At 40.5% G+C, this 72089-nt stretch overlaps 1 long non-coding RNA gene across 2 annotated transcripts; it reads left to right on the top strand.

Annotated features, from left to right (window-relative positions):
• The first annotated feature begins 25487 nt into the window (after positions 1 to 25487).
• Positions 25488 to 58153, top strand: Gm33281. 2 transcript variants are annotated; one of them, XR_378858.3, is made up of 6 exons: positions 25488 to 29392; positions 29666 to 29829; positions 51308 to 51405; positions 51582 to 51760; positions 53766 to 53954; positions 57316 to 58153. It is a non-coding gene; the product is annotated as a predicted gene, 33281 (long non-coding RNA). The 2 variants fall into 2 exon arrangements; XR_870307.2 differs by lacking the exons at positions 51308 to 51405; positions 51582 to 51760; positions 53766 to 53954; positions 57316 to 58153 and adding an exon at positions 32894 to 32933.
• The last annotated feature ends 13936 nt before the right edge of the window (positions 58154 to 72089 follow it).

The following is a 72089-nucleotide window of genomic DNA, read 5'->3' as shown; positions in this document are numbered from 1 at the left end:
CCCTGTGTGGGGAAGTCTCTGGATGGTCATCCCTTCAGTCTCTGCTCCACACTTTGTCTCTGTAACTCCTCCCATGGGTATTTTGTTCCCCTTCTAAGAAGGACCGAAGTATCCACATTTTGATCTTCCTTATTCTTGAGTTTCATGTGGTTTGTGAACTGTATCTTGGGTATTCTGAGCTTCTGGGCTAATATCCACTTATCAGTGAGTGCATACCATGTGTGTTCTTTTGTGATTGGGTTACTTCACTCAGGATGATACTTTCTAGTTCCATCCATTTGCCTAAGAATTTCATAAATTCATCCTTTTTAATTGCTGACTAGTACTCCATTGTGTAAATGTATCACATTTTCTGTATCCATTCCTCTGTTGAGGGACATCTGGGTTCTTTCCCGCTTCTGGCTATTATAAATAAGACTGCTATGAACATAGTGGAACATGTGTCCTTATTACATGTTGGAGCATCTTCTGGGTATATGCCCAGGAGTGGTATAGCTGGGTCCTCAGATAGTAGTATGTCCAATTTTCTGAGGAACCACCAAACTGATTTCCAGAGTGGTTGTACCAGCTTGCAATCCTGCCAGCAATGGAGGAGTGTTTCTCTTTCTCCACATCTTCACTAACATCTGATGTCACCTGAGTTTTTGATTTTAGCCATTCTGACTGGTGTGAGGTGAATCTCGGGGTTGTTTTGATTTGCATTTCCCTGATAACTAAGGATGTTGAACATTTCTTTAGGTGCTTCTCAGTCATTTGGTATTCCATATTTTATTTATTTATTTTTTTCCATTTTTTATTAGGTATTTAGCTCATTTACATTTCCAATGCTATACCAAAAGTCCCCCATACCCTCCCCCCCACTTCCCTACCCACCCACTTCCCCTTTTTGGCCCTGGCGTTCCCCTGTACTGGGGCATATAAAGTTTGCGTGTCCAATGGGCCTCTCTTTCCAGTGATGGCCGACTAGGCCATCTTTTGATACATATGCAGCTAGAGTCAAGAGCTCCGGGGTACTGGTTAGTTCATAATGTTGTTCCACCTTTAGGGTTGCAGATCCCTTTAGCTCCTTGGGTACTTTCTCTAACTCCTCCATTGGGAGCCCTGTGATCCATCCATTAGCTGACTGTGAGCATCCACTTCTGTGTTTGCTAGGCCCCGGCATAGTCTCACAAGAGACAGCTACATCTGGGTCCTTTCGATAAAATCTTGCTAGTGTATGCAATGGTGTCAGCGTTTGGATGCTGATTATGGGGTGGATCCCTGGATATGGCAGTCTCTACATGGTCCATCCTTTCATCTCAGCTCCAAACTTTGTCTCTGTAACTCCTTCCATGGGTGTTTTGTTCCCACTTCTAAGGAGGGGCATAGTGTCCACACTTCAGTCTTCATTTTTCTTGAGTTTCATGTGTTTAGGAAATTGTATCTTATATCTTGGGTATCCTAGGTTTTGGGCTAATATCCACTTATCAGTGAGTACATATTGTGTGAGTTCCTTTGTGAATGTGTTACCTCACTCAGGATGATGCCCTCCAGGTCCATCCATTTGGCTAGGAATTTCATAAATTCATTGTTTTTAATAGCTGAGTAGTACTCCATTGTGTAGATGTACCACATTTTCTGTATCCATTCCTCTGTTGAGGGGCATCTAGGTTCTTTCCAGCTTCTGGCTATTATAAATAAGGCTGCTATGAACATAGTGGAGCATGTGTCCTTCTTACCAGTTGGGGCATCTTCTGGATATATGCCCAGGAGAGGTATTGCTGGATCCTCCGGTAGTACTATGTCCAATTTTCTGAGGAACCGCCAGACGGATTTCCAGAGTGGTTGTACAAGCCTGCATTCCCACCAACAATGGAGGAGTGTTCCTCTTTCTCCACATCCACGCCAGCATCTGCTGTCACCTGAATTTTTGATCTTAGCCATTCTGACTGGTGTGAGGTGGAATCTCAGGGTTGTTTTGATTTGCATTTCCCTGATGATTAAGGTGGTTGAACATTTTTTCAGGTGCTTCTCTGCCATTCGGTATTCCTCAGGTGAGAATTCTTTGTTCAGTTCTGAGCCCCATTTTTTAATGGGGTTATTTGATTTTCTGAAGTCCACCTTCTTGAGTTCTTTATATATGTTGGATATTAGTCCCCTATCTGATTTAGGAAAGGTAAAGATCCTTTCCCAAACTGTTGGTGGTCTTTTTGTCTTATTGACGGTGTCTTTTGCCTTGCAGAAACTTTGGAGTTTCATTAGGTCCCATTTGTCAATTCTCGATCTTACAGCACAAGCCATTGCTGTTCTGTTCAGAAATTTTTCCCCTGTGCCCATATCTTCAAGGCTTTTCCCCACTTTCTCCTCTATAAGTTTCAGTGTCTCTGGTTTTATGTGAAGTTCCTTGATCCACTTAGATTTGACCTTAGTACAAGGAGATAAGTATGGATCGATTTGCATTCTTCTACATGATAACAACCAGTTGTGCCAGCACCAATTGTTGAAAATGATGTCCTTCTTCCAATGGATGGTTTTAGCTCCCTTGTCGAAGATCAAGTGACCATAGGTGTGTGGGTTCATTTCTGGGTCTTCAATTCTGTTCCATTGGTCTACTTGTCTGTCTCTATACGAGTACCATGCAGTTTTTATCACAATTGCTCTGTAGTAAAGCTTTAGGTCAGGCATGGTGATTCCACCAGAGGTTCTTTTATCCTTGAGAAGAGCTTTTGCTATCCTAGGTTTTTTGTTATTCTAGATGAATTTGCAAATTTCTCCTTCTAATTCGTTGAAGAATTGAGTTGGAATTTTGATGGGGATTGCATTGAATCTGTAGATTGCTTTTGGCAAGATAGCCATTTTTACAATGTTGATCCTGCCAATCCATGAGCATGGGAGATCTTCTGAGATCTTCTTTAATTTCTTTCTTCAGAGACTTGAAGTTTTTATCATACAGATCTTTCACTTCCTTAGTTAGAGTCACGCCGAGATATTTTATATTATTTGTGACTATTGAGAAGGGTGTTGTTTCCCTAATTTCTTTCTCAGCCTGTTTATTCTTTGTGTAGAGAAAGGCCATTGACTTGTTTGAGTTAATTTTATATCCAGCTACTTTACCGAAGCTGTTTATCAGGCTTAGGAGTTCTCTGGTGGAATTTTTAGGGTCACTTATATATACTAGCATATCATCTGCAAAAAGTGATATTTTGACTTCCTCTTTTCCAATTTGTATCCCCTTGATCTCCTTTTGTTGTCGAATTGCTGTGGCTAATACTTCAAGTACTATGTTGAAAAGGTAGGGAGAAAGTGGGCAGCCTTGTCTAGTCCCTGATTTTAGTGGGATTGCTTCCAGATTCTCTCCATTTACTTTGATGTTGGCTACTGGTTTGCTGTAGATTGCTTTTATCATGTTTAGGTATGGGCCTTGAATTCCTGATCTTTCCAAGACTTTGATCATGAATGGGTGTTGAATCTTGTCAAATGCTTTTTCTGCATCTAATGAGATGATCATATGGTTTTTGTCTTTGAGTTTGTTTATATAATGGATTACATTGATGGATTTTCGTATATTAAACCATCCCTGCATCTCTGGAATAAAACCTACTTGGTCAATATGGATGATTGCTTTAATGTGTTCTTGGATTCGGTTAGCGAGAATTTTATTGAGGATTTTTGCATCGATATTCATAAGAGAAACTGGTCTGAAGTTCTCTATCTTTGTTGGATCTTTCTGTGGTTTAGGTATCAGAGTAATAGTGGCTTCATAAAATGAGTTGGGTAGAGTACCTTCTACTTCTATTTTGTGAAATAGTTTGTGCAGAACCGGAATTAAATCTTCTTTGAAGGTCTGATAGAACCCTGCACTAAACCCGTCTGGTCCTGGGCTTTTTTTGGCTGGGAGACTATTAATAACTGCTTCTATTTCTTTAGGGGATATGGGACTGTTTAGATGATCAACTTGATCCTGATTCAACTTTGGTACCTGGTATCTGTCCAGAAATTTGTCCATTTCGTCCAGGTTTTCCAGTTTTGTTGAGTATAGCCTTTTGTAGAAGGATCTGATGGTGTTTTGGATTTCTTCAGGCTCTGTTGTTATGTCTCCCTTTTCAGTTCTGATTTTGTTAATTAGGATTTTGTCCCTGTGCCCTTTAGTGAGTCTAGCTAAGGGTTTATCTATTTTGTTGATTTTCTCAAAGAACCAACTCCTCGTTTGGTTAATTCTTTGAATAGTTCTTCTTGTTTCCACTTGGTTGATTTCACCCCTGAGTTTGATTATTTCCTGCCATCTACTCCTCTTGGGTGAATTTGCTTCCTTTTTTTCTAGAGCTTTTAGATGTTTTGTCAAGCTGCTAGTATGTGCTCTCTCCCGTTTCTTCTTGGAGGCACTCAGAGCTATGAGTTTCCCTCTTAGAAATGCTTTCATTGTGTCCCATAGGTTTGGGTACGTTGTGGCTTCATTTTCATTAAACTCTAAAAAGTCTTTAATTTCTTTCTTTATTCCTTCCTTGACCAAGGTATCATTGAGAAGAGTGTTGTTCAGTTTCCACGTGAATGTTGGCTTTCCATTATTTATGTTGTTATTGAAGATCAGTCTTAGGCCATGGTGGTCTGATAGGATACATGGGACAATTTCAATATTTTTGTATCTGTTGAGGCCTGTTTTGTGACCAATTATATGGTCAATTTTGGAGAAGGTCCCGTGAGGTGCTGAGAAGAAGGTATATCCTTTTGTTTTAGGATAAAATGTTCTGTAGATATCTGTCAGGTCCATTTGTTTCATAACTTCTGTTAGTTTCACTGTGTCCCTGTTTAGTTCCTGTTTCCACGATCTGTCCATTGATGAAAGTGGTGTGTTGAAGTTTCCTACTATTATTGTGTGAGGTGCAATGTGTGCTTTGAGCTTTACTAAAGTGTCTTTAATGAATGTGGCTGCCCTTGCATTTGGAGCGTAGATATTCAGAATTGAGAGTTCCTCTTGGAGGATTTTACCTTTGATGAGTATGAAGTGTCCCTCCTTGTCTTTTTTGATAACTTTGGGTTGGAAGTTGATTTTATCCGATATTAGAATGGCTACTCCAGCTTGTTTCTTCAGTCCATTTGCTTGGAAAATTGTTTTCCAGCCTTTCACTCTGAGGTAGTGTCTGTCTTTTTCCCTGAGATGGGTTTCCTGTAAGCAGCAGAATGTTGGGTCCTGTTTGTGTAGCCAGTCTGTTAGTCTATGTCTTTTTATTGGGGAATTGAGTCCATTGATATTAAGAGATATTACGGAAAAGTAATTGTTGCTTCTTTTTATTTTTGTTGTTAGGGTTGGCAGTCTGTTCTTGTGGCTGTCTTCTTTTTGGTTTGTTGAGGGATTACTTTCTTGCTTGTTCTAGGGCGTGATTTCCGTCCTTGTATTGCTTCTTTTCTGTTATTATCCTTTGAAGGGCTGGATTTGTGGAAAGATATTGTGTGAATTTGGTTTTGTCGTGGAATACTTTGGTTTCTCCATCTATGGTAATTGAGAGTTTGGCCGGGTATAGTAGCCTGGGCTGGCATTTGTGTTCTCTTAGTGTCTGTATAACATCTGTCCAGGCTCTTCTGGCTTTCATAGTCTCTGGTGAAAAATCTGGTGTAATTCTGATAGGCCTTCCTTTATATGTTACTTGACCTTTCTCCCTTACTGCTTTTAATATTCTATCTTTATTTAGTGCATTTGTTGTTCTGATTATTATGTGTCGGGAGGAATTTGTTTTCTGGTTCAGTCTATTTGGAGTTCTGTAGGCTTCTTGTATGATCATGGGCATTTCTTTCTTTATGTTTGGGAAGTTTTCTTCTATTATTTTGTTGAAGATATTAGCTGGCCCTTTAAGTTGAAAATCTTCATTCTCATCAATTCCTATTATCCGTAGGTTTGGTCTTCTCATTGTGTCCTGTATTTCCTGGATGTTTTGAGTTAGGATCCTTTTGCATTTTGTATTTTCTTTGACTCTTGTGTCGATGTTCTCTATGGAATCTTCTGCACCTGAGATTCTCTCTTCCATTTCTTGTATTCTGTTGCTGATGCTCGCATCTATGGTTCCAGATCTCTTTCCTAGGGTTTCTATCTCCAGTGTTGCCTCGCTTTGGGTTTTCTTTATTGTGTCTACTTCCCCTTTTAGTTCTAATATGGTTTTGTTCATTTCCATCACCTGTTTGGATGTGTTTTCCTGTTTTTCTTTAAGGACTTCTACCTGTTTGGTTGTGTTTTCCTGCTTTTCTTTAAGGGCCTGTAACTCTTTAGCAGTGCTCTCCTGTAATTCTTTAAGTGACTTATGAAAGTCCTTCTTGATGTCCTCTATCATCATCATGAGAAATGTTTTTAAATCTGGGTCTAGATTTTCGGTTGTGTTGGGGTGCCCAGGACTAAGTGGGGTGGGAGTGCTGTGTTCTGACGATGGTGAGTGGTCTTGATTTCTGTTAGTAGGATTCTTACGTTTGCCTTTCGCCATCTGGTAATCTCTGAAGCTAGCTGTTATAGTTGTCACTGTTAAGAGCTTGCTCTTCAGGTGACTCTGTTAGCCTCTATAAGCAGACCTGGGAGGGTAGCTCTCTACTTAGTTTCAGTGGGCAGAGTATTCTCTGCAGGCAAGCTCTCTTCTTGCAGGGAGGGTACCCAGATATCTGGTGTTCGAACCAGACTCCTGGCAGAAGTTGTGTTCCACTCACTAGTGGTCTTAGGATCCCGTGTGGAATCCTGTGTGGGCCCTTGCGGGTGTCAGGCAACTCCGCTGGCAAGGTACCCTGGGGCTCGAGTGGAGCAGAAGGGGCTTGTGCCCCAGGTCAGGCCCGAGTAGTCTGCTTCCCTATTTCCTGTAGTCTCAGGTTCCACGCGATTGGATTGGGGCAGGCGCTGTGTTCCACTCACCAGAGGTTTTAGGATCCCGTGGGGAATCCTGTGTGGGCCCGTGCAGGTGTCGGGCGAGTCCGCTGGCAAGGTACCCTCGGGCTCGAGTGGAGCAGAAGGGGCTTGTGCCCGAGGTCAGGCCCGGGTAGCCTGCTTCCCTATTTCCCGCGGGTCTTAGGATCCCGTGGGGAATCCTGTGTGGGCCCTTGCAGGTGTCGGGCAAGTCCGCTGGCAGGTACCCTGGGGCTTGACTGGAGTGGAAGGGGCTTGTCGGTATTCCATATTTTAATAGGGTTATTTGTTTCTCTGGAGTCTAACTTCTTGAATTCCTTGTATATGTTGGATTTTAGCCCTCTATTAGTTGTAAGGTTGGTAAAGATCTTTTCCCAATCTGTTGGTTGCCTGTTTGTCCTATTGACAGTGTCCTTTGCCTTCCAGAAGATTTGCAATTTTATGAGGCCCTACTTGTCAATTCTTGACCTTAGAGCATAAACTATTACCAATAGTGTTCTGTTCAGGAAATTTTCCTCTGTGCCCATGTGCTCAAGGCTCTTCCCACTTTCTCCTCTATAAGTTTCAGTGTATCTGGTTTTATGTGGAGTTCCTTGATCCACTTAGACTTGACCTTTGTACAAGGAGATAAGAATAGATCAATTTGCATTCTTCTACATGCTAACTGCCAGTTGAACCAGCACCATTTGTTGAAAATGTTGTCTTTTTTCCACTGGATGGTTTTAGGTCCTTTGTCAAAGATCAAGTGACCATAGGTGTGTGGGCCCCTTTCTGGGTCTTTAATTCTATTCCATTGATCTACCTATCTGTCACTGTACCAATACCATGCAGTTATTATCACCATTGTTCTGTAGTACAGCTTAAGATCAGGGATCGTAATTCCATCAGAAGTTCTTTTATTGCTGAGTAGAGTTTTCACTATCCTAGGTTTTTTGTTATTCCAGATGAATTTGCAAATTGCTCTTTCTAATTCTCTGAAGAATTGAGTTGGAATTTTGATGAGGATTGCACTGAATCTGTAGATTGCTTTTGGCAAGATAGCCGTGGTCTGCAACCCTATAGGTGGAACAACAATATGAACTAACCAGTACCCCCAGGAGCTCATGTCTCTAGCTGCATATGTATCAGAAGATGGCCTAGTTGGCCATCAGTGGAAAGAGAGGCCCATTGGACACGCAAACTTTATATGCCCCAGTACAGGGGAATGCCAGGGCCAAGAAGTGGGAGTGGGTGGGTAGGGGAGTGGGGTGGGAGGGTATTGGGGACTTTTGGGATAGCATTTGAAATGTAAATGAAGAAAATACCTAATTAAAATAAAAATTAAAAAAAGATAGCCATATTTACTATATTAATAGCCGATCCATGAGCATGGGGGATCTTTCCATCTTCTGAGATCTTCTTCAATTTCTTTCTTCAGAGACTTGAAGTTCTTATCATACAGATCTTTCATTTCCTTAATTAGAGTCACACCAAGGTATTTTATATTATTTGTGACTATTGAGAAGGCTGTTGTTTCCCTAATTTCTTTCTCAGCCTCTTTATCCTTTGAGTATAAGAAGGCCACTGGTTTGTTTGAGTTAATTTTATATCCAGCTACTTTGCTGAACTTGTTTATCAGGTTTAGGAGTTCTCTGGTGGAATTTTTGGGGTCACTTAAGTATACTATCATACCATCTGCAAATAGTGATATTTTGACTCTTCCTTTCCAATTTGTATCCCTTTGACCTCCCTTTGTCTAATTGCTCTGGCTAGGACTTCAAGTACTATATTGAATAAGTAAGGAGAGAGCGGGCAGCCTTGTCTAGTCCCTGATTCTAGTGGGATTGCTTCAAAATTTTCCCCATTTACTTTGATGTTGGCTACTGTTTTGCTGTATGTTGCTTTTACTATGTTTAGGTATGGGCCTTGAATTCCTGATCTTTCCAAGACTTTTATCATGAAGGGGTGATGGATTTTGTCAAATGCTTTTTCAGCATCTAATGAAATGATCATGTGGTTTTTTTTCTTTGAGTTTGTTTATATAGTGGATTGCATTGATGGATTTCTGTATATTGAACCATCCTTGCATCCCTACTTGATCATGATGGATGATCATTTTGATGTGTTCTTGGGTTCAGTTTGCAAGAATTTTATTGAGTATTTTTGCATCGATATTCATAAGGGAAATTGGTCTGAAGTTCTCTTTCTTTCTTGGGTCTTTGTGTGGTTTAGGTATCAGCATAACTGTGGCTTCATAGAGCAAATTGGGTAGTGCTCCTTCTGTTTCTATTTTGTGGAATAGTTTGAGGAGTATTGGTATTAGGTCTTTGAAGGTCTGATAGAACTCTGCACTAAACCCATCTGGTCCTGTTTTTTTTTTTTTTTTCGGAGACTATTAATGACTGTTTCTGTTTCTTAGGATGTTTAAATCATTAATCTAATCCTGATTTAACTTTGGTACCTGGTATCTGTCTAGAAAATTGTCCATTTCATCCAGGTTTTCCAGTTTTGTTGAGCATAGGCTTTTGTAGTAGGATCTGATGAGTTTTTGGATTTTCTCCGTTACTGTTGTTAAATCTCCCTTTTCATTTCTGATTTTGTTAATTTGCATACTGTCTCTGTACCCTCTGGTTAGTCTGGCTAAGGGTTTATCTATCTTGTTGATTTTCTCAAAGTACCAGCTCCTGGTCTGGTTGATTCTTTGTACAGTTCTTTTTGTTTGTATTTGGTTGATTTCAGCTCTGAGTTTGATTATTTCCTGGATGTTTTGGGTTAGGAGCTTTTTGCATTTTGCATCTTCTTTGATTGTTGTGTCAATGTTTTGTGTCAATGTATGATATCTTCTGCACCTGAGATTCTCTCCTCTATCTCTTGTATTCTGTTGGTGATGCTTGCATCTATGACCCCTGGTCTCTTTCCTAGGTTTTCTATGTCAGGGTTTTCTCCCTTTGTGATTTCTTTATTGTTTCTAGTTCCTGAGAGGCTCGTTCCCTTCTGGCACTATTTGGGTATGGAGCCCTGTGGCAGAGGATCTGCTATAGGCAGAGCCTTCCTTTGTCTTTTAAGTGAGTGAACAGTTGGTAATAGTTGCCTTTAAAGTTTTCTAGGTTGAAGTTGTTGTGTCCAGTCTCTGTACAAGTGTCTAGTTAACAGTTGCAATGGAAAAAAAAAGGGTTCTGTTTATAACAGCAACAAACAAGTGAGAGTGTCTATGATTATGCTTAAATGAAACATGTGAGCCTCTATGGAAAAATCATAAATTTCAACTGATATATATATATATATATATGTGTGTGTGTGTGTGTGTGTGTGTGTGTGTGAATGTGTGTATGTGTATGTATATATACAAATTTGTACATATAAATATATGAATTTGAATAGTATAGCTACTGAAGATATTTCTGAAGAGAAGCATGATAAAAGAAAAATTAAGATAAACATTAAAATATGTCCATTTATGTCAGGCCTCTGGGAGATGGCAATGACTGCCCATGTACCACTTGAGGGATCTGTGCTCTTCTCCTACTCCATCTGTTCAGTCTGGCTGTCCTCTCATGACCACATTCCCCCACAGTTCTTCAAAGCCACTCCACTTAGGCCTGTGGCCAAGAAAACTGCTTGTATTGTTGGTAGCTTGTATCCTTGTTATTTCAACAAAAATCACTCAATTATAGCAGGGGGTTATAAAATGCCAGATGTCCAAAACAGAATGCTGTAACTCTCTTTGAAAGGTCTATGAGTCTATAGCCTGGTGTTTTAGGCTTTGTAGTCCTGCACAAAACATCATGACCAAGAAGCAATTTGGGAAGGAAAGGGTTTATTCAGCTTACACTTCCACACTGCTGTTCATCTCCAAAGGAAGTCAGGACAGGAACTCACACAGGGTAGGAACTTGGAGGCAAGAACTGATGCAGAGGCCATGCAGGGGTGCTGTTTACTGGCTTGCTTCCCTTGGCTTTCTCAGCTTACTTTCTTATAGAATCAAGGACTACCAGCCTAGGAATTGCACTACCCACAATGGGCCCTTAAACCTTGACCACTAATTGAGAAAATGCCTTACAGTTTGTACTGGCTGGTTTTGGGTATCAACTTGACACAGGCTGGAGTTATCACAGAGAAAGGAGCTTCAGTTGGGGAGATGCCTCCACGAGATCCAGCTATAAGGCATTTTCTCAATTAGTGCTCTGGGCTGGCAGTCTTGGGTTCTATAAGAGAGCAGGCTGAGCAAGCCAGGGGAAGCAAGCCAGTAAAGAACATCCTTCCATGGTCTCTGCATCAGCTCCTGCTCCCTGACCTGCTTGAGTTCCAGTCCTGACTTCTTTCAGTGATGAACAGCAATGTGGAAATGTAAGCTGAATAAACCCTTTCCTCCCCAACTGCTTCTTGACCATGATGTTTGTGCAGGAATAGGAACCCTGAGTAAGACACAGCTGGATCTCATAGAGGCATTTCCTCAAGGGAAGCTCCTTTCTTTGTGATAACTCCAGCTTGTGTCAAGTTGACACACAAAACCAGCCAGTACACTGGGAAAATAAAATATAGTTGGCTGTTCAATCAGATGCTCATGAGAAAAAAAATCTTTGTTTGCTCTCTCTCTCTCTCTCTCTCTCTCTCTCTCTCTCTCTCTCTGTGTGTGTGTGTGTGTATGTGTATGAGGAGAGGAGAGGAGAGGAGAAGAGAGAGAGAGAGAGAGAGAGAGAGAGAGAGAGAGAGAGAGAGAGAGAGAGAGAGAGAGCAGTCCAGCTCAAGCCGATGCATGGGAGGCTGGGAGAAGATGTTGGTACAAGAATAGTTCCTTGGAAGAATATTTACAAAGAAGAGGGGTGATATTAAATAGTGTCCTTCAGCTCTTTCCAGTTTCCACCAACTTGATGGTAAAATAAAAGGATGAAGAGTGAGATTTCAGAGGCTAGTAGTACAAACAATAGACAACATCAAACAGATAGCAAAGCAACTTTGGAAGATGGGAACATAGCAGACATAGACTGTGACCAGATACTGTTAATGACCATGTAAACCTGCTCAGGATTCGACAGCAACACGTTCCATGAAGGAGTACATTAAGTCATGAGATCAAAAATATGGAGCCAGACTCCATCCATGTCCCTCTCAGGGGACGGAAGGCTCTTCTTCAAATTCCAGAGAATTTCAAGTGGACTGAGACTGTCTTAAGGGCATAGATTATCTGATGTGTTTGATATATACATAGTTTTGAAGAGGACTTGCAAATCTATTGGAGCTTCTGAGAATTTCTGGTTAGAAAAGAAATAAGAGGCATTAATAATTCCAGGAAGAGTCAGTATGCTGGCTAGTTTTATGTCAACTTGACACAAGCTTAAGTTATTTGAGAAGAATTCTCAATTAAGGAGATGCCTCTATAGGATTGGTTAGCAGGCAACTCTATAGGGCATTTTCTTAATTTGAAATTGATGTAGGAGTCCAGTTCCTTGTGGATGGTACTATCCCTGGGCTGGTAGTTACAGGTGCTATAAGAAAGCAGGGTGAGCAAGCCATGAAGAACAAACAAATAAGCAGCACTCCTCCATGCCCCCTGCTTCAGTTCCTGCACTGAGTTCTTGCCCTGGCTTCCCTGGATGGTGTATACAAATTATAAGATGAAGTAAACCTTTTCCTCCCTAAGTTGTTTTATAACAGTAATAGAAACTCTAACACAGAAATTGGTACCATGTTGTGAGATATTTCTATGAAAGACTTAGCCACATTTTGGGGAGGAGTTTTGAAGGGCTTTGGAATTTTAAGCTGATTTAGCTTTTGAGTGTTGAGAGCTTATTGGGATGTTTTGTGGGAACTTAGGAGATAATGCTGAGAGTAGAGCTGATTGAGACCTGGATGTGAATTTTCAGAGGGAAACGAAGTCTCTATCAGGTTCATTTATGTGATATTTTAAATTAAGAGTCTGTGGTTCTGGTCAACTGGATATGAAGAATTGGCTGTGGTTAACAAGAGACCAGTGCTATTAAAATGGAACTTTGTTTTGCTGGGACAATTAATGCTGATTAGCTGGAGCTGAGAAAGTAGTGATGACTAAGGTGAGACCAGCATCATTGAGGTGATATCTTCTGGTTAATTTCCTCAGGTCAACATGTGGAAGCTGTGATCCAGAGGGGGTGTAAGGCTGTACCTAGTATTGGCAGCTCAACTTGGTAATATGAGTCTCCCATGTGGTACTGGTTGAAGACACGAGAGTGTCATGGAGAGTAGCTGAGGCTTGGCATTGTGAAAGGTTAAGAGAGGGCATAGATGAAGGTGCAGATTCAGTTGAAGTAGAAGGCCCAAGATTGAAGGAGTCATGGAGAGAAGTGGAGAGTTGGCACTGTGTGGTAGGGTCAGCATTCCTGAAGAGAATCCAAGAGAGGCAATTGGTGAAAGAGCAATTTGTAGCAAGAGACCCCAGCATTTTGGAGATTCTGGTATGATGGGGCAAGCACCAAGGACAGCAACAGCTATGAGTGGAGCTGTCCTGAGCCTAGGAGACAAGCTGTGTGCAGTATGGATGACAGACATAGAGAAATGCCTGTGCCAAGGTCCTTGGAGCCCAGGGGCTCATGAGTAAGTCCCAGATGTCAAGCACTTATCTTTCTACACTATTGCTTAGATTTCACCTTGAAATGACTGTGACCATGTTCTGCTTATTACCTCTGGGGCAAAAGATTATCTTACTTATATTTGATTTTACAGGAGCCTACAGTTGACAGACATTTTGGACTTTAAAAAGACTTTGGAGTTTTAGAGATACTTGGGACATTTTAGAGTCTTTAGAAGAGACGGTATTTTTAAGAGATTGAAGACTCTTCCGGGGAGGGCATAGGTGAAGGGGCAGCTTCAGTAGCAGTTGAGGCCCAGGATTGAAGGAGTCATGTGGAGGAGTTGAGGGTTGGTACCAGGTGGTAGGGTCAGCATTTCTGAAGAGAGCCCAAGACAGGCTATTGGTCAAAGGGCTGCAGGATTCAAAGACTGTGGCATTTAAAAGTTTTTTGTTATTGCTGTTGTTTTTTTTTTTAAATACTGTGATATTGATATTAACATACTATCTTGGGGACAAGTGAGTAAAGAAAGGTCCTTGTTAATTGACGTATTCTTGTGTCAAGTTGACTAGGAGCCAGCTGTACTGGCTAGTTTTATGTAACTTGACACAAGCTATAATTATTTGGGAAGAGAGACTCCCAATTAAAAAAAAAACACCTCCTTAGATTGACCTGTAGCCAAGGCTGTAGTACCTTTCCCTTCATTGGTAATTGATATGGGAGGGCCCAGCCCATTGTGGGTGGTGCCATTCATGGGCTGGCATTTCTGGGTTCTATAAGAGAGCAGGCTGAGCAAGCCATTAGAAGCAAGCCAGTAAGCTGTATTCTTCTATGGCTTCTGTTATCAGTTGCTGGCCATAGGTTCCTGTATTTAATTCCTGCCCTGGATGTCCAGGATGATAGGATATAAGCTATAAGAAGAAATAAATACTTTCCTTCTTCAAGTCGTTTTTGATCACGGTGTTTTGTCACAGCAATAGAAACCCTAAGTAAGACCATCAACAAATACTTAAGAAAGAAATGGAAACACAATAAACGCTTGTGTACTGTTCGTGATGGAAATGCTCAAGCTTCTAATTTACAGTCAAATGTTATACATTTATCATATTAACTTATGCCAATTCCTGGCTTAATTTGTTGTTCAGCTTATAATAAGATGGTGTAGGAGAAGGGAGCATGGAAGTGGAGCAGAAATGGCTGTTTTTATGATAAACGTTGTGTTATTGTTAGATTGCTTTAACTATATTCATTTATTGTTTTTTTATTTTTTAAATTTCATGTGCATCGGTGTTTCATGTATCCATGTTGAGAGTGTCAGATGTCCTGGAACTGGAGTTACAGACAGTTGTGAGCTGCCATTGTGGGTGCTAGGAGTTAAACCAGATCCTCTGGAAGAGCAACTGGTGCCCTTAACTACTGAGCCATCTCTCCAGCCCCTTAATTATATTCATGTATTGTTGTGATAGCAATAATTATGAACAATTTAAAAAGTAAAAGAATTTAACAGAAAGAAAAGAAAAACCCACATAGTAGCCATCTCGCCACACAGCATCTACCTCAGTTTCTATAGCACTTGCCGTACTTAACGTTTTAGCAATGGTTCTAGAATTTACCCTATCGAGCCTGTGGAACCTAAGGATTTAAAGGTACTGCCCTATCACGTCTTAAAGGTGCATGGAAAGTGTGAGCCAGTTAAGAGGAGGGATAGAGATAAGGATGGATGGTGGTCGAGGACACCAGAAATGTGAAAGGAGGTCAAGAGAGCATGTGCAGTTAAGGTGGGGACTGTAAGTGAATGTCGCACATGGTCACTTAAGAAGCTTTGTTGAAGTCCTAGCTCTTTCTCACATTCCCCAAAGCCTCCCTGTTCAGCTCACCTTCCCATTTCTAACTTAGGAAGATGTCATGCCATTTGCTTTCATAGTACCTCACACCTACCTTCTCTATAGCACTTAGCAGGCCGCCTTGATCTTTTTTTTTCTTTATTAGATATTTTCTTTATTTACATTTCAAATGCTATCCCAAAAGTTCCCTGTACCCCCCCCCCCCGCCCTCCTCCCCTACCCACCTACTCCCACTTCTTGGCCCTGGTGTTTCCCCTGCACTGGGGCATATAAAGTTTGCAAGCCAAAGTAGCCTCTCTTCCCAATGATGGTTGACTAGGCCATCTTCTGCTACATATGCAGCTAGAGACACGAGCTCTGGGGGTACTGGTTAGTTCATATTGTTGTCCTACCTATTGGGTTGCAGATTCCTTCAGCTCCTTGGGTACTTCTCTAGCTTCTCCATTAGAGGACCTGTGTTCCATCCAATAGATGACTGTGAGCATCCACTTCTGTATTTGCCAGGCACTGGCATAACCTCACACAAGACAGCTATATCAGGGTCCTTTCAGCAAAATCTTGCTGGCATATGCAATAGTGTCTGGGTTTGGTGGCTGATTATGGGATGGATCCCCTGGTGGGGCAGTTTCTAGATGGTCCATCCTTTCGTCTTAGCTCCAAACTTTGTCTCTGTAAGTCCGTCCCTAGGTATTTTGTTCCCTGTTCTAAGGAGAAATGAAGTATCTACAAGTTGGCCTTCCTTCTTCTTGATTTTCTTGTGTTTTGGAAGTTGTATCTTGGGTATTCTAGGTTTCTGGGCTAATATCCACTTATCAGTGAGTGCATATCAAGTGACTTCTTTTGTGATTGGGTTATCTCACTTAGGATGATATCCTCCAGAAACATCCATTTGCCCAAGAATTTCATAAATTCATTGTTTTTAATAGCTGAGTAGTACTCCATTGTGTAAATGTACCACATTTTCTGTATCCATTCTTCTGTTGAGGGACATCTGGGTTCTTTCCAGCTGCTGGCTATTATAAATAAGGCTGTTATGAACATAGTGGAGCATGTGTTCTTATTACAAGTTGGAACATCTTCTGGGTATATGCCCAGGAGAGGTATTGCTAGATCTTCTGGTAGTACTATGTCCAATTTTGCTGAGGAACTACCAGACTGACTTCTAGAGTGGTTGTACCAGCTTGCAATCCCACCAGCAATGGAGGAGTGTGTCTCTTTCTCCAAATCCTTGCCAGCATCTGCTGTCACCTGAATTTTTGATCTTAGCCATTCTGACTGGTGTGAGGTGGAATCTCAGGGTTGTTTTGATTTGCATTTCCTTGATAATTAAGGGTGTTGAACATTTTTTCATGTGCTTCTCAGCCCTTTGGTATTCCTCAGCTGAGAATTCTTTGTTTAGCTCTGTACTCCATTTTTTTTTTTTTTTTTTTTTTTTTTTTTGGTTTTTTGAGGCAGGGTTTTTCTGCATAGCCCTGGCTGTCCTGGATCTCACTCTGGAGACCAGGCTGGCCTCGAACTCAGAAATCTGCCTGCCTCTGCCTCCCAAATGTTAGGATTAAAGGCGTGCACCACCACCGCCCGGCCTCTGTACCCCATTTTTAAATTGGGTTATTTGAATTTCTGGAGTCCAGCTTCTTGAGCTCTTTGTATATTTTGGATATTAGTCCCCTATCAGATTTAGGATTGGTAAAAATCCTTTCCCAATCTGTTGGTGGTCTTTTTGTCTTATTGACAGTGTCTTTTGCCTTACAGAAGCTTTGCAATTTTATGAGGTCCCATTTGCCAATTCTTTTTTTTTTTTTTTTCTTTTTTTTTTCTTTTTTTTTTATTTTTTTCCATTTTTTATTAGGTATTTAACTCATTTACATTTCCAATGCTATACCAAAAGTCCCCCATATCCACCCACCCCCACTCCCCTGCCCACCCACTCCCCCTTTTTGGCCCTGGTGTTCCCCTGTACTGGGGCATATAAAGTTTGCAAGTCCAATGGGCCTCTCTTTCCAGTGATGGCCGACTAGGCCATCTTTTGATACATATGCAGCTAGAGTCAAGAGCTCCGGGGTACTGGTTAGCTCATAATGTTGTTCCACCTATAGGGTTGCAGATCCCTTTAGCTCCTTGGCTACTTTCTCTAGCTCCTCCATTGGGAGCCCTATGATCCATCCATTAGCTGACTGTGAGCATCCACTTCTGTGTTTGCTGGGCCCCGGCATAGTCTCACAAGAGACAGCTACATCTGCGTCCTTTCAATAAAATCTTGCTAGTGTATGCAATGGTGTCAGCGTTTGGATGCTGATTATGGGGTGGATCCCTGGATATGGCAGTCTCTACATGGTCCATCCTTTCATCTCAGCTCCAAACTTTGTCTCTGTAACTCCTTCCATGGGTGTTTTGTTCCCAAATCTAAGGAGGGGCATAGTGTCCACACTTCAGTCTTCATTCTTCTTGAGTTTCATGTGTTTAGCAAATTATATCTTATATCTTGGGTATCCTAGGTTTGGGGCTAATATCCACTTATCAGTGAATACATATTGTGTGAGTTTCTTTGTGAATGTGTTACCTCACTCAGGATGATGCCCTCCAGGTCCATCCATTTGGCTAGGAATTTCATAAATTCATTGTTTTTAATAGCTGAGTAGTACTCCATTGTGTAGATGTACCACATTTTCTGTATCCATTCCTCTGTTGAGGGGCATCTAGGTTCTTTCCAGCTTCTGGCTATTATAAATAAGGCTGCTATGAACATAGTGGAGCATGTGTCCTTCTTACCAGTTGGGGCATCTTCTGGATATATGCCCAGGAGAGGTATTGCTGGATCCTCCGGTAGTACTATGTCCAATTTTCTGAGGAACCGCCAGACGGATTTCCAGAGTGGTTGTACAAGCCTGCACTCCCACCAACAATGGAGGAGTGTTCCTCTTTCTCCACATCCTCGCCAGCATCTGCTGTCACCTGAATTTTTGATCTTAGCCATTCTGACTGGTGTGAGGTGGAATCTCAGGGTTGTTTTGATTTGCATTTCCCTGATGATTAAGGATGTTGAACATTTTTTCAAGTGCTTCTCTGCCATTCGGTATTCCTCAGGTGAGAATTCTTTGTTCAGTTCTGAGCCCCATTTTTTAATGGGGTTATTTGATTTTCTGAAGTCCACCTTCTTGAGTTCTTTATATATGTTGGATATTAGTCCCCTATCTGATTTAGGATAGGTAAAGATCCTTTCCCAATCTGTTGGTGGTCTTTTTGTCTTATTGACGGTGTCTTTTGCCTTGCAGAAACTTTGGAGTTTCATTAGGTCCCATTTGTCAATTCTCGATCTTACAGCACAAGCCATTGCTGTTCTGTTCAGAAATTTTTCCCCTGTGCCCATATCTTCAAGGCTTTTCCCCACTTTCTCCTCTATAAGTTTCAGTGTCTCTGGTTTTATGTGAAGTTCCTTGATCCACTTAGATTTGACCTTAGTACAAGGAGATAAGTATGGATTGATTCGCATTCTTCTACACGATAACAACCAGTTGTGCCAGCACCAATTGTTGAAAATGCTGTCTTTCTTCCACTGGATGGTTTTAGCTCCCTTGTCGAAGATCAAGTGACCATAGGTGTGTGGGTTCATTTCTGTGTCTTCAATTCTATTCCATTGGTCTACTTGTCTGTCTCTATACCAGTACCATGCAGTTTTTATCACAATTGCTCTGTAGTAAAGCTTTAGGTCTGGCATGGTGATTCCGGCAGAAGTTCTTTTATCCTTGAGAAGACTTTTTGCTATCCTAGGTTTTTTGTTATTCCAGACAAATTTGCAAATTGCTCCTTCCAATTCGTTGAAGAATTGAGTTGGAATTTTGATGGGGATTGCATTGAATCTGTAGATTGCTTTTGGCAAGATAGCCATTTTTACAATGTTGATCCTGCCAATCCATGAGCATGGGAGATCTTTTCATCTTCTGAGATCTTCCTTAATTTCTTTCTTCAGAGATTTGAAGTTTTTATCATACAGATCTTTCACTTCCTTAGTTAGAGTCACTCCGAGATATTTTATATTATTTGTGACTATTGAGAAGGGTGTTGTTTCCCTAATTTCTTTCTCAGCCTGTTTATTCTTTGTATAGAGAAAGGCCATTGACTTGTTTGAGTTTATTTTATATCCAGCTACTTCACCGAAGCTGTTTATCAGGTTTAGGAGTTCTCTGGTAGAATTTTTAGGGTCACTTACATATACTATCATATCATCTGCAAAAAGTGATATTTTGACTTCCTCTTTTCCAATTTGTATCCCCTTGATCTCCTTTTGTTGTCGAATTGCTCTGGCTAATACTTCAAGTACTATGTTGAAAAGGTAGGGAGAAAGTGGGCAGCCTTGTCTAGTCCCTGATTTTAGTGGGATTGCTTCCAGCTTCTCTCCATTTACTTTGATGTTGGCTACTGGTTTGCTGTAGATTGCTTTTATCATGTTTAGGTATGGGCCTTGAATTCCTGATCTTTCCAAAACTTTTATCATGAATGGGTGTTGGATCTTGTCAAATGCTTTTTCTGCATCTAACGAGATGATCATGTGGTTTTTGTCTTTGAGTTTGTTTATATAATGGATTACATTGATGGATTTTCGTATATTAAACCATCCCTGCATCCCTGGAATAAAACCTACTTGGTCAGGATGGATGATTGCTTTAATGTGTTCTTGGATTCGGTTAGCGAGAATTTTATTGAGGATTTTTGCATCGATATTCATAAGAGAAATTGGTCTGAAGTTCTCTATCTTTGTTGGGTCTTTCTGTGGTTTAGGTATCAGAGTAATAGTGGCTTCATAAAATGAGTTGGGTAGAGTACCTTCTACTTCTATTTTGTGAAATAGTTTGTGCAGAATTGGAATTAGATCTTCTTTGAAGGTCTGGTAGAACTCTGCACTAAACCCATCTGGTCCTGGGCTTTTTTTGGTTGGGAGACTATTAATAACTGCTTCTATTTCTTTAGGTGATATGGGACTGTTTAGATGGTCAACTTGATCCTGATTCAACTTTGGTACCTGGTATCTGTCCAGAAATTTGTCCATTTCGTCCAGGTTTTCCAGTTTTGTTGAGTATAGCCTTTTGTAGAAGGATCTGATGGTGTTTTGGATTTCTTCAGGATCTGTTGTTATGTCTCCCTTTTCATTTCTGATTTTGTTAATTAGGATTTTGTCCCTGTGCCCTTTAGTGAGTCTAGCTAAGGGTTTATCTATCTTGTTGATTTTCTCAAAGAACCAACTCCTCGTTTGGTTAATTCTTTGAATAGTTCTTCTTGTTTCCACTTGGTTGATTTCACCCCTGAGTTTGATTATTTCCTGCCGTCTACTCCTCTTGGGTGAATTTGCTTCCTATTTTTCTAGGGCTTTTAGCTGTGTTGTCAAGCTGCTAGTATGTGCTGTCTCCCGTTTCTTCTTGGAGGCACTCAGCGCTATGAGTTTCCCTCTTAGAAATGCTTTCATTGTGTCCCATAGGTTTGGGTACGTTGTGGCTTCATTTTCATTAAACTCTAAAAAGTCTTTAATTTCTTTCTTTATTCCTTCCTTGACCAAGGTATCATTGAGAAGAGTGTTATTCAGTTTCCACGTGAATGTTGGCTTTCCATTATTTATGTTGTTATTGAAGATCAGTCTTAGGCCATGGTGGTCTGATAGGATACATGGGACAATTTCAATATTTTTGTATCTGTTGAGGCCTGTTTTGTGACCAATTATATGGTCAATTTTGGAGAAGGTCCCGTGAGGTGCTGAGAAGAAGGTATATCCTTTTGTTTTAGGATAAAATGTTCTGTAGATATCTGTCAGGTCCATTTGTTTCATAACTTCTGTTAGTTTCACTGTGTCCCTGTTTAGTTTCTGTTTCCACGATCTGTCCTTTGAAGAAAGTGGTGTGTTGAAGTCTCCCACTATTATTGTGTGAGGTGCAATGTATGCTTTGAGCTTTACTAAAGTGTCTCTAATGAATGTGGCTGCCCTTGCATTTGGTGCGTAAATATTCAGAATTGAGAGTTCCTCTTGGAGGATTTTACCTTTGATGAGTATGAAGTGTCCCTCCTTGTCTTTTTTGATAACTTTGGGTTGGAAGTCGATTTTATCCGATATTAAAATGGCTACTCCAGCTTGTTTCTTCAGTCCATTTGCTTGGAAAATTGTTTTCCAGCCTTTCACTCTGAGGTAGTGTCTGTCTTTTTCCCTGAGATGGGTTTCCTGTAAGCAGCAGAATGTTGGGTCCTGTTTGTGTAGCCAGTCTGTTAGTCTATGTCTTTTTATTGGGGAATTGAGTCCATTGATATTAAGAGATATTAAGGAAAAGTAATTGTTGCTCCCTTTTATTTTTGTTGTTAGAGTTGGCATTCTGTTCTTGTGTCTGTCTTCTTTTTGGTTTGTTGAATGATTACTTTCTTGGTTGTTCTAGGGCGTGATTTCCGTCCTTGTATTGCTTCTTTTCTGTTATTATCCTTTGAAGGGCTGGATTCGTGGAAAGATATTGTGTGAACTTGGTTTTGTCGTGGAATACTTTGGTTCTCCATCTATGGTAATTGAGAGTTTGGCCGGGTATAGTAGCCTGGGCTGGCATTTGTGTTCTCTTAGTGTCTGTATAACATCTGTCCAGGCTCTTCTGGCTTTCATAGTCTCTGGTGAAAAGTCTGGTGTAATTCTGATAGGCCTTCCTTTATATGTTACTTGACCTTTCCCCCTTACTGCTTTTAATATTCTATCTTTATTTAGTGCATTTGTTGTTCTGATTATTATGTGTCGGGAGGAATTTCTTTTCTGGTCCAGTCTATTTGGAGTTCTGTATGCTTCTTGTATGATCATGGGCATCTCTTTTTTTATGTTTGGGAAGTTTTCTTCTATTATTTTGTTGAAGATATTAGCTGGCCCTTTAAGTTGAAAATCTTCATTCTCATCAATTCCTATTATCCGTAGGTTTGGTCTTCTCATTGTGTCCTGGATTACCTGGATGTTTTGAGTTAGGATCCTTTTGCATTTTGTATTTTCTTTGACTCTTGTGTCGATGTTCTCTATGGAATCTTCTGCACCTGAGATTCTCTCTTCCATTTCTTGTATTCTGTTGCTGATGCTCGCATCTATGGTTCCAGATCTCTTTCCTAGGGTTTCTATCTCCAGCGTTGCCTCGCTTTGGGTTTTCTTTATTGTGTCTACTTCCCCTTTTAGTTCTAGTATGGTTTTGTTCATTTCCATCACCTGTTTGGCTGTGTTTTCCTGCTTTTCTTTAAGAGCCTGTAACTCTTTAGCAGTGCTCTCCTGTAAATCTTTAAGTGACTTATGAAAGTCCTTCTTGATGTCCTCTATCATCATCAAGAGAAATGTTTTTAAATCTGGGTCTAGATTTTCGGTTGTGTTGGGGTGCCCAGGACTAGGTGGGGTGGGAGTGCTGCGTTCTGATGATGGTGAGTGGTCTTGATTTCTGTTAGTAGGATTCTTACGTTTGCCTTTCGCCATCTGGTAATCTCTGAAGCTAGCTGTTTTAGTTGTCACTGTTAAGAGCTTGTTCTTCAGGTGACTCTGTTAGCCTCTATGAGCAGACCTGGAGGGTAGCACTCTCCTTAGTTTCAGTGGGCAGAGTATTCTCTGCAGGCAAGCTCTCTTCTTGCAAGGCAGGTACCCAGATATCTGGTGTTCGAACCAGACTCCTGGCAGAAGTTGTGTTCCACTCACTAGAGGTCTTAGGATCACGTGTGGAATCCTGTGTGGGCCCTTGCCGGTGTCAGGCGACTCAGCTGGCAAGGTAGCCCGGGGCTCGAGTGGAGTGGAAGGGGTTTGTGCCCCAGATCAAGCCCGGGTAGCCTGCTTCCCTATGTACTGCAGTCTCAAGTTCCGCGCGATTGGATTGGGGCAGGCACTGTGATCCACTCACCAGAGGTCTTAGGGTCCCGTGGGGAGTCCCGTGTGGACCCTTGCGGGTGTTGGGCAAGACTCTGCTGGCAAGGTAGCCCGGGGCTCGAGTCTCGAGTCGAGCGGAAGGGACTTGTGCCCCAGATCAGGCCCGGGTAGCCTGCTTCCCTATGTACCGCAGTCTCTAGTTCCGCGCGATTGGATTGGGGCAGGCACTGTGGTCCACTCACTAGAGGTCTTAGGGTCCCGTGGGGAGTTCCGTGTGGGCCCTTGCGGGTGTTGGGCAAGACTCTGCTGGCAAGGTAGCCCGGGGCTCGAGTCTCGAGTCGAGCGGAAGGGACTTGTGCCCCAGATCAGGCCCGGGTAGCCTGCTTCCCTATGTACCGCAGTCTCGAGTTCCGCGCGATTGGATTGGGGCAGGCACTGTGGTCCACTCACTAGAGGTCTTAGGGTCCCGTGGGGAGTCCCGTGTGGGCCCTTGCGGGTGTTGGGCAAGACTCTGCTGGCAAGGTAGCCCGGGGCTCGAGTCTCGAGTCGAGCGGAAGGGACTTGTGCCTCAGATCAGGCCCGGGTAGCCTGCTTTCCTATGTACCGCAGTCTCAAGTTCCGCGTGATTGGATTGGGGCAGGCACTGTGGTCCACTCACCAGAGGTCTTAGGGTCCCGTGGGGAGTCCCGTGTGGGCCCTTGCGGGTGTTGGGCAAGACCCCATTTGCCAATTCTTGATCTTATAGCACAAGCCATTGCTGTTCTATTTAGGAATTTTCTCCCTGTGCCCATATCTTCGAGGCTTTTCCCCACTATAAATTTCAGTGTCTCTGTTTTTTTGTGGAGTTCATTGATCCACTTAGACTTGAGCTTTGTACAAGGAGATAAGAATGGATCAATTCTCATTCTTCTACAGGATAACTGCCAGTTGTGCCAGCACCATTTGTTGAAAATGCTGTCTTTTTCCCACTGGATTGTTTTAGCTCCCTTGTCAAAGATCAAGTGACCATAGGTGTGTGGATTCATTTCTGGGTCTTCAATTCTATTCCATTGATCTACCTGTCTGTTGCTATACCAGTAACATGCAGTTTTTATCACAATTGCTCTGTAGTAAAGCTTTAGGTCAGGCATGGTGATTCCACCAGAGGTTCTTATATCCTTGAGAATAGTTTTTGCTACCCTAGGTTTTTTGTTATTCCAGATGAATTTGCAAATTGCCCTTTCTAACTCAGTGAAGAATTGAGTTGGAATTTTGATGGGGATTGCATTGAATCTGTAGATTGCTTTTGGCAAGATAGCCATTTTGACTATATTAATCCTGCCAATCCATGAGCATGGGAGATATTTTGCCTTGGTCTTTTTTTGTTTGTTTGGTGCCAAAGTTTGGATTGACATTGTGTTACTATAGTAACAGGATTCTGATTGCAACATTATTCACAATAGCAAGGAGAGGGAATCAACCTGGATGCCCATCAACCTGGATGCCCATCAACAATCTAAATTTTTTTTTTTTGCAGTTTGATTTAGGCATAATAATTGTGTTAACAAGTCTCCTACATATATTCAGTAGTTGCATGATAATCATCTGTAGTACACAAGGGTCATTATCATTTGAAATTAGTCTATGTCCATTTCTAACTGTTTAAGTGAAGACAAATGGATACATTATAGTTGTAGGTGAACTCATCTTTCTTTCTTTTGTTGTTTCTTTCTTTCCTTGTTTTTTTTTTTCCTCTATGAGAAACACATCATTTGGTAAAAATCTCTACTTTGAAAACATAATTTATAATACTGTGCTGTTTGGAAAATTCTAATAATTTCTTTTGTGCCCATGAACAATAAAAAACCCTTGCACTATAAAAATTTAGTGTTTTCAATAATGTATCCCACTAATTGTGCTCTTGTTCCTGCTTGCCTTCCTGCTCCTTCCCTCTCCCTCTTCCCCTTCCCACTCTCTCTCCACAAGCTCATGATTGGCTTCTACTCCTCTACTTCTCTTCCCCTCTCCCTTTCTCTGCTTCTACTACCCTCTTAACTCCCCTCCCCATGCCCTGAATAAATTCTATTCTATACTATACCAGCATGTGGCTGGTCCCTTAGGGGGAAGGGATGCCTCAGCATGGGCCCACGGAGGCACCTCCCCCACCCCACTTCACTACACATCCATAAAACATATCTCCCCCTTTACCTTTTTATAGACATATCAATGTATGCATGTGACATATGCCCAGGTGTGTGTGAATGTGTGTCACATACATTAATGGAGGTCTTCTATTGTTTTCTACCTTATTTTTTTGAAAAAAAATATTTATTTTTATTTATTTATATGCAAGTGTGTCTGTTTGAATGCATGCTACATGTATGTAGGTATGTCTGGTGGTTAGTAGAGGGTATTGGATTCCCTGGAGATGGGAATATAGACAGGTTTGATCCACGTAGGTTCTGAGAACTGAACCCAGGTTTTCTGGAAGAACAGCAAGTACTCTTAATGGCAGAATCATCCTCCATCCTATACTGCCAATTATAGAGATAGAGTCTCCCTTTCAGACTAAAGTTGGAATTCACTATTTTCTATGTTGCTGAGCCTGGCCATCAGAGTCCTGGGATATGCCTGCCTCTACCTTCCTTTGATCTCTCCAGTGCTGGGACTGCAGAGCGTGTGCAGCCACACTAGATGCTAAGGATCAAACACACGTTCTTAAGCTTGCACAGTAAGTGCACTACTCACTGAGCCATCTCTCCCCTCACCAGTTACTGGCTTTATTTTGCAGATCTATTGAATTTTTATATCATGTATTCTTGTGTCTCCTTTCATTTGTGGTGGTATCCTTTAGTTCCTTAGTGGATGTTGCACCTATTAACAGTTTATTCTTTTGTGTTTCCATTATGTCGGCACATCAGCATTTGTTTATCGGCTCACCTGCTCATGGATGTTTGGACTGCTTCCAGTTATTGGTTATTATATATCAAGCTATTAGGAAAATTTCTGGGTAAGCATTTTTGTACTTCCATATTTTTATTTTTTTTTCCTTTGGCTTGTTGTTTTGTATGCATGACACCAAAGTCACAGCTAGAGAGACTTTCAGGGTTTTGAATTTATGGAACTTCTTTTATGCCTCCATTTGTTTAGGTGCTCCATCGTGGTAAATGTTCTATGTGCCCCTCAAAAGAATATGTTGTGCAGTTGCTGGGTGGGATGTTTTATGGCTGTCATTTAATTCAAAGTGGTTGATACCTCCTGATGAATTGTTGGCTAGGAAGTCCCCAGAGACTGCTCCCAATATACAAGCTATTGCCATTGCTCTTGGCTGCCATAGATGCTAAGACTTTATTGCTCAAGACACTACAGGCTTTAGATACAAGACTTGCAGGAATCAAGCTGGTTCTAGCAGCCTCCTCCCCGAGGGCGAGTTCATCAGTATTGGAAGATGCCATGCAAGCCACCAAGGGAGAAAAATAATCAGTTGTCCAAGCCAGCTGTAAAGGCTGAAAACCACCATGATGACCACCTTGGCAAAATATCTCCAGTTACCCAACAGTGGCCCTAATATCTTAGGAGTAACCAACAGTTGTCTAATTGGATTTATGGCCCACTCAATAGGAGACAACTCATGTCTGGTACTCTACACTGAGCCAAGAACCTGTGGCCGGAGGGGGTCACAGATCCTAAAAAGGAACCTGCTTCTGCCATTCTCCTAAATTAATATACAATCCAACTATATTCTAAATATTTACCTTTCCACACAATAATAAATATGGTTTTAACTAACCATTCATTAATTAACTAAACCATATTAATAATTAATTTGGTTTTCCCCACCCCCCTATGGAGTCTGCTACAGACACCTGTAACTTGTCAGGAGGCAGAGAATAGCTGACCAAGAGATGCCTAGCCCCAACTGGTACATCTATAACATTATCCCAATACCTAAGACTTAGAGAACATTGTGGAAGAGGGTAGTGGAAAGGTAGTAACAACCAGAGGACCAGGACACCAACTTCTAGATAGTGTCTTCTAAACACAACAGAGAAGCTGCTCCCTTTGAACTCTCAATCTGGCTGCCTTACCAAGACCAACAGAATGACAATCACAGTCAACTTGCCAATGTGAATGGAGATGGGATCTTCACAAGGCCTCACCCCTCAATGAAGTTAATCACTGTCTCCTGAGAGAGAGTCAGTTTCCTCAAGGGGCAAGTCTCCTGATAGTTTATATAATTATAAGTTGTTAGCCTTCTATATGTGTACATATAGACAACATTAGTTGGACTCAGTGGATTGAAAACATACAAGCGTAACAATAATAAAGAAGAGGTCATGAATTCAAGATGGGGTGGGGGAAGATTGGGCACAGTTGGAGAGGGAGAAGAAATGGTGGAAATGATCTAAGCTTTGTATGAAATAAAAAGACTAAAAAAAAAAACAAAACCCAAATTGGTCCCGAAGCTCAGTCATCGGAGTGCCTTGCTTGCCAGGGGAGAGCTAGAGATCCTGTGTTTACTCTGAGCTTGCTTGTGTTTGAGAGCCATTTGCGTCCATTTGTGTCCATTTGGACTGGGCCAACTGTTTAGTCAGAGTTTTCTAGAGTTAACCGAATCAAGGAGATGAATGTACAGCACACAGTGCCCATGCTCTCTCTCTCTCTCTCTCTCTCTCCCTCTCTTTCCCTCTGTCTCCCTCTCTCCCTCTCTCTCTCCCCCCCCTCTCTCTCACACACACACACATACACACATTTATTAACTTAGCGTTACAATAATAACAGCTGAATCACACCTGAGAAGATGAGAACCTGGGAGTTTACTTGGTTCTTGTGGCTGGTGCCCCAAGTCACAGTAGTCCCACAATAGCTGCCTCTTGCTGGGATATGACAACCTGTAGTGACTCAGTCTACAAGTTGGAGTGCCTCAGTAGTCTCAGTTTGGTGTTGGAAGCCTGGAGGTTTCTTGGAGAGAGCCACTGGTTCCCCAGTTCACAATGAAAGCCTGGAGATTCTGGTTCTGCTGTCAGTGAAGAGATCATATCATCATCATCATCATCATCATCATCATCATCATCATCATCATCATCATCAACAACAACAACAACAACAACAACAACAACAACAACAGGAAAGCTCAACTCAGCAGCAAGATGGAAAGCCAAGTAAGCAAAAGGCGAGTGATCTTCCTTCTGCCAAGCCCTTTTGTATTTGTGCCACGACCAGAAAGTGCCACCTGTAGTCAGAGTGGGTCTTCCCACATCAGTCAAGGCAGCTGGGACACTTCTTCAGGTGAGACTCCCTGCTCAGGTGAGTATAATTTGTGGCAAGTTGACGTTAAAACCGACCATAAAACCAGCATAGCTCACCCAAACACAGCACCATAAAAGGAGACCACCAAAATTCACCAAAGCTGCATTGGTGACATGATTTGCATTAGCTTGTCACACTGAAGGGATAGTAGACATGGCAAATGGACCCCCAAGACCTTACTGAGTGAGCCTCTGTATTTATGTTTTCCTGGCTTACGTCTGGGGACCTGCTGTGGAATTCTTGCCTGGGAGGCCAGGTTAGCATGATGTCACTGTTGCTACCCACCAAGGTATCAAGTGGTGGGCGGAAACAATTGAGTTTAGAGACGTGAGATGTCATGTCAAAAATCTGAAAAGTTGTTTGTACTTCTGATCTTGCCAAATGCAAAGTGTCTTTGGTCTTGGGGATAGATTTAAAAAAAAAAACAAAAACAAAAAACTAATTCCCAGGACAGTGTCTACCGCTAGTGATAAGAACTTTGTTGCTTTTTAAACTGTGATTTGATTTAAACAGAGAGCCACATCTGAAATAGCCTGTCCAATTAAAGTCATCACCTGATTGAGTTGTCAGTGATTTAATGCTATCAAAAAGCTCCAGTTGTCCTCTGGCATATATCAAGAGGCGATTCAAATGGCTATATGGCTGGAATCCCCAGTCTTTTGTCTTTCAAGTTGTTAACGGTAGCATTAAGCACATACTTTGATGTAAAGATGTAAAACTACTTGTGCTGACTAGATTTATGTCAACTTGACACAAGCTAAAAGTCATCTGAGAGGCAGGAACGTCAACTGAGAAAAGAACACCTCCATAAGATTGGGCTGTAAGGCATTTTCTCAATTAGTGATTAATGGAGGGTGGTCCAGCCTATTGAGAGTGGTGCCTTCTCTGGGCTGGCGTTCCTGGGTTCTCTAAGAAAGCAGGCTGAGCAAACCGCGAGGAGCACCCCTCCATGGTCTCTGCAGGAGTCCTGTCTCCAGGTTCCTTCCCTGTTTGAATTCCTGTCCTGGCTTCTTTCAACGATGGACTACTATTCGTAAAGGTAAGCCTTTCTTTCCAACTTGCTTTTTGGTCATACTCTTTCATGACAGCAGTAGAAATCCTAACTAAGAAAGGTTTAGTTTGATGTTTTGATAAGAGGGAGACCATGAGCTTCTGGGTAGCCCTTAATTTCATTTATTTTTTATTTTTTTATTTTTTTGGTTTTTCAAGACAGGGTTTCTCTGTGTGGTTCTGGCTGTCCTGGAACTCACTCTGTAGACCAGGCTCGCCTCAAACTCAGAAATCTGCCTGCCTCTCCTTAATTTCATGATAGCATTTATCAAATGGATCATGAAGCTGTTGTGGGTGAATCCATTGATTTCTGTGCGGGGCTGAAGAACCCTCAAGCGAATGTGTAGAGAGCAGATGAAGCCCCAAGTGAGTGTGTACTGTTGACATGGCGTGGCTCACAGGAATTTGGCAAAGTCTTCTCCTGAGGTGAGGTTTATAGGATGGTAAAACTTTCCTCTTGTCAGAGCATTAATTGTTGGCACTGTGTGCAACATCTAGAAGCCTCAGCTCCTTCTTCCTGATGTTTACAGCGTGAGACAGCTCAAATATAGATAGTCTACTGAGATTCCTCTATTCTATGCTGTACATAAATGTGGTGAGGTTCTGGGTTACCAAGTAGCTGATTCTGTTCCATTAAAGTGTGCATGACCCACTTGACCCCAGGTTTTCTGTGTGAATGTCTGTGGGTCTGTCCTTTCATCCTTCTGTCACTATTCTAGTTGGGTTTCCAGATCCAAACCAGGAGAGATGTGATAGATCCCTGTGTATTCCAGTCATACACACAGAAATCAATAAGGCGTCTCTATGACACGTTCAGCATCCTAGTAGACTGAGCACATTATTAGATCATGACTTCACCTGGCACCTCATTTCCCTAAACTTTCACTTTGGTTGGATAAGAGGATTGGGTAAGTGTGTTCTAGGTCCATGTAGCCTTATGTGGGAACCAGTGTAGAAGATGCAATATCATGAAATGTCCATTATAACTCACATATATGTGGCTTCTTGATTGGTGGCCATTTTGCTATTCAAAAGTTCGTTTTAGTCAATAAATAGTGTTGGTCCAGTTAGAAATGTAGAAAAATAGATTTTGATTATTATTTAATATGAGATATAAAAATAGGCTCCAGATAAATCCCAGAGTATGACATTCAAGGGAAAACAACGTTTCTAGAAAAATGTGAAAGATTCTCTTAATGGGAGAGGGGAAATTTTAAAAAAAAAAGAGAGCTTTAATATGGGTGAAATTTATTGCAATGCACACTAGCCATCAGAAAAAATGCAGATGGAAATGTCAAATGATACTCACACACATATTAGAATTGCCAAATTGAAAAAGTCCATTTAGGTCAAGTGTTGTCAGGATAGGGGTACCAGAATTCTTGTACAATGCTAATGGGAATGCAATTGGTGCCTCCACTTTGGAAATTGTTTGAAAGTATTTACTTAAACTGAATATGTATGTGTCCGATGACAGTAATTGGTATATACCCCAATGCACACAGATGCTCCTCTAAAGACAGGAAAATAACAACAATCATGGGAAATGAGTGTGTAGATAACAGGTCTGGATTCTGAGTGGGCTACTCCAGCTCTGCACACTCATCTCTTATACTTGAGTCTCTTTTTCCAATGTCATTCCAAAACTTCATACTTTTTTTTTTTTGCTGTTTTTCACTACACTTTAAAATGTCCCTTTTTTGATCTGTCCTTTCAGAAAGTTCTGCCATGTTTCTGGCCTCACCATAGAAATAAAAAACTTTAAATTTAGAATCCAAACATTTACTGAAGTTGCCTTCTGAATCTTGTCATAGGTGACTTTCAAATACCTGCTCTTCCTTTGCCCGTTCAGAAGGAAAATTTTTTTGGGAGAGCTTTGCTTTACTTTTTCCCAGCATCTCCTTTGATGTGATTTCTTTTATTGTCTGTCAAATTTTCCTAAGTCCTTCAAATTGATTGTATGGCAACATGATAGATAGTATTCAAAAATGGCCCCTGCCTTCACTCTGCCCTTAGTTTATGGTTAAATCCCCCTAAGAACTAACACATACATATATTTGGATTTCTTCCGAGAGTCACCACAGACCTTTGATACCTTGGACATATAGACAGAGCACCCTGAAATCTAGGAGGGGCAGCTGCACAGCGGGATGTCTAGACTTTCTGCTCAGTCATCCCGTGACATGCACACTGAGCACAACTAGAAAGTGGAACACTGATGCCCTTGCAGTCATGATACGCTCTACTGCACATAACCTTACTACTCTAGAGGTGGTGGGACCTGGGAGGATGGAGCCCATAAACGAGGTGGACTAAAGTCTCATGCAATTGCCAACTGTTTTCAGAGCATCAGACAATTTATACTGAGGATTGAGAAAGGTCAGCTGCATAAAGTTCCCATGAGTTCAAGCTGCATACAATCACAAGGACAAACTGCATGTGGCAAAACATGTTTTTCCATAGAGCCATATAAATGGATAGGTAAACACATAAAAGGTTAGGAAAACACATTTGTGTAAAGGACAGGTGAACATAGATGTGTAAAGGACAGGTGACATAAGTGTGTAGAGGACATGTGACATAAGTGTGTAAAGGACAGGTGTCATGTGTGTAAAGGACAGGAAAATGTGGGTTGTTGGCTGTGTGTATTGCTGGAATGACTGGTTTCAGCTCACGCACTTCACAGTGTGTGGAATGCCATCTCATGGTTAGGTAGATATTTATATTCAGAAAAAATTCAGAGAGTATTATTTTGAGACAAAAATGTTAATTCTGTTTTTCCTTAATTATATGTCACTGTAATAATAATTCCAAGATTGTTTGGGAATATAAGAGACTTACATAATTTGAAATATACCTGAAGGTTCTTCAGTAGAAAATTGTAACTATCCCTGCTCCCAGAAGATGATCCACTTAAATTCTGTTTCATTTAAGTCTGTGTAATTTCTGTTTACCACTTTTAGGGTCTGATTTTAGGCCTCAGAGGAGGTTTGTTGTATACGGTCTCCTATTATCCACACTCTTTAAAGAGACAATCATGAGCAGATATGACTGTTAGTTTTTTTTTTTAAAGATTTATTTATTTATTATATGTAAGTACACTGTAGCTGTCTTCAGACACTCCAGAAGAGGGAGTCAGATCTTGTTACAGATGGTTGTGAGCCACCATGTGGTTGCTGGGATTTGAACTCAGGACCTCTGGAAGAGCAGTCAGTGCTCTTACCCACTGAGCCATCTCACCAGCCAATGACTGCTAGTTTAACTGTCAACTTGACACAACCCTCAAATCACCTGCTATGGTGGTTTGAATAAGAATGGTCCTCATATACTCAAGTGTTTGAAATACTAGGCCCTTAGGGAGTGGCACTATTAGGAGGTGTGGCCTTGTTGGAGGATGTGTGTCACTGTGGATGAAGGCTTTGAGAGCTCAAATGCTCTAGCTATGCCCAGTATGGCTCATAGTCTCACCATCTCCTTCTGCTACCTTCAGATCAAGATAACTCTCAGCTCCTTCTCCAGCACCATGTCTGCCTACATGCCGCCATGCTTTCTGCCATGATGACAATGGACTAAACCTCTAAAACTGTAAGCCAGCTACAGTTAAATGGTTTCCTTTATAAGAGTTGCCATGGTCATGGTGAATCTTCACAGCAATAAAACCCTAACTAAGACACCTGGGAAAGGTAAAGATCCTTTCCCAATCTATCCCAAATCAGATAGGGGACTAATATCCAATATATAAAAAGAACTCAAGAAGGTGGGCTCCAGAAAATCGAATAACCCCATTAAAAAATGGGGCTCAGAGCTGAACAAAGAATTCTTACCTGAGGAATACCAAATGGCAGAGAAGCACCTGAAAAATGTTCAACATCCTTAATCATCAGGGAAATGCAAATCAAAACAACCCTGAGATTCCACCTCACACCAGTCAGAATGGCTAAGATCAAAAATTCAGGTGACAGCAGATGCTGGTGAAGATGTGGAGAAAGAGGAACACTCCTCCATTTTTGGTGGGATTGCAAGCTTGTACAACCACTCTGGAAATCAGTCTGGCGGTTCCTCAGAAAATTGGACATAGTACTACCAGAGGATCCCACAATACCTCTCCTGGGCATATATCCAGAAGATGTCCCAACTGGTAAGAAGGACACATGCTCCACTATGTTCATAGCAGCCTTATTTATAATAGCCAGAAGCTGGAAAGAACCCAGATGCCCCTCAACAGAGGAATGGATACAAAAAATGTGGTACATTTACACAATGGAGTACTACTCAGCTATTAAAAAGAATGAATTTATGAAATTCCTAGGCAAATGGATGGACCTGGAGGGCATCATCCTGAGTGAGGTAACCCAATCACAAAGGAACTCGCACAATATGTACTCACTGATAAGTGGATATTAGCCCAGAAACTTAGGATACACAAGATATAAGATACAATTTGCTAAACGCATGAAACTCAAGAAGAACGAAGACCAATGTGTGGACATTTTGCCCCTTCCTAGAAATGGGAACAAAACACCCATGGAAGGAGTTACAGAGACAAAATTTGGAGCTGTGACGAAAGGATGGACCATCTAGTGATTGCCATATCCAGGGATCCATCCCATAATCAGCTTCCAAACGCTGACACCATTGCATACACTAGCAAGATTTTGCTGTAAGGACCCTGATATAGCTGTCTCTTGTGAGTGCCGGGGCCTGGCAAACACAGAAGTGGATGCTCACAATCAGCTATTGGATGGGTCACACGGCCCCCAATGGAGGAGCTAGAGAAAGTACCCAAGGAGCTAAAGGGAACTGCAATCCTATATGTGGAACAACACTATGAACTAACCAGTACCCCGGAGCTCTTGTCTCTAGCTGCATATGTATCAAAAGATGGCCTAGTCAGCCATCACTGGAAAGAGAGGCCCTTTGGACACGCAAACTTTATATGCCCCAGTACAGGGGAACGCCAGGGCCAAAAAAGGGGAGTGGGTGGGTAGGGGGTCGGGGGTGGCTATGGGGGACTTTTGGGATAGCATTGGAAATGTAAACGAGGAAAATACCTAATTAAAAAAAAAAGACACCTGGGAAGAAAGTGTCAATGAGCCATTATCTAGACCAGGTTGGCCTGTGGGGTTGAATGGATTGCCTTAATTGGTGAGGGAATATCTGGAAGTGAAAGTGGGGGTCACCAATCCTGGTTTGGCATTGTGGGTTGTATAAGAGGAGAGAAAGCTGACTGAGTGTTAAGCATGCATGTATACAATCATTTCTTTTTGTTCCTTACCAAAGATGTGATGTGACCAGATGTCTCAAGCTCCAGCTGCTGTGACTTCCCCACAGTGATGGACAGTAAAATGAAATTGTGAGCTAAACCAAACCCCTTCTTCCTTAAGCTGGTTTTTATTGGCATATCTTATTACAACAGCAAAACTCAAACCAAGACAGTGGCCCAGGGACAGTGGTGAAATCAATGAAGTGTGTCTCTAATGTCACACAGTTTCCAATGTGACTGTCACCGATCCTTTTTCTTCCTTCCATATCCCAATAAATCAGGGGTATTATGAGACACCTCTCCCGGGGAGAACTGAGCCATTTCAATGCTGGTATTTAAAGCTTTGTGCTCTATGGAAATAGGCCCAATTCCATCTGCCAGTAGAATTGACTGCAGTTGTTTAGAGGAGTTCTATTTTCTTTCCTCTCTTTGGGCTCATCTAACCTTTGGCTCCTGGATTTCTATGCCTCATTGTCTTCAATGAGATAAATGGGTGCTATGGGTGGGTGCCATGGATGGCTGCAGTGGTCTGTGTGCTTCTGGTGTTCTCCCTTAAAGGTGTAGTCTTATTAGAAACTTCCAGGAATTAAATACAACATGATTTCCAATTACGGTGTGGTAAGCTGTGGGTCAGGATTTTTATGTGGAGGGCCACATCATACACATTTTAGGGTTTACATTTCACCGCACCTTTGCCTAGGATTCTTGGATCACTTTAGTTTTGTGTCTTTCATTTTCTCTGGGTTTGAGAATGCAATACAGCAAGACAACAGAAACAGAAGAGGCTGGGCTGCTTCTCAGTGCAGAATGCAGTGAAGGATTGGTGTAAGGTTTGAAGCCCTTTAGGAAGCTATTCTTCTGCTCTCATATTTGAATCCTGGCTTCTGAATCACTTAAAATTGCTCCAGGGATGACATTTCCAGCCTGTGAATATGTGCTAGAAATGGAGACAAGACATCCTCCAGGTACGACAGATGCCCCCAAACTATACTTACCACCTCGTTGGATGAGAATCGATTGCCTCTGAGGACAAGGTGTGGACAACCTCCTCTTTCCTACAGAGGAAGTTTTTGCTACTTGAGGTGTAGGGAGTGCATTTGCTGATAGCTGGGGATGTTCAGCCTATTTTTCAAGCCTGAGCAAACACAGCCTTTAAGTTGGGCCATGGTTGGTTGATTTATGACTCAGGAATGCTAAGTTCCCACCCTGGAATCTGACCAGCAGTTACATTGTTCTGTATACTGCCTGCTGCTTTCTACATAGATAATTACCAGAGGCTAATTTACAGATGCCAGCGGGAACGGAAATGGAGTGAATGGCTGCCCACAGAGTCAGGAATTGAATTTTATCAGGAGCCACAGAGAAGTGTGTTTGTTCTCAAGGAAGAAGGAAAAAAATATTCTAGAAGAGTGACTAGTTAAGAGCTCTGACAGCAAAATGAATTATCCAAGGAACATTGTTTAAAGCATTGCCTTAGAATGGCACAATCTGGATTAAAATCCATATTTCTTCACTTCATCAGTAATTTTAAAAAATCTGTCTAAAGTCTCAATTCCCCATCAGCATCATCAAAATAATGGCCAAATACTTTTTGAAGTTGCAATACTATATTTACAAAACATACCTCTATCTCAGTACCCCAGACCTTAACAATCAATAAAAGCCAGCTTTATGTTCTAATATGTGTCCCTATCAGGTGTGTAAGTATTGTCCTTCATTCACTAGTCTTTAATATCTTATCTATTAGCCCAAAGTTATGGGGGAGTTTTGTATATTTTCTGGCTTTACAGAATACAAGATGGAGGTTTGTGAATTTCAGTGAATGGCCTAAGGCTAAGAGATCAATCGAAGTAAGTTTAAAATATTTTTTCTTTTAAAACAGTTTTTATTGTTTGACAGTTTCATGAATCTATGTACTGGATCTTAGTCATTTTCATCCCCCCCTTCCTGCTCTCTTCCTGGTCCTCCTCTTCCTCCTCCTCCTTTTCCATTGGAGCCCCTCTCAACAAGACATCTTCTACTTTCATGTTTTCTTTTTGTGTGTGGTTTGCTGAGTTTAATTAGAGTCTCCTATCTATGTGCGGATGGCAGGTTGTTTATTGGAGCAAGGGTAATTTATCAATGGCTACACATGGAAGAAAATGACACCTCTTCCCAAGTAATCCTTAATTGCCAATGATCCACGGTGGGGAGGTCGTGGGCCCCTCCCGCATCTGTGAGGAGACATTGCAGGGCTCAATCTTGTGCAGGTCTTGTACAGATAATCACAGCTGTATGGAATGTAGTGGCTAGGTCATATCCAGAAGACATCTTTGCTGTGTCTCTCCCTATCCTCTGGTCTTTATAGTATCCTTTCATACTCTTCTATAATATCCCATGGGCCATGGCGGGGATGATATGGCTGGGCCACTCAGGACTTATGAGTCTACCATCAGTTATTGGCAACACATTAACCAGTTCCCATTTTTCCCATCAGCTGCTGCTTCCTGAAGCTTCTTTGATGAAGGCTGGACATACCAATAATTTATGGTTATGAGCATGAGTCGTTAGAAGGCAGTTTAACAGTATGACTATTTGGCAAAATATTAGTAGTGGCTTCCCTCAGGGACCAGGACCTCCACAACCATGGGTTCTTGGTTAGGTTTACAGAAATAGGCATGCATTTCCTTTTGTGGAGCATGTTTCAAGTTCAATAAAAAAATAAAAGTCGCTGGTTGTCCCCACAACAGTCATACCACTGATGTTCCAGAGAGAACACGTAGTCTGGGAGGTCACTGGCAACTTGCAGGACTCAGAGATGCATGACACTGCTGGTCTTTATGATCCATTAGCATCCTGAATAGCACCTTATAGGACTAGAAAGCCTAACTAATAGGCTTCCAGCTTCCAGCTCAGTTCCTGTTTGATTTCTTTATGTCTTTTTACAAGTGTGCAGTCTCTTAAGCAGTCGACTCTTACCATCAAGCTTTGGCGGGTGGCCAATATCTTGTATAGTCTGGGTGGGTAGGGCTTTGGGGACTTCCTTAGATAATGACTTGTAGGGAGGTATCCCATATCTGGCATTGGCATTTTTGTTTAATAACCCATGGCTTCTGGGATGAGCATTATTCATCCATGTGGGGGCACCTGCATTTACACACTCTTCCTCTGTCTTATATTTTTAAGTAATCAGTGGGTTTCCATATGACTTTTCCATAGATCATTAGTTTTGGTTACCCCCATCCCCTGCCCCGCTCCTCTTCCCTATTCTCCTACACCCTCTCTGCTTAAACCTTTCTTCACCTCCCAGCATGTGCTTTCTCTCCCCTCTCCCTTAAGGCTTCTTCCCTCCCTCCCTCACTCCAATGGCCCCTAGAAAGCTTTCTGGTCTTTACCAGCCTTCAATGTTAAATGCTAAACATTTGTGGCTAACATCTGCTGTAGTGGTTTGAATGAGCTCAACTTCTCCATATTCAATGAGTTGAGGAGGTTGTTGTCTTCAGCAATAGGGACTTACTATCACTTTGTGGAGAGCCACCAGATAGCCTTGGCAACAGCCTCTGTTGTTTGGGGGTTCTGATGGGTCCCCTTTGCCCAAGAACACCATTAGGTATATTAAACCCATTCCTGGTACTGGAAGCTTCATTTGGTGATAAGAGATGGCCAGTTGGGGTTCTGTCTCCCCTGTTATTTGACAATTTCATTTAGATCAACTTTATATATAGATGAAGCTCCTAGTCTATTAGGTTTTCATAGTACCCTTCAAATGGCCATTAATTTTAACTGTCCCTGCCAATACACCCCCTATTCCCCTCTTTTCCTCTCCATTCCTGTTTGATTCTCCCTCTCATCCATTTATATATAACTACCTATTCTACTTTCACTTCCTAAGGAGACCCAACCCTTCCCCTAGTCCCTTGCTTTGTACCTCACCTCTATGGTTATTTGTAGTTTGTTTATCAATAATATAACAGCTAACTCCACATCTAAGTAAGTGTATACCATATTTGTCTTTCTGGGCCTGTTACCTCACTCAAGATAATTCTTCTAGGGTTGGAGAGATGGCTCAGCAGTTAAGAGCACTGACTGCTCTTCCAGAGGTCCTGAGTTCAATTCCCAGAAATCACATGGTGGCTCACAACCATCTGTACTGGGCATCTGATGCTGTCTTCTGCTGTGTCTGAAGACAATGACAGTGTACCTACATATATGAAATAAAATATGACCAGAGCGAGCAGGGCAGGAGCAAGTGGGGCCGGGAGAAAAAAAAAAGATAATTCTTCTCGTTCCATCCACTTGCATGCAAATTTCATGATTTCACTTTTTAAAAAAGTGGCTGAGTAATATTGTGTTGTAAAATTTCTGAGGACCTGCCATATTGATTCCCTTAGTAGCCATACAAGTTTGCACTACCACCAGCAATAGATGAGAGTTCCTCTTACATCACATCATGAGATGTCATTTATTTCATCGATCTTGGCCATTCTGTGTGTGAGATGCTGGGCAGTGGTAGTGCATGCCTTTAATCCCAGTACCTGGGAGGCAGAGGCAGGTGGATTTCTGAGTTCAAGGCCAGCCTGGTCTACAGAGTGAGTTCCAGGACAGCCAGGGCTACACAGAGAAACCCTGTCTCAAAAAAAGAGATGAAATCTCAAAGTTTTGATTTGTGTTTCCCCGATGACTGTGGCTGTTGAACAGTTTCTTCACAGTGCTTTTTAGCAATTTGAGTGTCCTCTTTTGAGAATTCTTTGCTTGATCTCTATCCTATTTTTTAATTGGTCTATTTATTATATAATGTTATATGTTACTATATCTAGTTATGTATTACTATATCCAGTTTTTTTGAGTTCTTTATATATTTGGGATATTATCCCTCTATTGGATGTTGTTAAAATCTTTTCTCATCCTGTAGGTTACTTTTTTGTCCACATGATGGTATCTGTGGCTGTACAGAAGCATTTCAGCATCTTGAGGTCCCATTTATTAATCATTGATCTTAGTGCTTGTGCTTTTGATATTCTATTCAGAAATTCTTTTTCTGTGCAATGAGTTCAAGGTTATCCCCCACTTTCTCTTCTATCAGGTTCAATAGATCTGGCCTTATGTTGAGATCTTTGCTTTGATTTGGAGTTGAGTTTTATGCAGTGTGACCAGAATGACTCTATTTGCACTTTTTTTGCAAGTAGACATCCAGTTTGACCAGAGCTTTTGTTGAAGATGCTGTCAATAACAAAGTTTTTGATAACATTGTTTTTATTGGATATTTTCTTTATTTACATTTCAAGTGTTATCCTATTTCCTGGTTTTGTAAATTAAAATTAAAGCTTATGATTGTGGTTATTATCAAGACAAAGCTGGACCTGTGAACACCTGTGTGACATGTATTTGATGGCCAGTATGGAATATCTCGGGAATTTACAACTTGCTATCATTGGAGAACGTGGCCCATGGAGCTTGAACAAAAGTAAAAGTATATGATATATCAGCTATACAAGTACTGAAGTATGTAAATAAATACCTCTTTTTTCCCATTGAAGGGAAGTTTAATTAGGGTAGTTTACATAGGGAAATTTACTTATATCTGAGAAACAAATATCAAAACCAGAGATTTATATTTTTCTTCTTAATAAATGAATAATTATCTTTAATGTGAGATATACTGTTGCATAAAAGAAAACACATGAGTACTCTGAATTAGGCAGTCAAGACTTAAATGATAACTTTCTACTTTAAAGCTCACCACATTTCAGCCATATAGTGCTGCAGTTAAGTAAGCAGGCTGTGCAGTCATAGATTTGCTTTCATTCTGCCCCTTGCTATTTACTGTGTGACCTTCAAGAGGTACTTAGCCCTCTAGACCTCTGTTTGAGGTCAGTAGTTCTCAGAAACCATAGGACATTTGGCAATACTTGGAGCCATGAGTGTGTGTGTGTGTGTGTGTTGTATGTACATACATGCAATGTGTTCAAGTATACTTATTCATCAGGGGGTGGTTGGGAAAGGATATATATGTGCATGAAAAGAGGCCAGAGGTCAAATTAGATATCTCCCTCTATTATTCCCTGTCTTATTATTTTTGAGCCAGAGTTTCTCACCAGGCCTGGAGTTCATCATTATTTAGACTTGCTGGCCAGCAAGTTCTTTATGTCTCTGTGCCCCACCTTCACTCCAGAGCTGGGGTTATAGAGATGACACCATTGCACTTGGCTTTTATGTGGGTCCTGGGGATGTGAATTCATGTTGTCATGCTTTTGTGGCAAACAGCTGAGAGGCTAAGCTCTAGTCCCTTAAGAAACCTGATTGTTGTAACGATTAGGGTTTCTAATGGTGTCTAATGGGTAGACTTGGAATACACATGACAGCCTCACAGCAACAAAACAGCCCAAATTGTCAATAGTTCTTCTGTCAAAAGCTTGGTGAAGGGACTTTTATCATCTGTCCTTTTGAACTGACAAAATTGGTGCTAAGTAGTCTACATAATCTAAAAAAAGAAAAAAAAAGAGGCAATCATTATGCTTAAATTAGAGATATTTCTGTGTACTGCTAAGACCAAAGTGGATATCCATTTTATGCTAGACAGAGTGACAGATTTGATTCATTAAGTGATTTTTCTTGTAGTTAATAATTGTTACAATAGTTAACATTGGGATATTACTGGTTATCATACCATTTGTTGACAGACTGTTTTCTCTGAGTAGTTACTCTGTCAAGTGCTTGTGCATTTAATCTTTGCTTTTTTTTTTTTTTTTTTAAATTCCTGAGTACTTTAAGAATATGCTCACTGAGAGGACTCATACGGTTCTCACTGTTCAGCACCTCCAACCTTAAAAGTTTCCTCCAAAACTTTTAAGTGAGTGTCCAGTAAATAAAAACATGGCTCATGATATCATGTTCAGCAAAGGGACCGGTGTCGTGGAAGGAACGCTGGCCAAATTAACCCCGGGGGAAAGCTGTGACGGTAAAATCAGCTCAACTCAGATACTAGGAAGGGAGCAAGGACAGTCATCAGGCGGGTTGTGCAGCTGTGGAATCAGCTCCAGCTCCCAACGAGATGGCCTGTTCTCAGACCCCAGCGCCTGGGGACAGTGTTGCCTAAGGGATGGTTTCTTTTCCTTTTTTCCTTTTTCTTTTGGATATTTTTGTTATGTACATTTCAAAAGTTATCCCATTTCCCAGTTTCCGCCCCCTCCGGAAACCCCCTATCCCATCCTCCCTCCCCCTACTTCTATAAGGGTGTGCTCTCCCACCTGCCCACTCCCGCCTTCCTGGCCCTGGCATCCCCTACACTGGGGCATCAGCCTTCATAGGACCAAGGGCCTCTCCTTCCTTTGATGCCCGACAAGGCCAGCGACGGATGATTTCACATGAGCCCAGAAAGTCAATTTATATTTAAGGTTGATATAGTTTAGACACAACTATATTAAATTGATATTGTTCTTTTTTTTTCCCCCCGAGGCAGAGTTTCTCTGTGTATCCCTGGCTGTCCTGGAACTCACTTTGTAGACCAGGCTGGCCTCGAACTCAGAAATCTGCCTGCCTCTGCCTCCCAAGTGCTGGGATTAAAGGCGTGTGCCACCACGTCCGGCGATATTGTTCTTATATAGCTCACAGTGTAGCTGATTATGCCATATGTCCGCTTGATAACTTCTAGTGGTGTCCTTTGCCATTTGAATGAAATCAAATCCAACTTTGAGTATGTGCGCGCGCGCGTGTGTCAGTGTGTGTGTGTGTGTGTGTGTGTGTGTGTGTGTGTGTGTGTGTGTTTGCTTGTCCCCAAGCTTTCTGGCAGACATACCCATCTCTTCTTCAGCTTCTGCCTCTTCCCGGTCTGCACGTGCATCTTCTTTTTATCTTATTTTAAATGTTTAGTTCTCAGGTGTTCCAGGAAAGCCATTTAAATTTCCAAATAAAATCGGCATTTTCAAAACAAAAAAACCCCCCAAACCATTAGAAACATTATTTTCTCTGTGATGTGTTGTCTCTATTTATATTGTGCGGGGAGGATTCACTGTCTACTGAACCGTAGACTTTCATTCATAGCTTGGGTTTTTCACAGCTTATGCTGGTTTACAGCTGGATGGAGCCACACAAACAGTAATAGGAAAACAAATGGAATCGATAAGAAATGAAAATGAAGAAGGCAGAGTGCATGGCTGAGCTCACCCTCTGTGACTAGTCTACACAACATCTTTGATTATGCTTCTCAATATTTGCAAAGAGGCTGAGGGGCAATCTCTGTCTCTGTATAACACTGGATTCCAATAGCTGAATCTGTATATTTGTGCTATTTTCATCTCTAAGTGCATTATTCTTATACCGATTAAAAAAACGAGTCTTTCAGAAGTGAAATAGAATTTACCTTCCTAGGATAATACTTGGACCTTCTCTTTAGAAAAAAATATGAAAATATTTTTCTACTAGTTTATGTATTCACTGTCCTCCAGTCTCCCCCTCACACAGCCCCTCCCCCACTACCCCTCCCCTCTCCTCTGCAAGGGTGGAGTCACATCTGGGTATCCCCCCACCCTGGCACATCAAGTCTCTGCAGAGCTAGGCATATCCTCTCCTGTAAAAGTAATTTTAACACATTGTGCTTGGGAGGCTATGTTGATGATCCACTCTGTGATATCAAGAAGTCCATTTTGGCTCAATTTGAATTCTGATTTTCAACATGGATGGATGCCCGTGTTCCATAAGTCTTCTGGATTTTTAACTGGTTAGATATTAAAGTATACGTGTCTGCTAAACTATCAGTGAATTCTTTCCTTAACATAAGGGGAGGTTTATAATTGAATGCCGATGTTGTTTGAATTTTATTTTATCTGAATGAAAACAACACTATGCACAAGACATTAGACTGTGCTGATAGATGATGATATCTAAGGAGGTACAGAGCATTCCAGAGCAGTACTTCTTAGCCCATGGGTCGCAACTCCTTTGGGGATTGAATGACACCTACAACAGGGGTCTCATAGCAGATATCGTACATATCAGATATTTATGTTATAATTAATGACAGTAGCAAAATTACAGCTATGAACTGGCAACAAACTAATTTTATGGTAGTGGGTCATCATATGAAATGGTATTAAAGGATCACAGACAGGAAGAGTGAGAACTACTGATGTAGAGGTTAGTAGTTAAGAAAATAAGTCTTTCATGTAGTAGAGAGATGGATCTAAAACAAGGATACTGAGGGGTGCCAATATTTGCAAGAAAAATATGGAGTATCTGAGATAGTATGTATGAAAGCTAATTTGCATTCTAGTCCTTAATGATGTTCATCAATTATTCTATTCACCTTCTAGGAACAATCCTAGGACCTTAACTTAGGCATGGCTATGTAATTTGGCTTGGCCAGAAGAAAGAATACAAACAGAGCGGTTTTATAGACAAAAAGCTTTTTGAACTAGAGTGAAAATTTCCAAGGGCCAATTTCCATGTTCCTTGACTGCTTGTCCTGGTGGGAATTCTATCAGCCTGCAGCTTTCAGGGATGGTTAACAAGGTATGTTGAAAAGTCAGCCTCTTTCCTTTCATCCATGTGACTTTGGGATTACTGGTTACCATAGCATAAGCAAGACTACCTCACTGACAGAGTGGGCAATTGTTACCTCCCTCAGATAAAAAAAGTTTGGAATGCCCAAAATACCATTTATAATTTATTAGAGGTCATGGGGAAGCAAGAGAGATGAGTCTGTGTGTGACATCATTTGACCAAAATAGAGTTAAGTTACTCTTTATAATTTGTTCTACTAGCTAGGTTAATAATTGCTTAGAAAAATTAATTATACATTCATCAATTTACAAAAAATATAAATATCACAATCCATACAGTTTGTTCCTAATAAATCTTGAAACTCTCAGACTACTTGAATAGAAATGTCCAAATACTTAGATTATGTTAACATTAGATTTTACAGAATGACTATAGTGGGAATCATAAAAAGGTAAGCTATTATAAAATTCTAGTTTTGAAGCACGCTGTTTAAGAGTTTTGTACTTTATCTTGTAAATTAGGAAAAATAAACACATTTAGGTGCCGGAGAGATGACATAGTGCTTCAGAGCTGGCAGAACACCTGGGTTACATTTCCAGGACCCACACAGCAGCTCACAACTGTCTGTAACTCTCGTTCCATGAGATCCAGTGATGGTTACTAGCCTCTTTGGGCTCTAGGCTTACATGCAATGCACATACATGTGTGCAGACAAAATATTCATACACATAGTGTAAGAATAATTAAAAATATGTTTGGACACACAGCTACATTGCACAGTTTGTTATGGGCAAAGGCCTGTTTTTAGGTACTTACTTAATTTATTTACTTTGTGGTACCGGATGTTGTTCCTAGGGCCTTATGTGTACAAGGTACAAGCTCTATTACTGAACCACACATTCCTTATCCCATCTGTTTCTGACATTTACAGTTTGCTCTGGAATGTTTTGAATACTTAAATGCTTAGAATTAAATGAACTTAGACATGGTAAAAGTTGTAGCACATACAAGGTGATCTAGAAATAACATGAAACCACAGCGTCAAAGAGCAAAGATGTTCTCCATTTGGAAAGAGAGATGGCTAGCATTAGTCCATATTCAGAAAGTCAGCTAGTTAAATGAGCTCATTTGGAAAAAACCCTTAAATCGCAGAGAACACAATTTTGTTTAACACCATGATTTCACAAGTTCATAGAAACAGTGGGAGCCAAGAGGGTTAGAGTGGCGTCAGAATGGAAGTTACCAGTGTGATTGCCTTTCATCTGTGTCAAAGGCTCAACTTGAAGAAAAAAAAAAAAGAGGTGCACTCGGTGTGAACAAGAGCCTCTGAGTCAGTAACATGGGACTGATGTGAGCTTGAGAGAAAGGCCAGGTAACTAGTAGTCCTGCTATCTGAGAAAAGTCACAGTGGTTGTCTGTTAATGTATCCATTCATAAAGAGTGTGCATTTAGAGTGGGCTAGGGTTCTACCTGTCACTGGGTGCTTTCCTTTTACTTTATTTTTTAAATCTTTGCTTCCTTTTTTTTTTTTTTGAATCATTGGCAGAGGAATACCATGTACTTAAGGTGAATAGCTTGTGTGTGTGTGTGTGTGTGTGTGTGTGTGTGTGTGTATGTGTGTGTATGTGTGTGTATGTGTGTCTGACCAACATCTCATCAATGATAACTACTATGCTACTACCAGTTTTCACAGATGGTTATGTATTTTAGATTGCACATATGAATGGGATCAAGCAATATATGTCTTTCCCTGACTGACTTATTTCACTTAACACAATACCCTTCAGGTTCATCCTCATTGTCAAAAATGACTATATTATTACTATTTGATTATTTAGTTAGTTGTGGATATTCATTGTACACAGTGCTGAGTGTCATAAAGACATTTTCTTTCAAGTATATCATGTAATTGGAGTATATGCTCCAATCCCTTGCTTCCTTATAATCTCCTTCCATTATCCAATATCCCTTCTGCTTTCATGTCATAACACACACACACACACACACACACACACACACACACACACACACACACACACGTGTGTGTGTGTGTTATCTCCATTGCTCATGTTCTAGAGGAAATCTCTCTCTCTCTCTCTCTCTCTCTCTCTCTCTTTCTCTCTCTCCCTATATATCATTTATCTATCTCTATCTTTTGGATTTATATATAATATCAAATCCAAAGGTATGGGAAAACATGCAATGTTTATCTTTATGAATTTGGCTTGCTTCACTTAGATGATCTCAAGTTGCATCTATTTGGTAGCAAAGGACATAATTTTCTTTTTCTTTATGGCTGAATAAAATACCATTGTGTATATATGACATGTTTTTATCTGTTCATCTCTGTTACACAGGTCTTATCCATCTCCTCGAGTTTCCCAATCTAGGCTTGTTTCAGCTCTGCCACTGTCCACCTCAACAGCCAGCAGGACTGTGAACTCTTTCTCTCTCTCTTTAGTTCTCTTTTGTTCTTCTTTGGTTAAAAAGGAAAAAAAAACCCATTTATTAAAGAGTTACACCAGGGCTGAACAATGGAGATGATAAATCCTCATAAAGAATGCATAAAATAATTATATTTATTGGGACAAAGAATTTATAGGGCTAGAAAATATGACTAAAATCTTAGGCAACAACTGAGAAGGTGGTAGTTAGAGTGTAAATTGTTCTAAGGCTCTAATCTTATTTAATATTGATTATATTTGGGCTTTGCCGATCTAATCAAGAATATTAAAATCTTTAGAGTAATTAGTGAACAAAAAAGAAATAGGGTGAAACATTTCCCAAAGTTATAGAAGGAAAAATGTGGGAAAATGATATTAATGCCCTCACTTAATCAAAACATAAAAAATAAAAGGAGAGAAGGAATTGGTAAGTCAACTGCGATGCTGGATTAAGGAAACGCCCCATACCATTAGCCTGCGGGTCTATTTCTTGATTAATGATTGATAGGGGAAGACCACCCCTGGGCAGATAGTCTGAGCTGTATAAATAACAGACTGGTCAAGCTGTGGAGAATGAGCCAGGAAGGAGTGTTCCTCTACGGACTCTGCTGCTTCAGTTTCTGCCTTGGCTTCTCCCAATGATGAACTCTGCTCTGATGCAGAAGTCCAATAATCTCTTTCCTCCCCAAGTACTTCTGAGTCATGGTGTCTTTATCACAACAACAGAAAGCAAACCTAAAACATTGACTAAGTATTTTGTATTTTTATTTTTTTAGAGCTGTAAAGCATTTCTAGAGACAAAGAGAATCTTTACTGATAAGGTTTCAGACCATTAGATAGACATAACACTCTATTTCAATTCTCCTAACACCATAACTTTGAAATCCATGAAACAAAATTTATGCATTGTAATGAAAAAATGAAAAAAAATGTGCAGTCATCATGAGTTTTGAGCACATTTTTCTTTGTAAATGTTAAACACACATTAGTGAAAGTGTAGATGACTTGAACTATGTAATTGTTATAACCTTTAAAATATCAATGGCTCCAGACAATTTAAGTTTACTTTCCATTTAAATAAATAGTCTAACACAGGTGCTCCTAATTGGGAGGCTGGCATGTGCAACCTCTGCACAATATGGTTACACAGAGGCCCAGGACAACAGATGGTCTCAACACACAATTTCCAAGACCATACTGAGCATCAAACGCTGGCCAGCAGACAAGGGGAGAAACCATGAGAGATCTCATGGAGTTTATATGAGATAGGTTGAAGGTGGCTTATATTCACTCTTGTCTAGATTCATTTGCCAGAGCTCAAACATATGGCTACAACCAATCGCAAGGAAGGGTGAGAAACTCCAGCCTGTCTAAGCATAAGATCAACATTTTAAATAGGCAAATTTTATTTTTGTGTAGAACATTAAAAGAGTTATGAAACTAAATGAAAATGATGGTGTCCCATATAATAGCAATGAGAGTGTGTGTGTGTGTGTGTGCCAGAAATAATCTTAACAAAAGATAAGTAGTTTCCTTGGAAGACTTATAAAAATTATACATATAGAAAAAGATACATTATGGTTATGGAAGTATTTACCTCTCCCTCAAATGATCTGTAGGTTTGGAACAACAGAGGCTAAAATAATCCCTATTGGGATTTCTGTAGAATTCAACAAACTGACTTTGAAATTTGAATGAAAGATCAAAGAAGAATGAAAAGTCAAGATACCCCTGTAAAAAGATGAATTAGATGGTGGTGTTGGTGGGGGTAATGGGGCCAGGCTATAAGCAAGGCTTAGTTAATGCCTCACTGACAAAAGTGGGGTGGTACAGGGTATATACCACAATGATAGAATGGACTCCAAGTTCAAAACCAGATCCAAATGTGTTCAGAAAACTGATTTATGACAGAACCACCACTGGGTATTAAGCTGTTCTATACACTTTGCCGGAACCGTCTGCTGGGAGGGAAGAACATGATGCAAACTTGGATAGAACTCCTTAGAACTTAGCCAGACCCAGACAGGAATCTAAGGCAGAATTCTGAAAGCCAATATTTAAAATAATGAGAAGCAAATTGAATAGACTTTCATTGTGGTCTCTGAATTAAAAAAAAAGACGTAATAATACAGCAGAGAAAAAGACTGAAGCGCTATGTGCAAGCTGAATAACACTGATATTAAAACGAAGTTTGTGTTCATTGAAAGATATCTAGTGGAGCTGAACGTGGAATAAAGATGAAAAGTGATAAACTAGTAGAAGAAACCTCTTATGTATATGATATTAATAATGTATAGATACTAGATATCGTTATGTAAGAAAAGATAAGTGATCTGAGAAAAAATGGCCAAAATATCTACACGGACAACTTATATAAGAGGAACTGTGTACAGAAAATATCTGGTGAGACATTTGTATCAACAGTGAGGACTCAAAATGTTTAAGCTTTAGCTTTCTTCTTCTCTCCTCCCCTCCCTGCAAATATCACAGAGCCTCCTTCCATTCTCTTTCATTAATATTTCCACCTTCCTTATACATTGCTTGGCATTGCAATCCAGTGAGTGAAATGTGATCTCTAAAATCTCAGGTGCCTAAAGAGGAAATTGATCAGTTACCTTTGTTGAAAGAATCATCAGGTTTACAGTTAGAGAGATGTCTTAGCTATTAAAGGCTAGGCTCACAACCAAAAAAAAATCAGGTTTAATTGCACCTTTTGAGGTATCTGGTTTTTAACAATAGGAAGAGTGACTTAGGTTAAGAGAATAACGTGGCTTTGTCTATTGATCCATGCCCCAGGCCTTTGACTGCACAGTTACATTATTGTTCCCAGAAATGACTTTCCTGTTGTGCCATTTGTCTTTTTCTATGTGTGGAGTGATCAACTCACTTATAAATACTTGAAGTTTTGACACAAACCCGACACTGTGGAGACACTGCACTTTTATTGTCAAGGATAAAATGTTCTGACTTAGTTAAAAAAAATATAACATTTTAATTTTTGAATATCCAGAGAGTTCATGTTTACCATGGAGGCTTCTCTTATATGATCCAAGCCCTTGGGATACATATAAAGTTCTCTGCCTTTCTGGCAATTCCTCATCCCCACACACTGGTAGGTACCTTTCTGTTGCTCTGACCAAATCCCCTGACTTGGGGAATTTAAAGGAGGGGGGATTTGTTTGGTTCATGGCTTTAGAAGGTTAGATCCATTTCCCTCTTATCCCACCTGCTTAGGATAAAGAACATGTGGTGGAGACAACTGAGCAGGAAACAGAGAGCTAGGAAGTATCCAGAGATAAAGTACTCATCAGAACCTTCCCCAAGGACAGGTCTTTCAGCTAGCCAGGAATTGCGAAACGTCCCACAACCCTCCCAAATAATGACCATGTGATTAATCATAACCTGTGTAAGTGTAGCAGTTTGAGTGAGAAATGTCCCTTACGGACTCATGTGTTTGAACACCCGGTATCCAGTTGGTGGTACTGATGGGGACTGTGATGGAACTTTTGGGAAGGACAGCATTGCTGTTGGAAGTACATCACTGGGACTGGCTTTGAGAGTTTATAGCCTTGCCCCAATTCCTGTTCTTTCCACTTTCTGCGTTCAGTGTAAGTGTGCTCAGCCTTCTCCCTGCTCCTATAGCCATGCCAGGCTATTTGGGATGGAAGAGGCTGGAAGAATTCACCTTCTTTTGTCTAAGATGTTGTGGCAGGAGAGCAGGGATCAAAGAGAGACACCAGAGTGTCATCTTCATCATTGTCGTCGCCATCATCACCATCATCATCATCATCAAGAACAAGAACAACAAGATGTCCAGTTGGAAGATTAGAGGCCCCTCCCCCATGCCTTCTTCCCATAACTAATGGAGAATGCTCAAGCAAAGCTCGTGGCCTACACATTTAAAATAGACTTACACAGGGTCATGGGGTACATGGTACAAGGCTGTTGGTCTTTTCCCTAAATTTCTATTTCTCCCCAGGTAAGGCATAGAAGCTGGTTACTTTGGTAGGACCCCGAGTCTCAGATCCATACCTCTACCAGTGGATGGACAACTTGCTAGAGTGTGTGCCTCATTAGTTACCAGACATTAAACAGAGGATTGACTCTCAAAGCTTGGAGACAGAAATGACCAGGAGTTGGAATACCTTTCTTGCTTTGTAACCTTTTATGTGACCTTCAACAAGCCACTCAACCCTCAGGCTGTATAGTTCCATGAAACCCACTGTGTGGTTTTGCCTCTAACGTTAATGATGTCTTTCTTGGGATACCATTGCTCTATAAACATAAAAGGATTTTAGGTTCAAGAATGTTTGTGTTATCTGATAAAAAAAGAGAACAAAACAAAATCCCTCTCAACAGTAACAAAAAATACCTCAAACCAACAACCTATCCCCTAAAATCAAGAACACTCTCACCAGCAACATCCAATGTCAATGAACTGTCCTTCTCATAATAACAGGACACTCTTGCCCTCAACAATGAGACCTGCTCTCAGACATTTTAAAAGCACTTTTGCCTGGGCATGGTGGGTTCTTCTTTTTCTGTTCCTGTTAAGTAAAGTGAAGATGACTCCAGTGGATAAGCCAGTTGTATCAGAGCTCCTACTGGATGCATGAGTGTACGTAGTAGGTGTCTTTGAAAGAAGTATTTGGGTGCTTTAGAAAACAAATTCCAGTTTCTATATTGCTTTAAGCTTAAACATTTATTTTTTTTTTTTTAGCTGTTTCCTGGTGCCATTTGTTGCATGTTAGGAATTTGTCTTGCATTCTTAAGCTTGAGGATTGAGGGTGTCAATCTGAAGGAACAGGAGTAGCTTGTGTAAGTTAACCATTGCTACCATCTGAACTATTGCTATCATTCAATGGCACTGCTGTCACCACACTCTTTTGTGAACAAAGGCTTTATGAAGCGGAATTAGTGGTTATTGCACATTCAGGGATGCTGGGGACTCTCTCTGGGGACTTTCTAATAACCTCCACCACTCTCTAATTCAGATGCTTATAATTTGATACCAGCAAAATGCATCACTAGAGGACCCAGCAGCAAAGCCATAAAACCTTTGATTTACACTGTCGGAGCTATCTGAAGTGAAATTGCTTTCCCATTGTGGGTTGGCATAGAGGGAAAGACCTCATCGTTGGTAGGAGAGAGATTTGAGCTTTGTCAGTCCAAGGTAGATCAATTTTCATTTATTAATAATATGTCATTATGCAGTACTTAAGTGGTGGATAAATAATTCCTTTTGTATTGTGGGTATTTCATGGTGTTTTAAAGTGCCTTTGTTAAGTGATTTCTTGTTTGGTTAGAGAAGAATAAATAACTGCCAAAGAAGCCTGACTTTAAGACTTGACTGTAAATTGTGTCTCCTGAAAAAAATTATTTTTGATGTGCTAAGAGGAAAAGAGGTAGTAAGAAAAAAATACAACGATACGCTTGTCCCCTCATTGGCTAGGAAGCACCAGGATTCAAAACCTTCTCTGCGAGAAGTCTTTGCAGCAAGGCAATTAATTAGGAGTCAGGATAGTGGGAGTGATGACCTTTCTCCAATGACAGAGAAAGATGAAGACAAAATTGGTCTGAAGTTGAAAAAGAGGAAAGGAAAAAATAAATAATGAGATTCATTAGACAGGCTGAGGTTGCTATAGAAGGTGACTCTTTCCTTCACTAATGATTAAAAAGTTCTTAGCAATTCCTAGAAATTGTTCAGTTCAGTGATTAATAGAATGGCTTCCAAGTTCTAGGGAATCTTGGAAGGTAGAAGGTACTGAGGAGTAAATATTTGTGTCTTGAAGTATCCACACCCAGTCATTACCGCACAGGTAAAAAGAGGTGCCATTGGGAGGGGGTTGGGTCATGGGGGTGGAGCTTCACTGATGAGATCAGTAGCCTTATGAAGGAGGCACCCCTTTTTCATCCATAAGAAGGCACAGCCGAAAAGTGTTATGAGCCAGGCCCTTGCCAGATATCAATTGTACTAGAGGTTTGGTTTTGGAGTTTTCTAACTTCCTTACATGTGAGCAGTAAATCTCTGTTTCCCATGAGGCACTCAGTCAATAGTGTTTTGTTAAAGAAGCCTGAAGAGCATAAGAAAGGGAGAACAAAATAATCCTGAGATCTAGTTTAGAAAAACAAGACACATGTAGATAGTACATCTAACTCAATAGAGATGTTAAAAAAAAAAAAGAATAGTAAGACAATCTGGATTTAGACTTTACATTATTTAGCTTATTAGACATTTATCTCCTTTCTGTGGTTCTGCCTGACTCTACTTCTTAGTCCAGAATGAGAGGACCAACATGGGATAAATATTGAGATGGATTTGATTGGAAGACAGGGCAGTGGCATTCAGGGTGGGCCCTACCCGGTGACGATCAAACTTTTGTTAATGGCCAGAAAGTCAACGTTTTGAGCTTTATAGGATTTTTTTTTACTAATTCCTGCAACTACCCCACAGAACCACGGAGTATGATAGGAGTCACAGGCAATAAAAACCGACTCTCATGAGGAATCATGAGAGCAACTGTGTTCCAATAAAGCTTTATTTACAAACAAAAACAAAAACAAAAACAAAACAAAAAAAAAAACCCGAAAAACCAGGGATCTGGATGGATTGGATTAAGAAGCCTTAATTCTACAACCTCTGATCTACTGTTAACCTAATGCTACCCAACTCAGAGTCACTCACTTTCTGATGCTACAGTGATGAAAACGGCATATCCTTTAAATCCCGTGTAGGCAGTTCATACAGTATAGAATCCATGATGTTTTATCCAACAGGGTTTGACAGATAGCACACATTCCCCCTGGGGAAATGCTACAGAAGGAAGAAGGTCACGGCCAGGTAAAAGCTGACATTTCATCAAAGGACACACATCTCAGAACCTGAAATGTGGCTGTATAGGTCTACGTTGAAAACAAACTTCTGGGAAATTGTCAGAGCATAAAATACGAGAAGAAGCATGAGTCTCATGGTATGGCTAAGCCGAGGCAGGATGAAGGAAATTAATTCTGGGATATTTACGGGCTTCAGTATTTTGCTAAGAAATCAGTGACTTTAGACAAAGATGTTTACGCAATACATTGGATCCAGTCTTTATCGCTTGAGTATGTTAGAAACTCTAAAATAAGAATAAAACTATTTCAATTCTAATAATGTCTTCTATTATTCTGCCTTTCAGATGCAGCCAAATCACACCTGCACAGGCCTGACTCTGAGCAGAGTGTCCTTGTGAGTGAACTTTCCAGATAGGACATCTTAATCCACTCCTGGTTAAAAGGAAATTCTACTTTCTTGCCAACACAATCATACGTTCTAGCCTAAGTAGGAGCCAAACCAATACCTTCCCATGTTTCAAGATTTGTGACAGGTAGCCTCAGCTATTGAAAAGCATATCTTCTAAAATGTACTAAAGGCATGCACTTTCCCAAATTAGAACTTTCTAAAGGGCAATATTGAAAATTATGCAAGACTATAGGAAAAAAAATCTAGCTTTTGCTGAGAACAGGAATAAAACTATAGTTACTTGTGGAGCATGTCAGTTGCAAGAGAGATGCCAAGATTGCTTTTTTGAAAGGCTAAGACTCCCAATTTCATGATGACTGATGTTCAAGGTCTTTGGTGTTACTATTTTTATGGTATGATCTTTCCAGTCTCCACAATTCAGAGTTGGAAAACAGAAATCATTCTTATTTGAAGGATGTATTTGGAACTAGTTTTGAAAACATGTGTGGTGCAGGGGGTAGAATTGAATGCCATGGAAATATGACAGGGTTCAAGTTCTTCCATTGCTCAGAAATAAATTCTTTTATTTACTCTAAATTGAGGGCGGTAGGAAAAGGAATTTAGAATTATTCATTTTTCTGTTAGTGGGGGAAAAAGGACCAATACCTATTTCTAAATGTAACATGGCCTCCAGTCAATTACATTATAAGACTGCCAATTTCCTTACCAGGCCTGTTTCCCTTCTCCAAATAGTCTCCCTCCTGCTCTCATTCAGTGATGGAGAAACCTCACCACTTGTGTTACAAGTGTTGGTACAAGTGCTGATCCCTCCTGCTTTGTAAGCCATGGCTCAGTTCTAAATTTTGGCATCACGCCTTAATATTCTACTGAAGAGACCGTGGCTCTTCTTTTCTAGAGCTCTCTTCATTCTACACAGTTAGAGCTCTCTTCTCTCTGTGTGTTTAGAGCAACATTCTTATCCAAATTTTCTTCCCAGCCCCTAACTTTGATCCCTGACATCAAGTGGTTTGAATGAGAATGGCCCCCATAGGCCATTCAAATATTCAAATATTTGAATATTTGTTTCCTGGTTGGTAGGTTGTTTTAGAAGGATTAGGAGGTGTGGCCTTGTTAAAGGAGGTTTGTCCCAGGGTTGGACTTTGAGGTTTTAAAAACCTATGCCAGGCACAGTTAGCTCTCTTTCTATAGGATGATTGTGGATGACATGAAAGATTTCAGTTAGTGCTCTATGGCCATACTCACCAGCCTGCCTGATGGCAAACTTCTCGCCATGATGATCATGAATCTATTTTTCTGAAACTCCAAGCAACCCTTCAGTTAAATACCTTCTTTTATAAGCTGCCTTGGTTATGGTGTGTCTTCATAGCAATAGGACAGTAGCTAAGAGAGGATTTAGAGTAACTTGACTCTACTTTCCAGTTGGCTCCTTGAGAGGGCATAAGCTTTTAGGAATATTCCGCGCTGATGTGTACCAGCTGCATTGGGACAGAACTGTCAACATAGTTTTGTCAATCCAAGGCTTGAATAGACTATTCCAAGAACCACTGCCTGAAATTATTAATGATATTCTGTTATACTTGCAGACAGGAACCTAGAATAATTGTTCTCTGAGAGCTCTACGCAGCAGCCCATGGAAACACAAGCAGATCATAGCTGGGTATTACTGGCCTAAGTACTTCAGAGGAAGAAAAAATAGTTTACCTGGGAAGAAATCACATGAAAAAGTTATCAGCTGAAAAATATTTTTCTTCACTATAGAAATAATAGCACAGGGCTTGCTCCTGTTATGCCTAGCAACTAGCTTGTTGGAAAGGAGCTGCTATCACTGTAGAAGAATTAGGAAGGGATGACTGATCTGCTGAAAATTAAATGGTGGCCACGGTTGTGTCAACGTCCCTCTTATTATAGAAGTGGTTAGTCCAGAATGCCAATCAAATTCACAAGTTCGAACAATAGCAACGTGAGTCATTTAAGGTACTATTTAGTGGAAACACGGCTTTGAAATGGAATTTTAGGTCAAGTCTCAAACATCAACCTACAAATGGATGTTTACATAGTGACCCACAAAACAATATCTGCTAAGTTCCCACTGTAATAGTGTTCGGAATAGAATTGTAAGATGAGGAAAGAAATGAAAGCTGCTGCCAGATACTCAAAAACCATCACTGGCTTTGTGAAGCCTAATAATGGTCAGGCTGCTTTTCCTGGGCATAGATAGGATTGCTCTCTGAGTTACTAAGGGCAGACAGCCTTGTGACTGGCCTAGGAGGATGCTATAGGGAGTGAATTGCAGATAGGATAGACTAGCATTTCAGGTCTGCCTAAATCTTGAAGGCTTGGCCAAGCCCACTGATAGATACATCAGGCAAGAGTCAGCTTTGAACATCCTCAGAAGGTCGTTGCATCCCAACAGGTCGGGGAGGATGGAGCCCAGGTGAGAGGACATGGATACTGAGGGGAAAATGACTGAGCAGGTGGTCAGGGATTCCGTATTAAAGAAACGGGGCTTAGGTAAGAGGGCAGGGTTCAAAACAGGGAGAGATTGTAGGGGAAAAATGAAATAAGTACCTCTGTTGTATTTTATAAAAATAAAGAGAGGAGTAATACATTTGGTGAATGTGCAGTCAGCTGTGGGGGAAGGGGTGCCTCTGAGAGTGAGCTCATACTGAGGCATCCCTTCCCTAGTCACAGGACAGGACCAGCCACAGGATGGTATAGTATAGAATAGAGTTTATTCAGGGGATAGGGAGGATAGGGGATAGGGAGTCAAGAGGAGAAAGGCAGAGAGAGTAGAGGCATAGGGGTGGGCCGTGAGCTTGTGGAGAGAGGGGGAGGGGAATGGGGACAGAGGGGGAGGAGCAAGGGGGCAGAGGAAGAGCAAGAAGGCAAGAGAGAGAGGAGGGGGCAAGCAGCCCCTTTTATAGTGAGTCAGGCATACCTAGCTGTTGCCAGGTAACTGGGGCAAAGCCTTGACAAAATGCTAACAACCTTGGAAGAACTTTGATCCTGGAATGAACATGGTTTAAAAAGTGACAAGTGAGAGACCATTTGAGAATCTAGTAACCTTCTGGGCAGATCACTGACATGGGGTCAGATAAGAGCACATGTGGACATATTTTGTTATTAGTCAGCTTTCTATGAATATAGCAAAACACCAGAGGAAATTTGTTGTGGATGGGCATAGTGATGTTCTTGTGAACCAATTCCCTAATGAATAAAGGAGCCAATCACTGGGCGAGTAGGCGGGACTTCTGGGCCGAAGAGGGGAAGAGAGGAAGCAGGAGAGGGGTCTTTTTGGATGGGGATAGCGTGAGGACAAGACGTAGCTATGAGTGTTTCCGGTTTCAATGGCGGATCTGTCAGGATTTGCCACCAGAGGATTTAAATTTTAATAAGGCTTATTAGATTACAATTTTAGTTGTTGTGACCAGTGATTGCGTTACCATTGTTTTGGAACTAAGTTTGTGTTGTGTCTTCCTTCATAGCTCATCTGGGTTCACAGCAGCAAAGAGTGGGTTTGCTAGATGCGCAACACAAAGGCTGTAGGGGAATGTGAAACATGGCGTTGGCGTGGTAACGACCCACCAATGGGAACCTAGCAAGCTGGGTGGAGAGATTTTTGGAGTTCTGAGTCTCCACCAGATAAAAACAGGTAGGCTATTGCCCGCCAGAACATGGCCTCCAGGGCAGAGAGTTGACAGCACAAGCATGGGAACTTGACAGTTCATATTTTTAATATTTCCCGCAACAGAAATTAACTTATAAAGACTTTTACTTTGGCTCCCAGTTTTGGAAGTTTCAGCCCAGGATCCATTTTCCTCATTGCTTTGGGGCTTGCGGTAGAAAAGCATATTATGGTGTAGAACACCTCATCCCTAAGAAGGAAAGAGAGGAAACGCAACAGGATGTCCCACCAGCCCTCCAGGTCTCCTTCAAAGACAAATCCTCAGTGACACAAAGGCCAACAGGCTCCACCTCGTAGTCTTTCTCACTGGTGCCATGGGACTTCGTGGGGACATGGAAAGACCGGGTATATAAAGACCGGGCAAAGAGAAAAGATTAATGTTGCAGACTGGTAGCCGGTCAAGCTTCCACGCATACATACAGTTTGTCTAGACACTAGGATGGAATAAGGCTTCAGGCTGGCAGGATTTTGAGGAGCTGAGGAAGAAGCAGGCAAGCAAGGAGGATTGCAGACAGCGGCCAAGAACTGTTTTAAAGGAGCTGAGAGGCTGCCTAACCCACAGTAGACCTTGTCGCCTCAGGATGTGATTGAAGCCTGGTATGAGAACTGCAGGAGATCCGTTCATCCACATATTTATTTTTAACAAATAAATATTCATTGGTTTTTCTCTATGATGTGCCTGCTCTGGATGTGGAGGATTCAGTAGTGAACAGGAAAATGAAGAGCAAACAGAAGAGAGACTTTCCTTGAATGCAGTGTCAGACAAGTACACAAACACTTGAAGCTGTCTGTCATGGGGATTCAGTGGGTGGGAAAGGAGCTCCGTTTAATCTCCAGTGGGATGTCACATGGGACTTCCAGCTGCTAGGACCATCTCATGCTATGGGCGAAGAACAGAAAGGTTGAGTAAATTATTCACTATGTCAAGCTTCATTCATTATGCCACATTCTGATTCGACAGGTTTATTATGGCTTATGAAACAAACCTCTCAGCTCACTTAAAACAGTTCTTGGCAGCTGTCTGTAATCCTGCTTGCTTGCCACTGTCCCCTGGATGACCTAAGACCTTAGGAAGCAAAACCTGGCCTAGCTCTAGATATGCTAAGTGTCTCCAACATCTTGCTCCACCTTGACAGCTTCATCTCTCTCCAAGGCCTCCTGATGCTATATTAACATGCCCAGGTAAGCCCCAGGGCTGGCTGGCATGCAAGCTCACATTATATCTGTTCTCTGCATTACTTTATCTTTCTATCTGAACAACAGGAATTCTAGTCCCGTAGCACATGACATGTGCCATGGCTTTCTCATCCCTTTCTTTGAGTGGTTGACAACACAGAGAACTGCACGCACTATCTAATTCTCACTGCGTGTATGTCCTTAACAGAATTGTCTCCTAGTTTCCTCGTGCACTGTGTTACGGCTTCCGTTTATCACACCACACATCTGCTTGCATCTGCCATGCACCCAGTACACTGGCAATTTCTCAAGATGAAACTCCGAGTTATTATTTATATTAGGAAAGCAGTTAAATTTGAAAAGCATTGCTCAGTTTTATGCACACATGGGGAAGCCGAAAGATCATGACCCTACTTCCATATGGTAACCTCCATTAAGAAATTAAATAACCTACAGACCACTATGCTAAGTGCCCTGGTCATCTTAGGTGAGGGTAATATGTGAAGGATGTAACATTTATTCTCTCAGAGTACAAAAGCTATTTAGTGAAACAACCATGCAAGTCTGGAAATATGAGCGCTGTGATTAGATTTCAGTTCTGCCACTCTGAGTTGGAGCCAGCCACTTAACCTTTCGAGACCTCCGAAAATTGGCTGTGACTCCAAGTATGTTAAAGTTGCTGTGGGGGATGAAATGAAAAACAAAGAGACAGTAGCATGATGCGGAGCCTGCAACGGGATGGGAGCTGCCCTGTGCTCCCGGGATCCAGGGACACACGCAGATGTGCAAACAGTAAAGAAGCCGGCAAGCACACTAGGTAGTGTGTGATCAAGTGCTCAATTGTGTGGAACACTGAGGAGGAAATCACAGGGGCTTATTCATGAGTTGGCTTGATGACAAATTAGCTGTCATACTGAGGTAATGAATTTCACATGGACTCAGTCACAGAGTGAAGCCATCGGGGCTGAATCCATAATTAGAGTTTTTCATAAGATAAAAAGTATTTACATATTTTCCCCCGACTTTCAAAGTGATGTAGATGAACTGTAGAAAACTAATATTTTTTTTAAAATCGTCTTGAGTACGTGACTAGTTTTTAGAGGTAACCATCATCAATATTTAAAATTTATTCACATTTTATGTTTATCATGCTTCCTTTAAAAAAAATCTCTTTCTTTTTGTTTTTGTATGTGTGTGTGCCTGCATGAGTTTATGTGTGTTGTGTGTGTTCCGGCCAGTGGAGGCCAGAAGAGGGTGTCAGATCCCCTGGAAGTAGAGTTGCCATAACCAGGTCCTCTGTGGGAGAGGACAACATTTTTTTTTAATTTAATTTTATTAGATATCTTCTTCATTTACATTTCAAATGCTATCCCGAAAGTTCCCTATACCCTCCCCCTGCCCTGCTCCCCTACTCACCCACTCCCACTTCTTGACCCTGGCATTCCCCTGTACTGGGGCATATAAAGTTTGTAAGACCGATGGGCCTCTCTTTCCACTGATGGCTGACTAGGCCATCTTTTGATACATATGCAGCTAGAGACACGAGTTCTGGGGGTACTGATTAGTTCATATTGTTGTTCCACCTATATTTCTCCAGCCTCTGCATGCCTTTTAAAATTATCTACTTTGATGTTGCTCTGTGTGGCAAGAGATTTCTTGTTTTTTAACTTCTTAGAAAACCATTTTTTTTAAAAATGGGTGAATAGCATTGCATTTTTATTCTCTTATCTTGTTTGAAACATTTTTTTTCCATCTGAGAAAAAAGAAACTTTTGAAATTTTACAGTATATGGCATGATTGTTTCAGACTAGAATCCTGGGATAGGAATTGCGCCAGCAGGTTAAAGGGCATGACATTTTAAGGCTCCTTATATGAAATGCCCAGTTACTTTCTAGAGAAATTGTACCAGCAAATGTCTTATCAGTACAGTTTCTAAACAGGTCAACCTCACATCTCTACCCAGAACTGTAACTTACTTTTTCCTTGGTGACATGGTAAATGAAAAATATTTAAGGATGCATATTACTTTTGGTTTAGAATAAGCTTGAAAGGAGTTAGTGGATGGTTAGACAATGGGAGACATGGATTTGTGTGTCTTGCATCTATCATGTATGAGATACTGGGATCTTGACCTGTCTTATCTCTCCTCTCCTACCTGCAGGTAAGTAAACAGCTTTGCTTTTCCATGGGCCTATCATGATGGTGTTGCTTGTTGCAGGCCCCAAAGCAATAGGGCCAAGTGGCCATGGATCACTGAAATCAGGAACTAGTTTAAGCCCTTTCTGCCAAGAAAGTTGCTTGTCTTGAACATTAATCACAATGACAATATCCTGCATGTATGTGTGAAGATTTTGCATGCTGCATTGTTAGGTATAGTGTTCTGCACATGGCTCCTGGATCTTGTGGATCAATACAATCTATTGTATTATTATGTTTTTTAAATCTTAGTATAGATGCTTCTATAATGATTTTGTATACTGTATACATGAAATATTTTTTTTTCATCTTTTTACTGTCAATCTATTTTTGTCTTTGGATCTCAAGTGAGTCCCTGGGTGATAAAATTTAGTTGGAGATAGTTTTATGGTTTCTATTACTCTTTGTTCTTTTTTCTGTGTTGTGGATAGAACTCAAGGCCTAACATATCCCAGGCTGGGTAAACTCTAATACTAAACTATTCTGACAGCCTTAGGCTCTGAATAAGAGAATTAATCTGCTGACATTTAAGGCAATTATAGTCTGGAAGGAATTAATTTTTGTCATTGTTGCTCATTTTCTATATATATCTTTTTAGCGTCTTATCCCTTACTTCTTATAGTATCATCTTCAGGCATACAGACATGCATTACATGCCCACATGCAAACACATGCCCACACGTATAGTTAGTGAAATGGTTAAAATGCTTTTTGTTTTTTTATGTATTTTCTATAGCTATTTTCTTTGTCGTTACTATGGGAATTATACTTCCTGATTTATAACATTCGGTTCTGCATATACTTTAACTTCAGTAACATATAGAATCTCTGCTCCTTTACGTGTTTGCGTATCCCCTTTCAATTGTTAAAGTAAAGAATTAGTATCTTTATATATTGGGTGCCATAAAACATGAAATGATAATATTTCAAAATAAATTGTCTCTGTCACCTATCTCAGTACACTGATACTTTTTGATTAGTATTTGTTCTCTTCAAATAGATTACCTCCCCAAAGCATGCAGAAAATAAAAGCAACTTTAGACCATTACTGTGCTGACTATTCAATTAATATTGAAATCTTTATTATTATACATATCTTTGAGTTACTGTCTAATACCCTTTTCTTTTAGCTTATAGTTTAACCCCCTTATGTATTTTTTAAGAAGGCATACAGGGTGGTAATAAATTATCTTACCTTTTGTTTATTTAGAGGTGATTCAATTTCCCCTTTGGCTTTAAAGAACAGAGTTAGGCATATCATTTTTGGTTGACATTTTATTTTTCTTTGAGCACTTTAAATATATTGGCTATTTATCCCCTAAGCAAACTTCTTTTGCTTTTAGAATATATTTTTTTTAATTGCATTTTATTTTGTGTCTCCTGTAGGGCCAGGGACAAGTTGTAGTCAGTTCTCCCTTCCTACAAAGCAGGCATCCCTGGGATAAACTCAGCTGTCAGGCAGCAAAGGCCTTGACTCAGTAAAGCTTTACTTGCTGGCCCTATTAACTTTCTGAGGAGAAATATGGTTTGATTCCTTTTTATTTTCAGGATCCTGTGCATTCTGAGTAGTTTCCTTCTTACTGATGTCAGAATCCTGGCTAATGAGGCCTCCTATGGTTCACTGTGCGGCTATCTCTCTTGGAGTTGGGGGAATTTCTTGGGATGATATATTCCTGTCTTTCAAGTTTCAGAGACTTTCAATCACATTTATGTGACCTTCTCTTTCTGGAGTCCTCATAGCATTTATGCTGGTTTCTTTGATGGTGTGCGAATGCCCTTCCTGCTCTGTACACTCCAACCTTTTCTTCTGTTCTTCACACACAATAATTTCCGGCTTGGTCTGGTCAAGTTTACTGATTCATTTTTTCTGCCTGGACAAATCTGCCTTTGAGATTCTTTTTACTGTCAGAATTTTTTTTTAAGATTAAAAAAAAAATCTCTTATTATTTCCACTTTTCCACTTCATTTTCTTACCATCCTTCTGACCTTTGCTTAGTTATGTGAAGGTTTCTTATTTTCTGCTTAGGTTTTTTATTCAGTCTGGAAGTCATTTTAGCCAGACTGGGAGGAGCTTACAACAAGGGGGAGGAGCTTGCAACAAGGAGTGGCGCTTTTATGAAGTGGGGGTAGCTTGCAACAATACAGCAGAAGTGGCTTTCTGGTTTTCTTCATGAAAGGTGTTCTGGGGCTGAGCTGAGATTGAGTAGCAGCTTCTATTCTTAGACCTGACCTTGATCAAACTGTACCTTATTTCGCAGTTCAAATTTTCTAGAATTTTCACAGCATCAGCAGACTCCAACGCTGCACAGTCGTTGCCTCGGGCGATGTTTCTGCTGCTGTTGACTAGGAGGGAGATAGATTTGTATTGTTTTCTGTTTTATCATTTCTCTGACTGTTAGCTATTTTAAAAAGTTTTAAAAACAAAAACATGGGAAGTTTATTTTGTTTTCACCTTCATTGTTCGTGAATAGTAACATGATTAGAAAAAAGGCCCTCAGATAAAATATTTTCCTGTCAAAAAAAGATTGGCATTGCTCTGTTGAAATCCGGTCTATATTTCAAAGTTCGAGGCCAGCTTGGTTTTCATTTATTTTTATATTACTTGTTGTTTATTTAGCTGGACATTTGAAACCATCTATCAACTAGTAACCATATATCATTTGGATGTAGGTCTGTTCTCACTAGCTTTTCTTAACATATAATAAACCACTTCCACCTAAGACCTGTATACTTTAATTGTGGGTACTTCTGAAGATGAGACCCCATGAAATTAAAAAGATGTTGAGTTGTATAGGAAACACCTACTTGAGTGGCGAGACAGCCTACAGAATGGAAGAACATATTTTCTAGCTATATATCTAGCAGGAGATTAATATCTAGAAGATACAGAAACCCATGAAACTGAACAACATGAACTCAAGCAATGCCAATGATAGACGCGCCCATGGAGCCAATGTACAGGTCTCAAGTCATAAACGGGTAAAAGACATACAAGAAAGTGTTCAACCTCACTACAGGTAAGTGAATGTTGGGTTTACTTAGGCAGATGGCAAAGAAACTGCACAGAGAAGAAGTACTTTAGAAATGCCAACTACAGAGGTTCCCTTTTTGCCTTTATGCAGTATAATCTTCCTTGGGATACTTCAAAATGAAAGTTTGAATTAGAGTATTTTTTTAATAATAAAAATCACTGTTAGGAAAGTTGGCTTGTTATGAATTCATGCACTAAATGCTTAGTTTATTACATAGCAAGAAACATGGTAAAGGCTAGTGTAGTGGCTCACACCAATAATCACATAACAGGGAGGCTGAGACAGGAGTATAGCCATGAGTTTGGGGACAGTCTAGACCAAGTAACACTATCACAAATAAACAAACAAGAATAAACAAGATGAACATTTGTTTTATGTAGTGCCAATCATTCTACAAGGGAAAAATGTCATAGAAAGGTAGCTTACAGAATACCCATTTTTGAATTAAAATTAAATTCCAAGGAAGGTAAATATTAAATAGCAGTGGCCTATATGTTACTTGGATGTTATGGACTTCATATAATTTGAACAGTTGTAGGATGATTGACACATGGGTGCTGTGTACAATGGGATACCATGGGAGCTCATGTGTCAGCAGATGAAATGAAACATATACAGCAATGTGATCTAGTCACTGAAGAGTAAACTGAGTTTTAGTAGGTTAAGGTAAATTATTTTTAAAAGATTTATTTATTTTATGTATGTAAATACACTGAAGCTCTATCTTCAGACATACCAGAAGAGGGCATTGGATCCCATTCCAGATAGTTGTGAGCCACCATGTGGTTGCTGGGAATTTAACTTAGGACCTCTGGAAAAGCCGTCAGTGCTCTTAACAGCTGAGCCATCTCTTCAGCCTCTTTAAAAATATAATGTTTCTTCCTTTCATCCTTCCTCCCTCCCTCCCTCCCTCCCTCTCTCCCTCCCTCCCTCCCTCCCTCCCTCCCTCCCTCCCTCCCTCCCTCCCTCCCTCCCTCCCTCCCTCCCCTCCTTCCTTCTCTTTCCATCTTTCTTTCTCTTTCTTACTCTCTTTCTCTCTTTCTTTCTTTCAAAATATCTATTTATTTTTATAATACACTGTAGCTGTCTTCAGACACACCAGAAGAGGGCATTAGATCCCATTACGGATATTCTGTGAGCCACCATTTGGTTGCTGGGAATTGAACTCATGACCTCTAGAAGAGCAGTCAGTGCTCTTCACCACGGAGCCATCTTTCCAGCCCTGGTGAGTTATTTTTCAATTAAAATATTGCTTGCTTTTGGGATCCACTTTACCCAAAGAAACAAAACAAAATAACAAAGCTCAAGTCTTCCTCTTAGTTTCTCTTCTTTGTTATTGTATCCAATCTGGCTGGCTGAGTTAGATCTAGAGTGAACTTGAGTGAAGGACACAATGAATTCTTTCTACAATAATACAAGACTGCTGCATCCACTATCTGCCAGACACTGGGCTAGAATCCTTTCAGAGGAAGAAATGCCCTTCAGTTAGACTATACGGCAAAAGGGAGAGTGATTCATGTTTAATCCTAGTGGTTTCTGCTGCTGAGAGGGAGTAAGAGTGGGGATCTGGAGAGGGGCTAGTTCTCTCAACAAAGGCTGGCCTTTATTTGGAAATATTGTTGGTATGCTCTGGTGTCATGTTCTGTCCTAAAAGAACTTTCCCCCCTCCCATTCTGGTTCTGCTTTAGAATTAAATTAAAGCAATTTGTGATTTGCAAAGGTGTGAATGAAATGGAAGCAATGTCTCCAAGGTTAACCCCCTTCCTTCCCCATTAAGCCCCTCCAAGCACTGAAGCACCAGCTATCAATTACTGACCATCCCAGAGATTTGCTTCAGCGTAGCTTTCTCTGAGCTACACACTGTTAAGATTTTTTTTTCTTGAAAAAGAGGAACTTACAATTCTGCTAACAGATATGATTTTCTCTGCTGATACTGATTGGTCAATATAGCCACATGCCCACTTTGCAGCATTCCCCAGGGAGAGCAAAAGTTATTTTCGTGAAGGCAGGGGCAATGATAGAAAAGAGCACCTATCCAAAGGCTGGTGAAAATGAAGAGCTAGGTGTTTGTCCTGTACAACCTCAGCATGTGTACAACCTCAGGGAGCTGGTATGCCGTGGTCAGAATGGAGGAGTGATGCAGCCTACTGCCTGGTTTTTACAAAAAGTTCCAACATGCATTAAGTGGATGGATGGTGTGGGGCAGTGGTTCTCAACCTGTGGGCCAAGATGGATATGGAACGACTCTTTCATGGGGGTTGAATATCAGATGTACTGCACATCAGATGTCTACACTAGGATTTATAACAGTAGCAAAATTGCAGTTAGGAAGCAGCAACAAAATAGTTTTATGGTTGGGGGTCACCACAACATGAGCAACTGTATTAAAGGATGGCAGCGTTAGGAAGGATTCAGTGGCAAGACAAGAGGATGTTAGTTGAGGACAGTGTCTGGACAAACCTTTGTGCAATAGATGCTGGAAAATGTATTCAAATATGAAGCAATTGCAAGGCTCCTGGAGGACAGGTTGAGCCATGAATTCTGTTCTAGGTCCTAGCATTAATGAGCTGGGTCTAAGCCACTTCTCTGGGGCACTGGGAGATGAAGATGACATGTTGCCTATTTTCTTGAATAGATCTTTGTTCTGGCTTTAATTGGCATCACCCAAAGTTCTCTGCTCTCTACAACAGTGGTAGTCTGGTCTCTCCTCTAGTGTGGTCGCTGATTGAACCAAACGGGATTGTCTGTCCCTAGATTAGCCAGAAAATGGAGGCAAGTTTGCAGATGGAAGCACCTCCCCAGACATGGTGATTATTTGCTGAGACAAGTAGTTTTGAAGTCTTAGAAATTTAATAAATCCACTGGGAAGTTATTAGTTGATGGTTGCTGGAGCAGAAACAGCAGTCATGGCTGTGTAGTTGTTTGCAACTAAAAGAGCTACCTCTAGAGTAAGTCACATAAAGATGTCACAAGAAAAGATAGAGCTTTAAGGTAAGGAATTTGCTCTTCACACTGATTTGTTCACAGAGCAAAGTATTCACGACTCAACACATGGTGTGTTCCTGGTAAACTTGTACATCTATTTAATATCAGCTGATACTAAAAATAAAGAAAAACACAAAAAATGCTTGATTATATTTAAAAAGTGAAAATGTTTGTCCATCTTTTGCCATTTGTGGACACTTTTACTAAGGCAATATTTTCAACATTTAAAATCTTAAAACCTCTTTATAGTCTTAAAGATTGCTGATGTTCCCAAGACATTTTATTTGTAGAGGTCATACTATCAAGATTTACTATGCTAAAATTAACATTCATAAAGAAAATATTTTCTCATTAATTCATTTATATATTTATTATTTATAAATTATTTTTTTCAAGTCTTTTAAATTTTTCAGTAAGTACTAGCTATGTGGCTTCTTTTACTGTAAATTCTGACATAATTATAAGAAGAAACTCCAGGGTCATATAGCTTAAGGGCAAAAAATGATCTTTCTGTTTTATTTTTCTCTTGCTATCCAAATACAAATTTTATTATGATTAACTTTAATTTTTTTTACATTAAGAAACATTTTATAAAACAAAGCCCAGTAAAAAATAAATCTCATATAAAAATTATATTGTCTTCTGACACAATTTTCTTCCCAGAATAGATTAGTTGCCTATTATAGAAGAGATATTGTTAAATATCATTAACCTATATTTTTATTCATATATAGGATTATCTAAGACTATAAATTAAGGACATATAAAACATATGCAATTTGATAATCCAAATAAACAATAATTTTGTAGATGCAAATACATCTTATTAATATGGTTTTATAAATAAAATATCATATTTAGCAAAATGATTGCTTATGCCAGACATATTAGATATGTTGATTGATATTCACTGGGGGGCCTAATACATGCTAGATATACCAGGTGGACACAGAGTACAATATGAATATTGGTGTGTCTATTAGCCAGGGTCCTCTGGAGGAGCAGAACTGATAGAATGAAAAAAAATATATGTAAGGGGATTTTTCTTTTTAGAGTGGCTTACAAGTTGTACTCCAGGTAGTCCAACAATGACTGTCTACCAATGGAAGGCCCAGTAGTTGTTCAGTCTACTGGACATCTCAGCTGGTCTTCAGTATAGGCTTGATCCTGAAGAAGAGGCTCTAATGCCAGGGAAGGAATGGACTTGCTAGGGAAAACAAGGACAAGTAGGCAAAGAGAACAAGATTCCTTTTTCCATGTTCTTTATATAGGCTTCCAGTAGAAGGTGTGGCCCAGATTAAAGGTGGATCTTCTCACCTCAAAAGATCTGGGTTAAAAGACTGTCTTTCCATTTCAAATGATGTATCCATAACATTAGGAGTAAGTGTGTGCATGACTCCGGAAGTGAATGAACAAACTGTGACATAAAAACTGTGGTCCTTCCATCAGAGTGTGTCTGTGCACACAAGTATGTGTACACATGTGTAGAGAAGGCTTCAGTGGGATGAGCAGACATTAAGGAGAATACAGTTGGTACAAGGTGTAGTAAATTCTGTTCAGGGAAGACTCACATGACGTCAGAAAATTAAAAAGCAAAGCCTTCAAAGATGACACAGCATCGGAGATCTGTTTCCCTACCCCACCCCCCTGCGCCCCTTACTGCTTAACATCAATATTCTCTCTTTCACTTTAGGAATTCCACAAGAATTCTGTTACCCTCCCTTCTGTTGCTTCTTAAAGCATTTTCTTTCCTTTTCGTTGGCCCCTTTCTATTCCTTGGCATTCACTCCCACTCATTCCTACATAGATGCACACATGGAAATTAGAAACTTTTATGAGAGAGTATATGGTGTTTGTCTTTCTGAGCCTGAGTTACCTCCTTGAGTGCATTTTCCCCGGTCTATCTATTTTCCTACAAAATCTATATTTCTATGTTTTGATGGCTAAGGAAAAATTTCATTATTCACTCATCAGCCAGTGGGTGTCTTAGCATTACTCCATTTTCATGCTGGGTGATTGGAGCAGCAAGGAATATTGACAAACAGGTATGTATGTAGTAGGACGGAGCGTCCTTAGGATATATAGCTATATTTCTATCTCTTGCCAAGATTGGCATAGTTAGGTCATGTGGTAGCTCTATTTTTAGTTGTTTATTTTTTCTGAAAAATCTCTATACTGGTTTACACCATGGCTATACCAGCTTATAACTACAGGTAATAGAATTTCACCTTTCTTTATCCCTTGGCTTGCAATGTTATCACTTGTTTACTTGATGATAGCCATTGAACAATGGCAAGACAAAAACCTCAAAGCAGCTTTAATTTGCATTTTCCTTTTGGATGAGGATGTTGAACACTTTAAACATTTCTGTTGTCTAGGATTTCCCTTTTTGAGGACTCTTTGCTCAGCTTGTGTGGTGGATTGAATGTACATGGTTCAGGGAGTGGCACTATTTAAAGGCGTGGCCTTGTTGGAGTAGGTGTGGCCTTGTTGGAAGAAGTGTGTCATTGTGTGGGCCTGGGCTTTAAGACCCTCATCCTAGTTGCCTTGAAGCCAGTCTTCTCTGGTCTGCCCTTGGAACAAGAAGTGGATCTCAGCTCCTTCAGCCCCAAGTCTGCTTGGACACTGCCATGCTCCTGCCTTGATGATATTGGATTGAACCTCTGACCCTGTAAGCCAGCCCCGATTAAATGTTGTCCTTATAAGAGTTGCTTTGGTCGTGGAGTCTTCTCACAGTAGTAAAACCCTAAGACAGCTTGGGTTTATTTTTATTTTTATTTTTATTTTATTTTTTTTTGATTGAGTTATTTTCTTGTTTAGGTTTTTCATTTTTTAGTATAATCTTGACCAGTTGAAAAAGATTTTCTAGCATTCTGTATGATGCCTCTTCACTCTTCTTCAAGAAGACAGAGTATCTGAGTTTGAAGACAGGCAAAAGAACTGGAACATACCAAAAAGGACAAGATAAATTAATAAGAAGGTGACTTTATATAGTTAATGTGTGGCTTTCAAGAAATTCAGGACACTACCAAAGACCAAATGTATGTACTACTTGACATATTTATGTTTTATTTCTTTTTATCTGTCTCTGCTTCCACCCATCCCCTCAGAGACAGTGTCTCACTATCCTGCCTGGCTTGGATCTCAGTTTTTAGGGTTAAGTGACATTTCTGTTCCAGCCTTCTACAGGGACTACAGACATATATCATTTTGCCTGCAAATCAAAAAAGAATTTATACTTTTCACATACTTGTAGCTATTTCTCTTTGATATTGTCTATCTATTTGATAAATTATATTTATTAGAGATTAACTGCAAAATAGACTCTAAATTTGTCTTACTCTGAGTAATTCTTTTAACACTATAGAACTTTACAACACTATGTCTTGATCATTTAGAAATACTGATTTAGTGACATTTTGTTCTAAGACAGTAGAAAGTCACATTTATTATAAACACTGCTCTTTTAAAAACTTCACATATTGGCAACTGTTTAAACTCATCTTAGTGGGTGCATGTTTTGCATAATCATTTTGTTATAAATAACAAATTTTTGAATCAACAAACGGTCCCTTCAAAGAAAAGACTTTATCATTCCTTTTTATAGAAAATACCTTGTAGAATTCATCTTAACAATTACTGTTTGCCCATTAGTCATTTTTGTCCAGTTTTAAAAATAGTGGTCTAAGAAGAATTAGCTACTGGGGGTCACAACTTCATTGCACAATGCTTTTTCTGCAGGCACATATTGCTGTCCAAGAGTGCTGTGTGTACTTCCACTCTTGGCATGTATTGTACGAAGTTGGGCTCAAGTGCTGAGAATTAATAAGATTAAAAGTATTGCATCATCAAGGACATTCCTATGTGAAAGTGAAACTCTGTTTCCTACAAATGCATACTGGTAGAGAATACAGTGAGAGTGAAGCATGTGGTGCCACATTCTGACTCATACGTGTTGGTAAAGAGCATGTGACATGGAGGAGTCTGATGACACTTGGTGACTTGGTTTTCTTAGACACTGATGGTTTTATCCACCATTGCTCTTGTACCCTCACTATAGATGCCAATCCAGTTTTATAGGAAAATAATATCTTAGTGTTAGAAGATGAGTTTTGACCTTTGAACTCTTCTAAAGTGATTTCATAAAGCCTCTTGGAGTTCATTGGCTTCTTGAGGCTCTGGGAACCACATTCTGGGAACTGCTACTCTTAAGGGTAAGTATAGGTTTTCATAGCAACAAATCTATAAACTTTTGGGTCTGCATCACATTTTTCAATTACTGGCAATTGGATGGCACCTGTGAAAGGATTTGGAAGTAAAGCCAGAGTTTTCACAAAACCAATGTCTATTGATCAGTTAAAAAGAGCATTCTGAGCCCAAATTGATTGCTTCAGAATTGTGTGTCTTGATCTCCCTAAACTCTGCTGTGTAATTGTAAGTCAATATCATGTCAGGTGCTTAATGGCTGGGAGTAAGACATCATCAACTGAAGAGCGAGATCATCTTCCAATGAGAGCTAGAGCTCAAGCCCCAAGCACACACTTCAGATCCATTCAGTTTATGCTGTTAGCGCTGGGAAGAACTGACAGCAGAAGTACCCAAAGTGTGATTTTGCACTGTGACACCTTTCTAGAAAATGTGAACTATTAGAGCAAGTAGATAATCACAGTGCAGTCAAGGGCAAATGCTCTAAATTCTGAGAAGGCTTAAGTCTAAGAGTAAAAAACCAAACAACAAACCCGAATGGATAGTTGAGATATGGAGGAAAATTGATCTCATGAAGAAGCTCATGCAGTTAAAATTCACAAGGCAAACAAAACAACAAATGAACAAACAAAATAAAACAAAACAAAGACCTTGGTTATTTCAGAATGGGGAGTTCTAGAGATTGAACTCAGAAACTCACTATACACACTAGCAGTGCTTGCCCAGGGCTAGAACTACCTACTGTGGGCTGGGCCCTCCCACAGCAATCATTAATCATACTCTAACTTTTGGTTGTGTCATTTGTCACAACAATAGAAACACAGAACAACTGTATACCTTGATTTCATTAGACTAGCTTTTCTTTGCTATTATTATCATCTTAGTAGGCTTTTCCTCCCCTCTCAAAATTATTAGGAAGTATGAATGACTTTATATACTTATCTTGGCTGATCTATAGAGGAAATGACATGTCAGACTG

This window comes from Mus musculus, chromosome 8, assembly GCF_000001635.26.
Source record: "Mus musculus strain C57BL/6J chromosome 8, GRCm38.p6 C57BL/6J".
Taxonomy (NCBI): domain Eukaryota; kingdom Metazoa; phylum Chordata; class Mammalia; order Rodentia; family Muridae; genus Mus; species Mus musculus.
The sequence above is the reverse complement of the archived record's forward strand: the minus strand, read 5'-3'. Positions and strand labels throughout refer to the sequence as shown.